Genomic DNA, 65,884 nt, shown 5'->3' with positions numbered 1-65,884 from the left:
CGGTAACGCCGAGAGTGCGCCCAGTTGAGCTAAAATGCTTTTTCTAGGCCCTGACCAAGGATTCGGTAACGGTCAAGGTGGACGCCGTCGTGTATTACCGTATTCAGGATCCTTTGGACGCGGTTGTCAAGGTCGCGAATTACAGCCACTCCACGAAGTTGCTGGCGATGACCACCCTACGAAACATACTGGGCACAAGAAACCTTGCCGAGATTCTCTCCGAACGCGAGGCCATATCGCACTCGATGCAAGTGAGCTTAGACGAAGCCACCGATCCGTGGGGGGTCAAAGTGGAACGAGTAGAAATGTAAGTTCACCCTCCACAGGACCCTTTTTCATCACAATTAACCCGACAGAAAAGACGTCAGTCTTCCGATGCAACTGCAAAGAGCGATGGCGGCCGAAGCGGAGGCATCGCGCGAAGCCCGAGCCAAGGTCATCGCCGCGGAGGGTGAGATGAAGGCATCTCGCGCGCTGAAGGAGGCCGCCGACGTCATATCCGAATCACCGGCAGCCCTACAACTGAGATACCTGCAGACCTTGAACACAATATCGGCCGAGAAGAATTCCACTATCGTCTTTCCTCTGCCGATGGACATCCTTTCTGCCTTCCTGCCAAGGCAGTAACATATTTTTAACTACTTAATAGCTATATTTTTTTACGTTGACAAAAAGTTTTCTTTAATATACTATTTTGTGATATCTTTTATCCGGATCCCTTAAATTTCGGCTGGTTCGGAAAAACTCTTCTCTAAGACCAAGAAGCCTAAACATAGTGGTATTTGGTTTGAAAATTCAGCTGCGTTAACGAGTCCGTAGAAACCCTTGGACATGATCTTTAAGGGTAGTTTCCTGGTAAAGATCTTTTGAGTCTCTGGCCAGAACTAAAAGACCTCTTGATGAATCCCTTGTGACACCTCTTCATTAATCTCTTCAAATATTTGAAGAAACGCTAGAAGGATCTGTTAAACAAAAAACCCTGTATATAATTCTTCTAGAGCTCCTTCAAGAAAACCGTATAAGACGAGTATATTCTAAGGTTTTCTTGAAGGAGCTCTAGAAGATGAAGGGTTTTTTGATGAAGATTCCCTACTGATAGAATTTATCTTTATTGAGGAGTATTTATAGCCTCGCAACGCCCCCCCCCCCCGTGCTACATACTACAAATCTTTAATTTTGTGTAATTTGGTACGAGAATGGGCATGAGGCACAATGTATTTGGTCTAAATCCTATACTATCGACCATAAAGAAGATTAATGTTATACTAGAAATAAATTGTTGTAGGGTACTTTCGTAAACAATTGATCTATGGTAAACTTAATCGCCTGTCCCACAGCTTCTTCGTATCCGTGCTTAACATCGTGGAATAGAGCTTCCCATTCCATGGTCAGTATATGGTTCATCTCGGCCCCCAGTTGCTCGTTACCTTCGAAGAGGTTCGTGAACTCTATTTGAGCACCTTTGGGCTCTAGTGTTACTTCAATACTGTTTAGTTTGGCATACCTATCATTTTTTACTGTGGGTACATCCCCCACCATCCTCACTGTTACAGTGATGTTCTCTAAAACAAAGATGTCCACATCTAAAGCAGTGAGTTTTGTTACAACGTACTAGTCGAGATTGTCGCTTTCCCTTTGCCCACCATCGGTAGAAAAAGGATGAACCCGTCGAAATCATAGTCGGCAAATAGGGTTACATCCTCCCCGAACAGTTTCAAGACAAGCTTGAAGTCGTCATCGTTGAAAGTTGCGCTGAAACAAGCCCCATCAGAAAACCTATCAGCGATTGAGCTTAGCATACTCAACACTTTCAGTCGTTGCTGCCTCTATGTTGCGAAACTCTACGTTTTTGTAATGTTGCACCACCTTCACTGGTCCGCTGCCTTCTTCGATCGACATTTCCTCGACTTTCAATGGCAAAACGTGGTCCATTTTTAATGCGGGTATGCCTGGAAGATGACTCTGTGAGCGGAAATAGGGGTGTTGTGCGTACCTTTGATCAGGGTTGGTAGAATCACGTTCAGGGCATTTTTGACGCAATCGTTCAGAGGGTTGGGATCGGAGCGCTTGCATTTGGACCATTCAGAAGCTGGAATAGAAGATCATTTTTTTGGCGTTAGCCAAGTAGGCCTCCTTACGTAGGTCTAACGCGCCCACAAAGTAACACGTTGAAAACAATAGTAAGACTCGCTTCATGGTGCTATACGCACTACTGGAAAAAACGCCCCCAAAGAAAGTGTTTTATATTCGACATTACCAGCATGTGATCTGGTAATGGATTGCTTTACATACAATACGAAATTGTCTCACACGCACAATTAAATAAACTAATTCCAATTCAAGTTCGTAAAGTTATCTTCGCATCACTAGCTGAATTATTCAAAAAAATTCATAAGAAATGATTACATGAACTTCTGTAACGTCGGAGGTATCAGCATGTGCCAAGGATCGAAGGAATCTGAACAGTAATTCCCCTTTAGGTAAAGAAGAATTCAAGTGTTTTTGGAAGTCGAGGAATAATAAAGTATTCCCGCGTACTATGAATTCTTGGTTTTGAAGATTTTAAAGAATCAGGAACTGGGAACAACCCGAAGAATCAGAACCTTAAAGAACTGAATCTTAACCAACAATAGAAGAACCCGAAAGACTAACTAAGGTAGAGAGAAGCTTGAACGTCGCATCCAAAAAATTGGACGAATGGGAAGATCAGAGGAGAGGAATTCGAGAAATGGGAAGAGTCTGGAACAAATCTTAAGGATGGACAACATACGTTGCATGATTGGTGTTTAATGTAGACAGCCTTTCCGTATACAATAAAACATTAATATTAATCGAGAATCTCGTAATGGGTCCATTATACTACATCTGTTTGTTATGACCTTTAATTTGTGTCTATTTTTATATGCTTCTGAAGGTTTGCTTCATTCATTTTCGGAATTTGCATTCTTACCATTGCTAAAATTTCTCAAATTTTTCAGACTTAGCAAATCTTCTTTTTGATTTATTCATATCCTTTAAATATTCGTGTAGGAAAAGAAACAAATGAAAAAAAATGAAGAAAGACAGAATAGGAGAACACAGCCACTCATAAAGTAACAGCATTGTTTCGACCTCCTGGGCAATAATTGCCTTGTTGCTGGTGTGGTTGTTATCCGGACGTCGTGAGTGTATGGGGCCGGGAGCAATGAGTTGCGCCTGGAAGGTTGGTTGCCATAGAAGGAAAGCATTTTCCTGGCGCAGCTGGTCATTTTCTTGTCACAGTTGGTCTTCTAATGAAGGAGTGGGAATGAAATCCTCCTGGGCGGTCATGCCCAAGTCATTCATAATGGAACGCACGGCTAGTAGCGTTGGGGAATTTTCAGTGGACATCGTCCACTTTAATACTTATCAGATTAGTTTTTGTATAAGTGGGTTGCTTAATTCTACTGAATAATTTTTACACACGGACCGACTACAGAACGAGATTAATAATAAGGAAGCGGCACGAATAAGATTAATGTGACACTAGACATGAAAAAGTTGGCCAGACGAAGGTTGATGAAGTTGCGAGAAGCTCTAGTGTCCAGCAGAGCAAAGCGGTGGCGACACTCAAGGTCCTAACTAGAACTCTAACAACCTCACTCATACTTTAACATAACCTTCAATCACCTCCTCGCACATTATATTCTCCTGATACAAGTATTAAACTCAACACCTACGTTGTCCAAGGCGGTGGATGCTTCGCGATATTCGTCTGCGGCGGTCGATAGAGACATGAATTTTCAGTGCGCTCCGTCCACACTAACACTGGGTACTTACTTAATTCTACCGAGTACTAACTGACTAACTTCTTCACACGGACCGACTACAGAACGAAATTAATGATAACGAAGCGGCAGGAATAAGATTAATGTGACATAAAAAAGCAGTGCATTTTTTCTAGAAAGTCACGTTCAGAAGTAATCGAAGAAGACTTTTAAATAATCGGCGACGAATACCTTAAGCAAACTCTAGACGATTATCATGAAGGATTTCTTGCAGAGCTCGAGCTCAAACTAAGCGGCAACGGCTCGTCCATAAAGACCCAGTTTATGTACATGATATATAAATAGCTATTGCATAATATCGTCATGTAATAATCGGTGTAGACATCCTCTGAATATTTTGGATGCACATGTGAAAAGGAGAAAACAAAGAAGAAACTTGCAATCGACAGTGTTGGTGAAGGTACAAAAGGAAAGAGATAAAAAGGAAGAAAAGTGGTAGGTAAAAGATAGATGAAGAGAGATGAAGAAAAAGAAATAAATGCTACATTGAGTGTAGAGTGTAGAATCAATAAACAAAATAAGGGAACAATAATTGACTGAACGATGAAGCAAACTAAAAAAAATAAAGAAAAAAGAAAAGATCAATTAATTTTAACACTCAAAACACATTTATCCGACATAACATAAGAAAAGAGGAAATAAATACGAAGAGCATTATGCACGGTAGGCACAAAAGGAAAAATGCGAGCAAGGTGAAACAGAAAGAAACACAGAAGTTAGGAGGAAAAAGAAACACAAGATGCGGAAGAGGAAACGAGGGGAGACCCTCTAATGAGAAGAGTGGGAGAGAATAAGTGAAGAACGGGATTATTTTGGACTTTCCATGCCCTCCCTGAGAACTCTTTTCGAGTATATTTTAAGAGAATAAAAAGAAGAATAAACATTGGTGAGATTTTGGGAACATTGGAGGTTCTTTTTTTGCAGTACCTCTTAGGAGAACAGAATCTGACCATTCTTAGTAAAAAAACTTGTCATATTATTACCGGGGGCTATGGTTAAACGTTTTGTGTAAGAAGTTGTTATCTGGGGGGGGGGGGGGCTTTATGACTAACTCGGTGTCGGCTCGCTCGGCATTGGTATGGATTCTGTATTTCGTGACCGGAGCCGTATACGAGCGGTAGATTTATCGGTATAAAATCGATATTTCGTAACGGGAGCCCTATACCAGCCTCGAATTCTAGGCGAGCGGTAGATTTATGACTAACTCGGCTTCGGCTCGCTCGGCATTGGTATGGATTCTGTATTTCGTGACCGGAGCCGTATACGAGCGGTAGATTTATGGTATAAAATCGATATTTGGTAACGGGAGCCTATACCAGCCTCGAATTCTAGGCGAGCGGTCGATTTATGACTAACTCGGTTTCGGCTCGCTCGGCATTGGTATGGATTTTGTATTTTGTGACCGGATCCGTATACGAGCAGCAGATTTATTGGTTTAGAATCCATATTTCGTAACGGGAGTCCTATACCAGTCTCGAATTCAAGGCGAGCGTAGATTTATGACTAACTCGCTTCGACTCGCTCGGCATTGGTATGGATTCTGTATTTCGTGACCGGAGCCGTATACGAGCGGTAGATTTATCGGTATAAAATCGATATTTGGTAACGGGAGCCCTATACCAGTCTCGAATTCTAGGCGAGCGGTAGATTTATGACTAACTCGGCTTCGGCTCGCTCGGCATTGGTATGGATTCTGTGTTTCGTGACCGGAACCGTATACGAGCGGTAGATTTATTGGTATAAAATCGATATTTCGTAACGGGGGTCCTATACCAGTCTCGAATTCTAGGCGAGCGGTAGATTTATGACTAACTCGGTGTCGGCTCGCTCGGCCTTGGGATGGATTCTGTATTTCGTGACCGGAGCCGTATACGAGCGGTAGATTTATCGGTATAAAATCGATATTTGGTAACGGGAGCCCTATACCAGTCTCGAATTCTAGGCGAGCGGTAGATTTATGACTAACTCGGCTTCGGCTCGCTCGGCATTGGTATGGATTCTGTGTTTCGTGACCGGAACCGTATACGAGCGGTAGATTTATTGGTATAAAATCGATATTTCGTAACGGGGGTCCTATACCAGTCTCGAATTCTAGGCGAGCGGTAGATTTATGACTAACTCGGTGTCGGCTCGCTCGGCCTTGGGATGGATTCTGTATTTCGTGACCGGAGCCGTATACGAGCGGTAGATTTATCGGTATAAAATCGATATTTGGTAACGGGAGTAGTATACCAGCTTCGAATTCTAGGCGAGCGGTAGATTTATGACTAACTCGGTGTCGGCTCGCTCGGCATTGGTATGGAATCTGTATTTCGTGACCGGAGCCGTATACGAGCGGTAGATTTATCGGTATAAAATCGATATTTCGTAACGGGAGCCCTATACCAGCCTCGAATTCTAGGCGAGCGGTAGATTTATGACTAACTCGGTGTCGGCTCGCTCGGCATTGGTATGGATTCTGTATTTCGTGACCGGAGCCGTATACGAGCGGTAGATTTATCGGTATAAAATCGATATTTGGTAACGGGAGCCGTATACCAGCCTCGAATTCTAGGCGAGCGGTCGATTTATGACTAACTCGGTTTCGGCTCGCTCGGCATTGGTATGGATTTTGTATTTTGTGACCGGATCCGTATACGAGCAGCAGATTTATTGGTTTAGAATCCATATTTCGTAACGGGAGTCCTATACCAGTCTCGAATTCAAGGCGAGCCGTAGATTTATGACTAACTCGGCTTCGACTCGCTCGGCATTGGTATGGATTCTGTATTTCGTGACCGGAGCCGTATACGAGCGGTAGATTTATCGGTATAAATGGATATTTCCGTAACGGGAGGCCTATACCAGGCTCGAATTCTAGGGCGACAGGTAGATTTATACTTAATCGGTTCGGCTCGCTCGGGCATTTGTATGGATTTCTGTATTGTGACCGGAACCGTATACGAGGCGGAGATTTATTGGTTTAAATCGATATTTGGTAACGGGAGCCCTATACCAGTCTCGAATTCTAGGCGAGCGGTAGATTTATGACTAACTCGGCTTCGGCTCGCTCGGCATTGGTATGGATTCTGTGTTTCGTGACCGGAACCGTATACGAGCGGTAGATTTATTGGTATAAAATCGATATTTCGTAAGGGGAGTCCTATACCAGTCTCGAATTCTAGGCGAGCGGTAGATTTATGACTAACTCGGCTTTAATCCCTCATTTACTTTGCTTTTGACCCCCCCCCGTACTACGTTTCTTTGAGAGTACTCCTTAGGGAAGCCCCCCCCCCCCCCCCATTGATGCCTATTAGGGTAGGGTTGTGGTGTCTTTTTTGTCGAGTTGCTTAAACCCCAGTTTTTCTTTTGGGGGGGGGGGGAATTCCATAGTGTCCAAAACTGCTGGGTGTCACACGCTCCTTAAGAATTTTTGTATGAGTTCGCTTTAGAAAACTATCCACATTTGGGAATGTAGATCACCAAACTGTAGACAATGCCATAGGGAGGTTATTGCCTCCCGGGGGTTATAGTTATTGTCCTACTTTTTTTAAAGAACATGAAGACAGTTAGGAAAATTATGGTCGAAATTGCTTTCAGCTTATTTTGCATCTATTATGTAAGAACATGTAACTGAGACGAAGTTATGCCGAACTCCTCTTCACTCTAAAAATAAGTCTTTAACTGGCACTTTTGAGAGTACATTGTTTAGAGTCTGCTTCAGAACTACCTCAACGCTCTCTTCATATCCCCTTTTAACATCATTAAAAATCTCCATTGCATTGTCATCGAGCAGTTTGTTCATGATCGCCCCCCTCTCCTCATCTCCATCAACAAAGTTTTCAAATCCAAGTTTGACGGTGGCAGGATTTAAAGCAACCTTCACCGTTTGAATTTGAACGTACTTCTCACCATCTGTTTCGTTTATATTCCCGATCAAGTCGAGGGGGAGTTTGACGTCTCCTAAACAGGGGTATGTTAAACTGAACGCGCTGGTACAAAACCTTACCAATGACTATCTTGGATTTCCCATTAGAACTAATTGGAACTCCCATCAAATTTCCCTCAAAGCTGTAATTGGCCAAGAACGTGAAGTTCTTCGAGAAGATCTCCAGAAGAACCTTCAGTTCGGTATCCGTAATGGTCGCCCTGAAACGAAGACGCTTTCTTCGAGATCTCTGGTGCGGAAGTCGGAACTTACTCTACGCTCGTGACCGTCGTCAGGTCTAGATGGTGGTAGCTCACGTCCTTGTAATTTTGCACCAGTCTCACCGGACCTGAGCCCTCACCTATCGACATGCTCTTGATTCTCATTGGCTCGATTGGGGCGGCCTTAAATTGGGGTAGACCTGAAACACGCATTTGTTCACTGGTTCAGCCAGCCACCACATCTTCGGCCACCTTTCGATAGTGCAGCCAACCATGGGCCGTAAGAGGATTTGATGCACTCGTTCAGCTTGGGATCGTTGCGCTTGCATTTCGGAAGTTGGTCAGCTGAAAAAATTGGTTTTTCAGTCATTCTACCTTCAGCTCCTTACGTAGCTTCAGCGTTGAGGCGCATGTAATGCTGAGGTAAATCAATAGACTCTTTGCGATCATTGTACCTACTTCATTGCATTTCTTGCACTTTTCCATTTTATATACGTTAATTATGTAATTGAACAAGTTACGTAAATTGCACTAATGAGTAAGTGATTATAGCACATTATAGCAATTCAAAGAACAAACTTGTCAACCTTGATGGAAATGAATCTCATCATGACCGAGTTGTTTAATTTAAATAGAGCATTATTTTTTAATGGGTTTCGAGCCGATTCCTCTGGCTTTGATATCATATCTCGTCTTCTTAATTAGTGGTATTCGGTTACAATTGCCAATCAGCCTAAGGTCCAGCTTAAATCGTAAAAATGCTGTCAGCTGAATTTCGGTTGGAAACCTCAGTGTCTCCGCTTTTTACCACGAGTCTTTCAAAAGAACTTACGAAGCTTTTGGACTTCGGGAGGACCCTCCATGATCCTCGTTTCGACCTTCGAATATGGTCCTGCTCTGAGCGATCTTGAGTAGCTTATTTCGCATGGTCATATTAAAGAGCCTGTGAACCTCCTTACGAACCTTTTCAAGGTCTGAGTTTCACCAAGGTGTTCTCTTGGTTCTTCGAAAGGTCCGCGTTTACAGCTGTTTTCCTATGACGCTGTTATGGCGTCGTTTACTAATGCGGTAGCCCCTTCCACCTGCCCTGTTTTCCGACCGAGCAAAGGTGGCCCATCGTAGGGCTCCGAGGGCGCTTCAAGATAGTGGCCGTGTCATCCAGGATCCCGTATAACACAGTCATTACCTTGGTTACCCTACGCTCAGGGCCCAACAAGAGGGACGTTCCTCTTCAACTAAGTCCACTGGTCTTCGCCTTCGACCGCAACGGAACCCTGCAAATTTCAGCAGAATCCTGCCAACTGTGGTAGCCCCCCCCCCACACTTGTAAACGTATTCTTCGTATCCTGCTGCTCGCCCCCACCAAAATAAAGGGCTACTTTTGAACATCCAGCACGAAAAAAGTCACAATTAACGTCCGGTTTGCTTACTTAAAACAAATTCCTTTTCTCACTTCCGTTGCTCCTTCCGTAAAAAAACACTGCGTCTTCGAATTTGTTTGCTTTGGTGATACCAGGTGCTTATCTTGAAAGTAGTGGTAAAGAAAACTTCTTATCTACGACCAGAGAAAAATATGAGATAAACTATTACAATAAATATTACGATAAAAAAAGGAAAAGTAGTGGGAAGTTAAGTCGACGTAGGGTGGTTTTCTATTTTATAATGTATTACCATTGGGCCGGGAGAGAATTCCGAGAGAGATAGCTAGCGCGGTCACCGGTAGATCTCCGTGGGGTGGTCTTTATTTTGTGCGAAATTCGCGTTGGGCCGCGAGCGAAGTGAAGTAAACTATCTGTAATTTACCTCAGGACGTCCGATAGGTCTTGTCATTTAGAAGAAGGGGCAAGTTAATATTCCAGAATTTCAGCCACGTTAAGCCGTCATTAGCAGGTTCTTATTTCCAATGGTAAATTAAATCGCGCTTTAAAACTGCAAGGTCACGATACTGCCGACCACGCCGGTTGATCCCAAAATGTTAATTAACAATAGGTGTTAATTGGACTATCGATTTTAGAAATTTTAATCCGGCCAATTAAGGGAAATTAACAGTAGCTAAATAAATGTGTTGCAGTAAATGTCATTTCACATAGTCGTGTGAGGTATCAAAAGAAGCGCTCTTGAATTAGAATTGGGACCAATTAACTTAGATTTGTAAAGACATTCATCCCTAAGGGCTCACGTTAGGTCTTTCTAAAAATTGTGGTGTAAGTACTAAAATCACCACAAACCTTTTGGGGGAAAATGTAGTACCGGGGGTCTGGGGAATACCCCCCAGAAACAAAGATTCAACATTCCATTTCTTACTATTATAAGATTTTCGTGCTTATAGGGAATGGATGGGTGATATTCCATGCCCCCAGACCCCCTGGAGTTACGTAATCCCACAAAACGTTCATCCCAGATGGTCTCTTTCTAAAAATTACGGTGGAAGTGCTAAAAGCACTAGATGTATTGGGGGAAAATGCAAAATCGGGCGCAAGAAATCAAGATTTTCGTGCCCTAGATCGAAGCTTCGGTTTTTCGTTAAAGGGATCGAAAAACCGAAGCTTCGGTTTTTCGATCCTTAAATAAGGAACTCGACCGTTTACTCCATTTATATTTTTAATTTCATTAAAAACGAACCGATTTTGATGAAAATTTTATCGGACCTTTTTGAGACGATTTCGGATCGATTCTGAGAGTTTGGGACCTGGGAAATTCTCCTGAGCGGCTGGGGAGCATCGTCGTCGAGGTGCGCGGACGCCGATAAAAATTCGCCGTTTCCGTACGGTCGGGGTTAGGACGTCGGGACGCCGGTTCAGGGAGTTTAGATAGTCGGCGCGACTTTCGGTGGGATTAAGAAAATTCCCGCGGCACCCGTCGGGGTAGCTGCCAGAAGAAGCGAAAAAGTCGAAAATTTTAGAAAAAAATTCGTAACTCGAAAACGTTACCGAATTTCCCCATGCGGTTTTCGGGAGATCGCGGGGGACGCGAAGGAGCGTGATCGTGCGGCGGTAGCATTCCGGGGAAAATTCGAATTTGGAAACGGCGCGACCCGGAGGGTCGCTCTCGAAAAGGTGGTTTTTCGCATTTTCCAACTTTGAGGCCTTCTACAGCCTAAACCGTTAGAGTTAGAGCAAAACGTACAATTGCGCGATTGTAGATCTCGACGAGATCGCGGGTCGCCTTACCACCTCCCGGCGGGGGGTTGGAGGTGAAAAACCGGAGATTTTGAATAGCGCGTTACGGTGAAGAAATACGGGGTCGGAACCGGCGTCGATACCTGCGGGCAAGTTTTCTCTTTCTTTTTCCGTTTACCGCGAGGAGGTAACTCGGACGACGGCACCGTGGTAAATTTTCTCCCGAAGGTCTGCAAAAGTCACGTGACCGCTTCGTTTTGTTTTTCGCCCACATTAAGCGCCGAAGATTGCCGAACGCGCCCTGACCGCCTTTTTAATTAATTGCGAGCTTAATAATGTGGACGGAGAATTACGATCGAGATCTCAAAAATTCGAGAAATCCCCCCGATGTTACGCACTTTCACAACGTGTCCCAATCGATTAGAGAACAAATTTACTCTCTGACTAAGGACTGGTTGCTCTGATAACCTAGACCCGAAAAGGTATCTCGAAAAAATAATTATACTTTCAGCACGGGTGTGGCGCTAGTAGCCCAAAACCGAATTATTTCAAAACTTTCCTTCTAGTGATCCCTATCTATTCTATTGATTAATTAACGGTTACAAAATGATTTCTTATTAACGGTAACGGCCATATTTAATCATCGATTCGTTCCTTTCTTTACTACCGTACGAATTAAATAAAATCTAAGGCGATAATGAACATCTCACGTATAGTTAAATATGCCACGTTGCAGTTACCACAATGCCAGAATAGATTTCTTGCTGTTACCCCGACATCTTGCCGCCAGACTTCCTAAAGTCACTATGAGAACAATACTCGATAGAATTTAAATACTCAGAACAAAAAAATAACTATCTTCTAAACTGATAATCATTTTTTTTGTTCTGCGTATTTAAATTCCATCGAGTATTGTTCTCATAGTGGCTTTAGGAAGTATGGCGTCAAGATGTTGACTTCGAACTTCGCATTTTACATCGAGATCTTCCTAAAAAACAACTTTTCAACAGATTTTTTAAAAACCTCGTCAGGCATTGATAAGAGAATCCCACATGAGATTATTCAAAAGGATCATCCAGAATTTACAAGGCCATTACTAAAGAATCCAGACGAACTTTGAACGCCTACAGGCTAATAATACACGTTTATGTATCTAAATCACTCTAGAGGGTTTTAATGCTCTCAGGCTTTTGTTTGGATGCCCCAAAAATAAATGTTACGCATTTACCGAGACCATTTCAACCATTTATCGTAGATATCTCTACCCCATTTCTCTAGAAGAGATATAGCGTAACCACAAAGGGAAAGTGGGAGGTCTGGACATGACACATTTGTTGATGGAGTCACAATTTTTTCAATTGCCTCGTGCCATAGTTTAAGTGGTTGTTGACACGTTATCGTTGCGCAATTACTTGATGGATTACCAGGTCTTTAAATTTGCTTAAATGGAGTTTTTATACTTTCTCACAGTTTGCATATCTAACAAAGGAAATTGTTCTTTCTATTTTTCCAATTGGTTGGAAAATAAACAGGTTACGTAATTGGTCTAGAAAACTATATTTTCTACAGGTGGTGTTACAAATGTTTCAAAAAACAATACACAACTATAACTGGGAGCAAAAACGTTATATTGGACACAGAATGTCATAAGGCACCTTTGCAAAAATTTGATTTGTGGCACTTTTGGAGACCTCGCTCAGCGCCTCCTCGTAGCCGTGTTTGACGTCATGGAAGAGAGCGTCCCATTGCGCGTTCATTATATGGTTCAGCTCGCGTCCCAAGGTTTCGTCCCCATCAAAAAGGTTGGTAAACTCATAATAGGCGTCCTTGGGGTCTAGAGTGATGTTAAATGTGTTTACTTGGGCGTACTTCTGCCCATTGGTCGTTACCACCTCTCCAACAATATCCGCTCCTATGGTGACCTGCTCTAAAATGAACACAATGAATGCCAAAAACACCGAAATGGTTATCTACTGATCGTGAGTGTGGCTTTCCCTTCGCCCTTCATCGGCAGAAAAAGCATGAACCCATCAAAATCGTAATCGGCGTACAACGTAATGTTGGGGCTGAACGCCTTCAAAACCATTCTGAAGCTATCGTCCCCGAAGGTCGCCCTAAAAGAACACTCATCAAGTTCCTAACGATCGGGTTCCACCTACTCAACGCTCTCCGCTTGTATGTTCTCACAGCTCAGAATGTCCACGTTCTGGTAATGCTGAGTCACCTTCACGTGTCCACTACCCTCCTCAATAGAGAGCTGGGCTATTTTGAGCGGTAAAACGTGCTTAATCCCCAATTCCGGCAGACCTGAAAGCATCTTTTGATTCAGTGCCGAAGACACCCAAACTCACCATTCACGAGCTTCGGAACGATGCCATTGAAGCCGTTCTTCACGCACTCGTTTAGATTCGGATCTGAGCGTTTGCATTGTGGAAAATACGGCGCTGTAACACACTATTAGTGCCCATTTCTAAGAATTGGTGGCTTACGCAGATCCAATGACGCAACGGCACAAATCGTGAAGCACAACAGCAAACCTTTCTCCATAACGTAAACAAATTTGGCAAATCTTGCAGAATGCCTCCTACTTATAACATTCAAGAAAAATTGCGCAACTGACGTGTTAGCCATTCAATTCTGGATTCTCATACATTACGCCTTGAATCGATGTAGATCGCTTTGTTTTTTTGCCACAGAATGTTGTGTAAATTTTCCGGCTACTTCAAGGTTTTTTGTAACAGAGCTGGATTCACTGCACTGCAATTCCTAATCTCAAAGTATTTAGTTGTGCGATTAGAATTGTGATAGCTAAAAAAGAATGGCGATTTTTTTAATTCCTCTTGTACGTGACCTACTACCCTATCTCTCATTTTAATTCGTAGGGCAGCCCCGAAAGAAACGAATCAGTGGTTAAAGATGGCCGTTTTCGTTAATAGGAAGCCATTTTGTAGGCGTTAATTAAGTAAAAAAAAATCGGAAGTACTTGAGCGTAAAATTATTACCGCGTTCAGTCGAGGACAAATCAATTAAACGTGCCGGTGTTATTTTTTTGCAACAAAGGTTTATTGTTATTCCAGTGCATATGCAACAATATAAAAAAAGGATTGATCTATACCCGAAACACGATATTATGCTGACTAAAGGAAGAGCTGATATCAGCTCTCGTTCTATGATGACTCCCAAATATTTCGCTGACCTGGTTAGACCCGGTTGACGTCCTCGAAGGTCTGCTCTCCTTCTATTCGTAAATGGAACAACATCGGTCTTTTTCCGAGTTAACGAATAAGCCATGACCTTAGTATTCTATGGTGGTTTTTTGGAGATGGCAGTAAAACTGATAGTGGTTCTTAAGTGCAAATCTGTAAATTGTTGTAATCAGGGTAATACACTGCCTTTTTTTGAGCCACGAAAAAAAAATTGTCTCAGATCGACCCGGAAAAAAAATTGTCGTATAGAATGTGGCCTGTAGAATCCATAATTTCAGACAGTTCCAAGATTCGGCTACTAGTTCAAAAGTTACAGCCCTTTGAATTTTCTTTCGAAATTGGTTTCTGGTCCATAACTTTTGATTGAGAAGTCCGATCGAAAAAGTACGAATTATTTTGGATTCTACGCACCAAAATTAATAAGAAAAAGTGTTTTCCCGAGAAATTTTGGTGCAGTCGATTTTTAGTAAAAAAGAGGAAGGTAATACACTGCCTTTTTGGAGGCAAGAAAAAAAAATTGTCTCAGATCGACCCGGAAAAAAAATTTTCTTATAGAATGTGGCCTGTAGAATCCATAATTTCAAACAGTTCCAAGATTGGGCTACTAGTTCCAAAGTTACAGCCCTTTGAATTTTCTTTCGAAATTGGTTTCTAGTCCATAACTTTTGATTGAGAAGTCCGATCGAAAAAGTACGAATTGTTTTGGATTCTAAGCACCAAATTAATAAGAAAAAGTGTTTTCCCGAGAAATTTTGGTGCAGTCGATTTTTGGTAAAAAAGGAAGGTAATACACCTGGTTGTAATAATGTAGATTTCCTCATATTCTCTTGATACTGATGCATCTCGATAAGATTTAATATCTTTGAGGGTAACGCTTTAAACATGTTAGGTGGACTTGTATCATATGGTCCTGATACTTGGCAACCTGATGGTCCTATCAGGACTGCAGGAAGATTTAACTTTTTTGATCCATAAATCTGTCCTTTCTGCGACGTATAGTGGTGCGGTCTTATAAGGTTTACTCGCCCCATGTTCTCTCGACACTTGGAAAGTTAATTGTATTAGGAGTACAGATATCTGTGACTTCTGATTTATAATGACCTCATTTCCTAGAATAATCCTCTTTTCACATGTTCTCCTGATATAGAGGCGGCTAGATAATACTTTCTGTTTTTATGAAAAGGAATATTTTAGTTACACCCATAACATACTCTCCTGATACTTGGGAAGTAATCAATTGTCTAAGGACTACAGGCAGCTCATTTGTGCTCAACTGCGGTATTAGGAGAACATAGTGTGTAATCAGTGATATCCTGTTTTCTCCATATCGCTACAGTGATTTTTGGGAACAAATTTAGGATTAGGAGGACGTAACAGGTTACAGTTGTCCGTCAATAAATTGTTACCCATTTTCACCTTCCGGCGCTTTTGAGATAGACTGTATTAAAGGTTAAAATTGTAAGGGCACCAATTGAATAATCTTCTGATACTTCTCAATCCGTTGTGACAGAATTAACATGACGCGTAAAGTGTAGTTGAACTCCTTGTTAAAAAATCATTTCAGTTCCATGATCTCCTGATAACGATGCGGCCCAGTATTCCATACCATCACCGGTGATAACTTCTGAATCGAAACGACTCTTTCCTGTGCTCTCTACAAAAATCATGGCGTTAAGGATGAACAATACAAATCCGGGGGGTCTGGGGGGTATGGTAACGAGGAACAAAAGAACACATTATATCACTAACCTATCATTCAATCGTCTTCTCGCACATTATATTCTCCTGATACAAGATTTCTCACCTAAAGTCATAATGCATTCGTATTATGGGGGGGGGGGGGGGGGGGTGTTTCATACTACTAGGCCTTCCGCCCCAAAACGTTCAGCCCTAAGTACTTTTTCCAGTAATCATGGCGTTAAAGGTGAACAATACCAAACTGGGGGTCTGGAGGTTATGGAATCAGGAGAATATAATGGGCGAGGAGGTGTTTAATTTATATGTTAATGTATTAGTGAGCTTAGGTTTGAGTGCTAGTTAGGTTAGGTGAGAAATCTTGTATCAGGAGAATATAATGTGCGAGGAGATTGAAGTAAGAACATTGTCATCTGCAGAAGGACATTTTTATATGAGGTACCGGTGTTTTATTTATGTAAAGTTGTATAATCGTAGCTTAGTTGCAGTTCACAAAATTATTGAGGGGCAGTTTGAATTCTTAAAGATAGTAATCTCAGGGAAAATTAACCCCGTTTGTATTGCATGCATTTTATTATTCAAGAACTCGTTGTTAGAAAAGTAATTAATTTTCAATTATAGTAGATTTAATTTTAATACAGAAAACCTCCCAATGAGTAAATTCAATCTGGTCAATTTAAGGGATCTTTGAGTTAAATTAGCTTGTTATAATATTAAGATAGCGCTAGTTCAAAGATGCATTAAAGCAATTTTTTCTACACTTGAAATTGAGAATCAGTGCCCTTAATCTTAATGAATTAATACTAAATTTCATTTATCTTATCGAGGACAAGTGGAATGAGACCAGTGAGGGGCAAGGAGACGGTACGGAAAAAGTTTCGGAGATGGTGTGACGCGAAGAATAAATGGGAAGGAAAGGTCAGTGATAAAAAGGGTAAGAGGGCGAGAGTTAGTGGACGATGGACTGGTTGGAGGAGATCGTCCCTTGTATCAAGTCCTGCAAAGTCGTGTTTCTGGACGTTCAAAGGCACGTCCCTAGGGTAATCAGGGTGATGGTCGTGCTTCCGGATGACACAGCCACCATCTTGAAGCACCTCCAGACGCAAAATCTAAGTTTCTTCTTACGATCTGAGCACCTCCAGAACTGAATGCCTCCTCGACTATCCCCCCGGACGCGTCCCTACCTTTTTCAATCTCCTAATACGCCCCCAATACGGTGACGAATGGGTTACAGCGGCCATCTTAGTTCGTTTAACCAATGAGATTCAGCCTCTCTGGCCAATTCCACATTTAGAAACGCCATTAGCCAGAAACCACGGCATCGGAGTTTTATTTTAATCCCTTCGAGGCTTACAATAAAACCACCCTGTACACAGTCATCATTATACTCAACACCTAAAACCGCGCAACCCTAAACAAATTCATCTCACCCCTAATTCGATATTTATGCATGAGGGGTAAAAGTAAATAAACTAATTTGTTGCGTGGCAACCACAAATTGATTAAACACGTCGCACCTTACTTTTTAAAACACTTGTCAATGTGAAATTAATCAAGTGCAGTAAGGATCAAATGGCGAATAAGTGCCGATACGAGAGAAGGTAATTATCTGTGTGATTTAAGTGAGAAAATTAAATTTTTTCAGGAGAACTTTAGCGGAAAGACTGAACAATTGGCGAGCTCGCAATGATTCTACGAATGTATCACTTTTGTTAAGCGGAGATCACCTGAGCGAGCCGAAAAAGACTGAAAAAAGGTCTCCATGTCAAACCTGCTACTGCCGCAAGTCTCCGGTGCTGTCCAAATTTAATTTGAGACCCATCTCCGTCAGCGAGGGATACAGCCATTCGTCTCCCGCGGAACTTTCCCAGCGAACCTCGTCTGGACCCCGACCGGCGGCGGTGGCGCTGAGAACCGTCGAGGAGGCTCGCAGCGAGCTGATCTCCCCTCGCAGGCGGACCGTGCGCTCAAACTCCCCCGAGCCTGCGCGACTTCAAAACCTGGAAACGTTCCGTAAGGACAACTACTTCGAGTGCCATTCGAGCGCGAACATCCACGACGTGCCGGTAGGCGATCACAAGTGCGTCCACAAGTTCGTCTTAAACAATCGGCTAATACCCGAACCGCTCAACGCCGACCCGTTCGGCACCAGCCGATGCGTTCGTTGCAACAAGCCGATGCGGATAAAGGCGGAGGAGGAACGGTCGAAGCCACTCACGCAGCGAGCGCGTCCGAGGATCACTCCCAACGCGATCAATATAGCCGGGGAGACGAACGTGACCGAAATTCAAATTCCCGCCAACTTCAACAAGCTTCTGGAGCTATTCCAAGAGACCGCGACTAACATTAGTAAAGTGAAGCCGACCAATACGCTCGCTTTAAGACACCAGAAGGGAGTTGTTCTAAATTAAGTTGCTTTAAATGTACTCGATTAAATTATTCCACAACAAGATTTTGCACATGCCCATGTTTTACCTAGGCAATAGTCATACCACCTGGGGTCTAACGATATTTAAAGGATATCAATGTTCCTTAATTTCCCTATTTGGGATCCCAGGAACCTAATGATCCCAAAAATCACATTAACCATCCCAAGAACCATATACTAAAATAATACTGGATGTCTTAAGAATCGCGTAAAGTTGCTAGAACAGTAAAAAGAGGAAGGGACTAATCGCCACCTCATCAAGAGAGCGACCTAATGCTGCGCTAGCAAGTGTAACCAATCACTAATAAAAACGATAAAATAAGATATTTATAAATGCCAGACATCTCGCCCCGAGAAGCTTCCGAAGCCCATTAAGACACAATGTTCCATAGTAATTAACCGACGCAAAAAAAATGCACCACATTTGCACCGCGGTTGACAAATGTATTGTTTGAACTTTCAACAAGAATACTATTTGTTTGGAAAACCAATTCACCTATGCCCAAAGTCCCAATATTTCTAACTTTACAACGAAATTTCAAAAAAAAATTAAATAATGAGAGTACAAGAGACGAAAAGAGAAAAACGGAATAAAAATGGATAATAGTCCAGTAACTTTGTTCCTAAAAATGGGGGGTACCAAGCGTCAAATCCTGTAGTTCTGATTTTTTGTGGGATTGCTTATGTTGTTAACCCAATGTATAATTCAAGTTTTCGAGCTCGAGCGGCGAACGCAACATAGTCAAATATACTAAAAACCGAGGAATTTTCGTTTTCTTTTCAGATTTTGACGATTTTATCCCTGAAGGACCAGTTTTTCGAAAATAACTAATGAATACGCTTTGAAAGTAGACTAAATTGTTTACAATTTGAGGCTACAACCGTTTCTATAGACGTAATAGTTTACGAGATAATGTTTTTCAAAATTTATCGATTTTTTCAAAGTCGAAAATTGTTAGCACTATTTTGTTGTTCTGTAATTCTATAAAAGAAAACGAGAGGTGTAAAAATGATAATCGACTGCTCCAAAATTTCTGCGGAAAACACTTTTTCTTATTAATTTTGGTGCCTAGAATCCAAAACAATTCGTACTTTTTCGATCGGACTTCTCAATCAAAAGTTATGGACTAGAAACCAATTTCGAAATAAAATTCAAAGGGCTGTAACTTTTGAACTAGTAGCCCAATCTTGGAACTGTTTGAAATTATGGATTTTACGTTCCACATTCTATAAGAGAATTTTTTTTCCGGGTAGATCTGAGACAATTTTTTTTTCGGGGCTCAAAGGAAGGCAGTGCATAACCTTCCTTTTTTACCAAAAATTGACTGCACCAAAATTTCTCGGGAAAACACTTTTTCTTATTAATTTTGGTGCGTAGAATCCAAAACAATTCGTACTTTTTCGATCAGACTTCTCAATCAAAAGTTATAGACTAGAAACCAATTTTGAAAGAAAATTCAAAGGGCTGTAACTTTTGAACTAGTAGCCCAATCTTGGAACTGTTTGAAATTATGGATTCTACGGGCCACATTCTATAAGAAAATTTTTTTCCGGGTCGATCTGAGACAATTTTTTTTTCGGGGCTCAAAAAAAGGCAGTGTATAACCTTACTTTTTTACCAAAAATCGACTACACCAAAATTTCTCGGGAAAACACTTTTTCTTATTAATTTGGGTGCGTAGAATCCAAACCAATTCGTACTTTTTCGATCAGACTTCTCAATCAAAAGTTATAGACTAGAAACCAATTTCGAAAGAAAATTCAAAGGGCTGTAACTTTTGAACTAGTAGCCCAATCTTGGAACTGTTGGAAATTATGGATTCTACAGGCCACATTCTATAAGAAAATTTTTTTTCCGGGTCGATCTGAGACAATTTTTTTTTCGGGGCTCAAAAAAAGGCAGTGTATAACCTTCCTTATTTACCAAAAATCGACTGCACTAAAATTTTTCGGGAAAACACTTTTTCTTATTAATTTTGGTGCGTAGAATCCAAAACAATTCGTACTTTTTCGATCGGACTTCTCAATTAAGAATTTATCGAGTCGTCCTTTGCCGAGGGCTCTCTTTGATGGGAGGTATTCTCTACCCTCAGACCCTCCAGGACTATGTCTTATGCTACCCAGTATACAGTGGTTCCATTGCGATTTCTAGAAGCCATGAGTGTGCCGAGGGTTACAGAGGTTTATTTTCCGATAATTTCAGTGACACTCCCTCTCTCTCTCTCTCTTGCATTCTCTATCTCTTGCTTTTTTATCTTGTGCTCCTTTTCTCATCTCTTCTGTTACTTATGTTCTGGTAGTAAAATCCCCTCCCCTCCGATATTAGCTTCTTCTCTTTTCTATTTTATTTTTAGCTGCTTCAGTACTTCTCTCTTATATAACGTTATCACTCTCATTTTCTTCCTCTCCATTTCTACTGGTCTAACCTGTATTTCTTTCTCATCTTTCAGTTCTTTCCCCTATTCCCTTACCCTGTTCTACCCCTGTTGTTACTTTCCAGAATATAATTTTCCTGTTACCTATGTCCACTTTTATCCCGTTTTTCTCTTTTCGTCTGTTGTTTGCTTCTGCACCCCCTCTTCCCTCCCACTATCTTCGCTTTTGCTGTTAGTTTCTTGGCTCTTCCGTTCTGTTCCGTGATGTTCTTACTAATCCTTTTTCTGGTACTCCATCTGTAGTCCGCATCTTTTACCTTGAGTTTCTTGTGTCTCCAATTTACATTCTTCCTTTTCCCCTTTCCCCTTCCGCCGACCTCCCTAATTTCTCTGTCACATCGTCATCTATGTACATCCCACTCCCCTTTAACTTTCCCTTCCCCCTCATAACCTTCCTCTTCATTTGAGATGTTAGTTCCACGATTTCTACCTTATTTCCCCTTTTTGCTTCTTTACATTACAGGTTTTCTTTTAGCCATTCTTCCGCCGCTCCTCTCGCTTTCCCTTTCTCCATATCTACTACCTTTATCGCAATGTTGCTCTTCACTACTTTGTTCTTCGAGTATAGTTATCCTTTTCATTTCTTTTTAGCGCATTTTTTAAGAATTAAAAAAATGTGCTATTGTTTGCGTTTTGTCCGTCCACCCGTCCGTGCGAACCCACTTCTGCCGTTTCAAACTACTTCGAGGGGAATGGTCCTAGAGTCCTGGATTTTTTTGCAGTAGGTAGCTTATACCTTGGTGGAGGTGCCAGGACGGCCATCAATTTCGCTGTCTAAAAGCCCCCCACGGATTATTTCCTGGGATGCTGTTTTTGAAAGTAAAACGTTCATAACTTTTACATACGACAACCGATTGGTCTCAGATTTTGCATACGCATGTCTTTAGTGGTGCCAAGTTAAACTTTAGAAAATGGGGGGGGGGGGGGGGTAAACACATGTTCTACCCTTCATGGTATTCTAAAGAAAGGTCTCATCGAAATTAAATTGGTTTGGTACAAACTATAACTGTCCGTGCGACGGGGCCTGAGGGGGGGGGGGGCTAGTTTCATCTTTCATGGTACTCTAATGAAATATCTCAACGAAAGGAATTAATTTCTACCAACCATAGCCCTCCTCCTCGACCTTTTATCGTGATCGGGTATATTCCTTTATACCTCAAGAATATATTATAGTGGGTTGGGTTCCCGTCCACTTAAAAATCAAGGCCAAAAATTAATAAATAAATGTCCAATTTGGGAGATGAACAGGAAAGGATGAGAAAGGTCGAACTTGCCATCAGTTTATTTTGCAATTAATTGTCTAAGAATAAATCCTTGAAAGGCACTTTTCCGAATATACTATTTATAGTTTCTCTCACGACTTGCCCAACACTTTCCTCGTAACCCACTTTAACATCATTAAAAATCGCCATTGCATGGTCGTTGAGTATGTGATTCAAAATCTCCCCCCTTTCGTCATCGCTGCCAAATAAGCGTTCAAAGTTGAGGGTGACGGTGGCAGGAATGAAAGCAACCCTCACCGTTTGAATTTGTACGCACTTCTCACCATCCCTTTCTATTACATCCCCCATAAAATCCATGGGGATATTGACGTCACCTAAACAAGTTAGTGTGTCTTAAGCTGAACACAACACCAAAACGTACCAATGACTATGTTGGATTTCCCTCCACCTACTATTGGAAAGGTCAGCACATTACCATCGAAATGGTAATTGGCCAAAAATGTGATGTTCTTCGCGAAGATCTCCAGACGAAGTCTAAATTCGGTATCTGTAACGGTCGCCCTGAAACAAAGACGCCGCCGTCTTCGAGAGCAGCAGTTCAAATTCCGCAACTTACTCGAGGTTCGTGACGGTGGTCAGCTCGTAATAGTAGTACCTTACGTCCGTGTAATTTTGCACTAGTTTGACTGGACCGGTACCCTCTCCAATGGACATGCTTTCAATTTTGAGTGGCGCAATAGAGGGCGTTCGAAATTCGGGTAGCCCTAAAACGTGTAGGTGCAAGTCAGTCGCCACTACTTGTAGTTTTTACCTTTCGCCAGAGTGGCCTGCCATGGTCCAAAGGCCGACTTGATGCAGTCATTCAGTTTGGCATCCTTGCGCTTACACCTGGGAAGCTCGTCAGCTAGAAAAAGGTTTTTTTTTACAATTCCAATAGCATCAACTACTTACGTAGCTTCAACGCCGAGACGGAAATAATGGTGAGGTAAATTAGTACACACCTTACAGTCATTGTGTTATCGTGGATGCCGGAACATTCCTTTTTATAGACATATTAATTTCCCAGTTCAACATACAATGTACTGTCGATCTCACCATTAAAAATTGTACAAATTCAGTATAATAACAAGTTATATAATATTCACTTACGCACACTTCACGCTAGTATGACTTTGATACCTTTTTGGAAGGCATATGGCCTTCTAATGAAAGAGTATCCAATTTTTTTGACATTAATCCCTTAGATGCCCCACTTCTGCGCAGTTGAAGCACCGATTTTTCCTTGGTGCTCCTTCTCTACATCTATGTCCCTCCTCACGAATCTCCCAGGGCTTATCGCATTCGGTCGTCTTCAAGACTACTGGCGAGATGAACCAGGTCAATGGGACTTATAGCTTGCACGTTCCCCAGAAAAGGTCGGACTTGAGAATGTAACAACTCTTCCATGAGGTCGATGTGGTCTCCAATCGAGATGCCCAGACGCTTCGCCATCTGCGCCTTCCTCTGAAGGTAAAAGTAGACGTACTCGCCCTTTTGTTTCTCTGGAGAAGAACTCGGCTTTCAGCTCGTCACGAATTCGATCGTTGTCGCACTTCCTCTTTGAGGTCGTGGTAGCTTGGGGAAAATGCCTCGTAGGTGCTCCACCATTGCGCAGTTTCGCCTTTTGGTGGTTGGTCTGCTGGATTTTCATGGCTTTCTGTTCTAGAATAGTGTAGAACGCCCCAGAGGCATCTGGCACTGCAGCCAAAGGGGTTTTCCCAGCCTCTTCCTGACTGTCGGTAACAGTGCCCGCTGCAAAGGGGTGGCGAAGGGCAGTAAGTGGTGGTGGCGAGAATGAAGAAACAGTCTTAGCGAAAATTCTATAGGCGGTCCGTGCAGAGTGTAATTGGAGAGAGGAACCATTTTTATCCGAATGAAAACAGTAGCAGAACGCATCTAGAACTCGTCGTGCAGAAACAATACTACACCATCACAACAATCAAAATGAGAGAAGGGGAGGTAATGTCCCCTCTGTCTCCATACTTGTTATCAAATGTGGCAGAGAAGGACTTGCCAAATGTTGAAAAGAGAAAGAAATGACCTAAATATAATCTGAAAGTAGGGATTGAAAAAAATGTTTGCTTCAAGTGTTTGAAAACTGGGCACCACTCCGGTAAATGTAAGACGAAAGTTCGATATGAGTCATGTAACCTCACTCATTATCAAATTATGTACTCCCCCATCAATAAGTCGAGGAAGACGATGTCATAGTGGGAGAGAGACTACAGCACTCCCAACAAATACTTTGAAAACAGCCTCAGTGATGATAATTGGACCAAAAGTCGACGCAACTTTTAGAGCCGGAGGACCTTCAGATCAATACAAGATCTGGGAGACGATCTGGAAAGAATGAGTAAGGTCAAACCCTCCATCACTTTATTTTGCAATATTACGATTGTTGGATTTAGTCTAAGAACAAGTCCTTGAAAGGCACTTTTGCAAATATACTATTTATAGTTTTCTTTACCACTTGCCCGACACTTTCTTCGTATCCCACTCTAACATCATTAAAAATCTCTATTGCATTTTCGTTGAGAACACGATGTAAAATCTCCGCCTTTTGGTCGTCGCCACCAAACAAGTTTTCAAATTTGTAGGTGCCGGTGGCGGGATTTAAACCAACTTTAACCGTTTGGATTTGAACGTACCTCTCACCATCCCTCTCTATTACATCCCCGATAAAGTCCATGGAGATATTGACGTCACCTAAACAAGTGTGTCTTAAGGTGAGCACAACACGTAAACGTACCAATGACTATGCTGGATTTCCCTTCACCTACAACTGGAATAGTCAATATATTACCATCGAATTTGTAATTGGCCAAAAATGTGATGTTCTTCGCGAAGGTCTCCTGACGAACCCTAAATTCGGTATCTGTAATGGTCGCCCTGAAACGAAGACGCCGTCTTCGAGGCCAGCAGTTCAAATTTTGCAACTCACTCGACGTTGGTGACGGTCGTCAGCTCGTAATAGTGGTACCTTACGTCTGTGTAATTTTGCACCAGGTTAACTGGACCGGAACCCTGCGCAATGGACAAACTTTCAATTCTGAGTGGCGCAATAGAGGGAGCTCGAAATTCGGGTAGCCCTAAACGTGCAGTTGCAATTATTCGGTTGTCACTTGTCGAGTTACCTTTCGCCAGAGTGACCAGCCATGGTCCATACGCCGACTTGATGCACTCATTCAGTTTGGCATCCTTGCGATTGCACCTTGGAAGCTCGTCAGCTACAAAACGGTTTCTTTGACATACCTATTCCCATCAACTACCTACTTACGTAGCTTCAGCGCTGAGACGGAGATAGTGGCAAGGTAAATCAGCACATACGTTGCAATCATTGTGTTTACGTCAATGTACGTAGGTGCCCTTTTATAGAATTACTAACTGCGCACATGTACATTGGACGGTTCGTCTCATTATTTGAAGTTTAATTAGATCAACCACTGTAAGTGGTGCAAATTACGCTAATTATTTGCTCACGTAAACTTTACGCTAATTAGACTTGATCGTTGATTAGCGAAATTAACTCTTCCCCTCACAATCAAAATCTTTGAGTATGTTATCAGCCCTGAGATTATTAAAGTAGGTATTTACTGAAGACCATGTAAGAGCTGTGAACGGCCCTTAAGAGCATGTGAGGACCTTTACAACATTCTGAAAAGTGTTCTAAGATCACTGCCAAAGGCCATCAACGTCCTTCAAAGGTTTTAGAAACATGAAAAGGCCTTCCAAAAGCATCTAAGGGCCTTCTACAACCTCCTAGAGACGTGGGAGTCTATATTACTCTTTACGAGTGTTGAGCACACAATATAATCGAGGCCCTATACATGTCCGTACAGCAAAACTGTCTTCTGGTATGATTCAATTCTTCGTAATGACAAAATCTAACGTACAGAAAGTCGAAGGTATCGATGACGAAAGAGTGTTTTAAGTTAAACCGGAGCACTTCGAAAGGAAATCGGTAATACTTGCACTTAACAAGTGACAGTACTCTATTAACTCAGCCAGCTCTTTGATTGGTGGAGCCTCTTCCGAGTCGTACAGGAGCTAGACTGAGCAGACCACCAAGTGCCTGCTTCGTGCTCTACCATCTTTCAGCTGAAGTCTTAGGAGCTACCACATCCTTGGAACAGAAAGCAGCCATAAGATAAAACTCGATTCGGCTATCGACATAAATGCAAGTCCTAGGGTTTAGTTGGCGATCGCTCTTATAACACCTGAACCTGGCCCAGGCCTCCAACTCGTCCTCTGGAAACCCCAGGTTCTTATTCCGCGGCGACGCCTTTCGTCGCTACCAGTCTGAGTTTTAACCCTGAGGAACCACTTATAATCGTCACTACCCACACTGAAGCACGAGTCACTTTACGATCATTCAGATGCCTGTGTGGGCGTCCCTCTATCCCCCATCCGGGGACGCGCCCGGTTGGTCCCTCCGTTACACGGGCATTGAAGGTTTTAAAATCATACTTTTCAGTTTTCAATTCAAAATGAAAAGGTCAAGGCTCAACGCCTTTGAAGATTAGGTCATCTAATTCCAAATTTAAGGTGTAGAATTGCGAATATTCTCCGCCAATGCTCAGGATTAAAGATTTAACATTGAGATTGGAGTAAGAACGATTTTGATTTAATAATTGGAGGTTCTAATCATAACTTTAAGTTCTCCATTCCAAATGAAAATGCCAAGGTTCATTTTTTGAGTTCTAAAAGTTGACTTTCAAGGCTTGAAAATTACAATTGGAGCGCTAGGGCTCGAGGCCGTTGAAAGGTAAGGCCTATTTTCCAAATTGAAGATGTACAATTGCAAATTGTGTCCGGGAAGACTCAAGATTAAAGGTTTAAAATTGAAATTGAAGTTCGAAGGATTGGATTTAATAATTGAAGGTTCAAATCAACCCTTTAAGGTCTCAATTCCAAATGAAAAGGCCAAGGTTCATTTTTTGAGTTCTAAAACTTGATTTTCAAGGTTTGAAAATTAAAATTGAAGCCTTTGAAAGTTAAAGCCTCTATTTCCCAATGTAAGATGTTTACTTACAAATTCAGGATTAAAGGTTTAAAATTGAAATTGAAGTTCCAAGGATTGGATTTAAGGTCCAAAATCATACCTTAAAGGTCTTAATTTGAAATGCAAAGCTAAGATTAATCTTTTGAGTTCTGAAATCTGATTTTCAAGGCTTACAAATTCAAAATGAGGCAAGAGGGCTCAAAGCCTTTGAAAATTAAGGCTTCCATTTCCCAATTAAAGATGTACAATTGCAAATTGTGTCAGCGAAGGCTCAGGATTAAAGGTTTAAAATTGAAATTGAAGTTCGAAGGGTTGGATTTAACGATTGAAGGTCCAAAATCATATCTTAAGAGGCCGAAGGCTCAAAGCCTTTGAAAATTAAGGCCTCTATTTCCCAATTAAAGATGCACAATTGCAACTTGTCTCCGTGAAGGCTCAGGATTAAAAGTTTAACATTCAAAGTGAATTAAACTTTAAGGTCTCAATTACAAATGAGAAATCTAAGATTCATCAATTTTAGTATTGAAACTTGATTTTCAAGACTTGAAAATTAGAAATGAGGCGCGAGGGGTCAAAGCCTTTGAAAATGAAGGCCTCTATTTCCCCATTAAACATGTACAGTTGCAAATTGTGTTCGCGAAGGTTTAGGATTAAAGGTTTAAAATGGACATTGAAGTCCGAGGGATTGGATTTAATGACTGAAGGTTCAAATGATACTTTTATGGTCTTAATCTCAAATTAACAATCTAACATTCATCAATGTTATTACTGAATCTTGCCTTTCAATGCTTACAAATATAAAATGAAGCATGAGGGCTCAAAGCCTTTGAAGATTAAGGCCTCTAATTCCCAATTTAAAGTGTAGAATTGCAAATTCTGTCCGCTAAGGCTCAGTATCACAGGTTTAAAATTGAAATTTAAGTTAGAAGAATTGGATTTAATGAGTGAAGGCTCAAAATCATACCTTTATAAGGTCTCAATTCCAAATGAAAAGGCTAAGGTTCTTTTTTTGAGTTCTAAAACTTGACTTTCAAGGTTTGAAAATTAAAACTGAAGCGTTAGGACTCAGGGCCCTGGAAAATTAAGGTCAATGTTTCCCAATTTAAGGTGTATAATTGAAAATTGTGTCCGGGAAGACTTAAGATTAAAGGTTTAAAATTGAAATTGAAGTTCGAAGGATTGGATTTAACAATTGAAGGTTCAAATCAAACCTTTAAGGTCTCAATTCTAAATGAAAAGGCAAAGGTTCATTTTTTGAGTTCTAAAACTTGATTTTCAAGGCTTGAAAATTCAAATTGAAGCGTTAGGGCTCAAGATCTTTGAAAGTTAAGGGCTCTATTTCCCAATGTAAGATGTACAATTGCAAATTGTGTCCGCAAAACCTCAGGATTAAAGGTTTAAAATTGAAATTCAGTTTCGAAAGATTGGATTTAATGATTGAAAGTCCAAAATCGTACCTTTAAAGTCTCAATACCAAATGAAAAGGCTAAGATTAATTAATTTTAGTATTGAAACTTGATTTTCAATTCTTGAAAATTAAAAATGAAGCGCGAGGGGTCCAAGCCTTTAAAGATTAGGGCCTAATTCGCAATTTCTGGTGAAGAATTGCGAATTGTGTCCGCGAAGTCTCAGAATTAAAGTTTTAAAATTGAAAGAGAAGTTAGGATTGGATTTTTAATGATTGAAGGCTCAAAATCATACCTTAATTTGAAATGCAAGGGCTAAGATTAATTTTTTGAGTTCTTAAGTTTGATTTTCAAGGTTTACAAATTCAAAATGAGGCCGAAGGCTCAAAGCCTTTGAAAATTAAGGCCTCTATTTCCCAATGTAAGATGTACAATTGCAACTTGTCTCCGTGAAGGCTCAGGATTAAAAGTTTAAAATTGAAAGTGAATTAAACTTTAAGGTCACAATTACAAATGAAAAATCTAAGATTCATCAATTTTAGTATTGAAACTTGATTTTCAAGACTTGAAAATTAGAAATGAGGCGCCAGGGGTCAAAGCCTTTGATGATTAAAGCATCTAATTCCCAATTGAAGGTGTAGAATTGCGAATTGTGTCCGCCAATGCTCAGGATTCAAGTTTTAAAATTGGAGGTGAAGTTAGGAAGGTTGGATTTTTAATGACTGAATGTTCAAAGTCATACCTTAAAGGTCTTAACTTTAAATGCAAGGCTAAGAGTAATTTTTTGAGTTGTGAAATTTGATTTTCAAGGCTTACACATTCAAAATAAGTCGTAAGGGCTCAAAGCCTTTTAAATTTAAAGCCTGTATTTCCCAATTAAATAATATGTAAAATTGCAAATTGTGTCCGCGAAGGCTCAGGATTAAAGTTTTAAAATTGAAGTTCAATTTCGGAGGGTTGGATTTAATGATTGAAGGTCCAAAATCGTACCTTTAAGGTCTCAATTCCGAATGAAAAGGCTGAGATTCATCAATTTTAGTATTGAAACTTGATTTTCAAGGCTTGAAAATTAAAAATGAAGCGCGATTGGTCAAAGCCTTTGAAGATTAAGTCCTCTAATTCCCAATTTAAGGTTTAGAATTGCAAATTGTGTCCGCTAAGGCTCAGTATCACAGGTTTAAAATTGAAATTGAAGTTCCAAGGATTGGATTTAAGGTCCAAAATCATACCTTAAAGGTCTTAATTTGAAATGCAAAGCTAAGATTAATCTTTTGAGTTCTGAAATCTGATTTTCAAGGCTTACAAATTCAAAATGAGGCAAGAGGGCTCAAAGCCTTTGAAAATTAAGGCTTCCATTTCCCAATTAAAGATGTACAATTGCAAATTGTGTCAGCGAAGGCTCAGGATTAAAGGTTTAAAATTCAAGTGAATTAAACTTTAAGGTTTCAATACCAAATGAAAAGGCTCAGATTAATCAATTTTAGTATTGAAACTTGATTTTCAAGGCTTGAAAATTAAAAATGAAGCGCGAGGGGTCAAAGCCTTTGAAAATGAAGGCCTCTATTTCCCCATTAAACATGTACAATTGCAAATTGTGTTCGCGAAGGTTTAGGATTAAAGGTTTAAAATGGAAATTGAAGTCCGAGGGATTGGATTTCATGACTGAAGGTTCAAATGATACTTTGAAGGTCTTAATCTCAAATTAACAAGCTAACATTCATCAATGTTATTAGTGAATCTTGACTTTCAATGCTTACAAATTTAAAATGAAGCATGAGGGCTCAAAGCCTTTGAAGATTAAGGCCTCTAATTCCCAATTTAAAGTGTAGAATTGCAAATTCTGTCCGCTAAGGCTCAGTATCACAGGTTTAAAATTGAAATTTAAGTTAGAAGAATTGGATTTAATGAGTGAAGGCTCAAAATCATACCTTTATAAGGTCTCAATTCCAAATGAAAAGGCTAAGGTTCTTTTTTTGAGTTCTAAAACTTGACTTTCAAGGTTTGAAAATTAAAACTGAAGCGTTAGGACTCAGGGCCCTGGAAAATTAAGGTCAATGTTTCCCAATTTAAGGTGTATAATTGAAAATTGTGTCCGGGAAGACTTAAGATTAAAGGTTTAAAATTGAAATTGAAGTTCGAAGGATTGGATTTAACAATTGAAGGTTCAAATCAAACCTTTAAGGTCTCAATTCTAAATGAAAAGGCAAAGGTTCATTTTTTGAGTTCTAAAACTTGATTTTCAAGGCTTGAAAATTCAAATTGAAGCGTTAGGGCTCAAGATCTTTGAAAGTTAAGGGCTCTATTTCCCAATGTAAGATGTACAATTGCAAATTGTGTCCGCAAAACCTCAGGATTAAAGGTTTAAAATTGAAATTCAGTTTCGAAAGATTGGATTTAATGATTGAAAGTCCAAAATCGTACCTTTAAAGTCTCAATACCAAATGAAAAGGCTAAGATTAATTAATTTTAGTATTGAAACTTGATTTTCAATTCTTGAAAATTAAAAATGAAGCGCGAGGGGTCCAAGCCTTTAAAGATTAGGGCCTAATTCGCAATTTCTGGTGAAGAATTGCGAATTGTGTCCGCGAAGTCTCAGAATTAAAGTTTTAAAATTGAAAGAGAAGTTAGGATTGGATTTTTAATGATTGAAGGCTCAAAATCATACCTTAATTTGAAATGCAAGGGCTAAGATTAATTTTTTGAGTTCTTAAGTTTGATTTTCAAGGTTTACAAATTCAAAATGAGGCCGAAGGCTCAAAGCCTTTGAAAATTAAGGCCTCTATTTCCCAATGTAAGATGTACAATTGCAACTTGTCTCCGTGAAGGCTCAGGATTAAAAGTTTAAAATTGAAAGTGAATTAAACTTTAAGGTCACAATTACAAATGAAAAATCTAAGATTCATCAATTTTAGTATTGAAACTTGATTTTCAAGACTTGAAAATTAGAAATGAGGCGCCAGGGGTCAAAGCCTTTGATGATTAAAGCATCTAATTCCCAATTGAAGGTGTAGAATTGCGAATTGTGTCCGCCAAGGCTCAGGATTCAAGTTTTAAAATTGAAGGTGAAGTTAGGAAGGTTGGATTTTTAATGACTGAAGGTTCAAAATCATACCTTAAAGGTCTTAACTTTAAATGCAAGGCTAAGAATAATTTTTTAAGTTGTGAAATTTGATTTTCAAGGCTTACACATTCAAAATAAGTCGTAAGGGCTCAAAGCCTTTTAAATTTAAAGCCTGTATATCCCAATTAAATAATATGTAAAATTGCAAATTGTGTCCGCGAAGGCTCAGGATTAAAGTTTTAAAATTGAAGTTCAATTTCGAAGGGTTGGATTTAATGATTGAAGGTCCAAATTCGTACCTTTAAGGTCTCAATCCCGAATGAAAAGGCTAAGATTAATCAATTTTAGTATTGAAACTTGATTTTTAAGGCTTGAAAATTAAAAATGAAGCGCGATGGGTCAAAGCTTTTGAAGATTAAGTCCTCTAATTCCCAATTTAAGGTGGAGAATTGCGAATTGTGTCTGCGAAGGCTCAGAAATAAAGTTTTAAAATTGAAAAAGAAGTTAGGATTGGATTTTTAATGATTGAAGGTTCAAAATCGTACCTTAAAGCTATTGATTTCAAATGCAAAGGCTAAGATTAATTTTTTGAGTTCTTAAGTTTGATTTTCAAGGTTTACAAATTCAAAATGGGGCCGAAGGCTCAAAGCCTTTGAAAATTAAGGCCTCTATTTCCCAATTAAAGATGCACAATTGCAACTTGTCTCCGTGAAGGTTCAGGATTAAAAGTTTAACATTGAAAGTGAATTAAACTTTAAGGTCTCAATTACAAATGAGAAATCTGAGATTCATCAATTTTAGTATTGAAACTTGATTTTCAAGACTTGAAAATTAGAAATGAGGCGCGAGGGGTCAAAGCCTTTGAAGATTAAAGCATCTAATTCCCAATTGAAGGTGTAGAATTGCGAATTGTGTCCGCCAAGGCTCAGGATTCAAGTTTTAAAAATGAAGGTGAAGTTAGGAAGGTTGGAATTTTAATGACTGAAGGTTCAAAGTCATACCTTAAAGATCTTAACTTTAAATGCAAGACTAAGAGTAATTTTTTGAGTTGTAAAATTTGATTTTCAAGGCTTACACACTCAAAATAAGTCGTAAGGGCTCAAAGCCTTTTAAATGTAAAACCAGTATTTCAAAATTAAATAATATGTAAAATTGCAAATTGTGTCCGCGAAGGCTCAGGATTAAAGTTTTAAAATTGAAATTCAATTTCGGAGGGTTGGATTTAATGATTGAAGGTCCAAAATCGTACCTTTAAGGTCTCAATTCCGAATGAAAAGGCTGAGATTCATCAATTTTAGTATTGAAACTTGATTTTCAAGGCTTGAAAATTAAAAATGAAGCGCGATTGGTCAAAGCCTTTGAAGATTAAGTCCTCTAATTCCCAATTTAAGGTTTAGAATTGCAAATTGTGTCCGCTAAGGCTCAGTATCACAGGTTTAAAATTGAAATTGAAGTTCTAAGGATTGGATTTAACAATTGAAGGTTCAAATCAAACCTTTAAGGTCTCAATTCTAAATGAAAAGGCCAAGGTTCATTGTTTGAGTTCTAAAACTTGACTTTCAAGGCTTGAAAATTAAAATTGAAGCGTTAGGGCTCAAGATCTTTGAAAGTTAAGGGCTCTATTTCCCAATGTAAGATGTACAATTGCAAATTGTGTCCGCAAAACCTCAGGATTAAAGGTTTAAAATTGATATTCAGTTTCGAAAGATTGGGTTTAATGATTGAAAGTCCAAAATCGTACCTTTAAAGTCTCAATACCAAATGAAAAGGCTAAGATTAATCAATTTTAGTATTGAAACTTGATTTTCAATTCTTGAAAATTAAAAATGAAGCGCGAGGGGTCCAAGCCTTTAAAGATTAGGGCCTTTAATTCGCAATTTATGGTGAAGAATTACGAATTGTGTCCGCGAAGTCTCAGAATTAAAGTTTTAAAATTGAAAGAGAAGTTAGGATTGGATTTTTAATGATTGAAGGCTCAAAATCATACCTTAAAGGTCTTAATTTGAAATGCAAGGGCTAAGATTAATTTTTTGAGTTCTTAAGTTTGATTTTCAAGGTTTACAAATTCAAAATGAGGCCGAAGGCTCAAAGCCTTTGAAAATTAAGGCCTCTATTTCCCAATGTAAGATGTACAATTGCAACTTGTCTCCGTGAAGGCTCAGGATTAAAAGTTTAAAATTGAAAGTGAATTAAACTTTAAGGTCACAATTACAAATGAAAAATCTAAGATTCATCAATTTTAGTATTGAAACTTGATTTTCAAGACTTGAAAATTAGAAATGAGGCGCCAGGGGTCAAAGCCTTTGAAGATTAAAGCATCTAATTCCCAATTGAAGGTGTAGAATGGCGAATTGTGTCCCCCAATGCTCAGGATTCAAGTTTTAAAATTGGAGGTGAAGTTAAGAAGGTTGGATTTTTAATGACTGAAGGTTCAAAGTCATACCTTAAAGGTCTTAACTTTAAATGCAAGACTAAGAGTAATTTTTTGAGTTGTAAAATTTGATTTTCAAGGCTTACACACTCAAAATAAGTCGTAAGGGCTCAAAGCCTTTTAAATGTAAAACCTGTATTTCAAAATTAAATAATATGTAAAATTGCAAATTGTGTCCGCGAAGGCTCAGGATTAAAGTTTTAAAATTGAAATTCAATTTCGGAGGGTTGGATTTAATGATTGAAGGTCCAAAATCGTACCTTTAAGGTCTCAATTCCGAATGAAAAGGCTGAGATTCATCAATTTTAGTATTGAAACTTGATTTTCAAGGCTTGAAAATTAAAAACTGAAGCGCGATTGGTCAAAGCCTTTGAAGATTAAGTCCTCTAATTCCCAATTTAAGGTTTAGAATTGCAAATTGTGTCCGCTAAGGCTCAGTATCACAGGTTTAAAATTGAAATTGAAGTTCGAAGGATTGGATTTAACAATTGAAGGTTCAAATCAAACCTTTAAGGTCTCAATTCTAAATGAAAAGGTCAAGGTTCATTGTTTGAGTTCTAAAACTTGACTTTCAAGGCTTGAAAATTAAAATTGAAGCGTTAGGGCTCAAGATCTTTGAAAGTTAAGGGCTCTATTTCCCAATGTAAGATGTACAATTGCAAATTGTGTCCGCAAAACCTCAGGATTAAAGGTTTAAAATTGAAATTCAATTTCGAAGGATTGGATTTAATTATTGAAGGTCCAAAATCGTACCTTTAAGGTTTCAATACCAAATGAAAAGGCTCAGATTAATCAATTTTAGTATTGAAACTTGATTTTCAAGGCTTGAAAATTAAAAATGAAGCGCGAGGGATCAAAGCCTTTGAAAATGAAGGCCTCTATTTCCCCATTAAACATGTACAATTGCAAATTGTGTTCGCGAAGGTTTAGGATTAAAGGTTTAAAATGGAAATTGAAGTACGAGGGATTGGATTTCATGACTGAAGGTTCAAATGATACTTTGAAGGTCTTAATCTCAAATTAACAAGCTAACATTCATCAATGTTATTAGTGAATCTTGACTTTCAATGCTTACAAATTTAAAATGAAGCATGAGGGCTCAAAGCCTTTGAAGATTAAGGCCTCTAATTCCCAATTTAAAGTGTAGAATTGCAAGTTCTATCCGCTAAGGCTCAGTATCACAGGTTTAAAATTGAAATTTAAGTTAGAAGAATTGGATTTAATGAGTGAAGGCTCAAAATCATACCTTTATAAGGTCTCAATTCCAAATGAAAAGTCTAAGGTTCTTTTTTGAGTTCTAACACTTGACTTTCAAGGTTTGAAAATTAAAACTGAAGCGTTAGGACTCAGGGCCCTGGAAAATTAAGGTCAATGTTTCCCAATTTAAGGTGTATAATTGCAAATTGTGTCCGGGAAGACTTAAGATTAAAGGTTTAAAATTGAAATTGAAGTTCGAAGGATTGGATTTAACAATTGAAGGTTCAAATCAAACCTTTAAGGTCTCAATTCTAAATGAAAAGGCAAAGGTTCATTTTTTGAGTTCTAAAACTTGATTTTCAAGGTTTGAAAATTCAAATTGAAGCGTTAGGGCTCAAGATCTTTGAAAGTTAAGGGCTCTATTTCCCAATTAAAGATGCACAATTGCAACTTGTCTCCGTGAAGGTTCAGGATTAAAAGTTTAACATTGAAAGTGAATTAAACTTTAAGGTCTCAATTACAAATGAGAAATCTAAGATTCATCAATTTTAGTATTGAAACTTGATTTTCAAGACTTGAAAATTAGAAATGAGGCGCGAGGGGTCAAAGCCTTTGAAGATTAAAGCATCTAATTCCCAATTGAAGGTGTAGAATTGCGAATTGTGTCCGCCAAGGCTCAGGATTCAAGTTTTAAAAATGAAGGTGAAGTTAGGAAGGTTGGAATTTTAATGACTGAAGGTTCAAAGTCATACCTTAAAGATCTTAACTTTAAATGCAAGACTAAGAGTAATTTTTTGAGTTGTAAAATTTGATTTTCAAGGCTTACACACTCAAAATAAGTCGTAAGGGCTCAAAGCCTTTTAAATGTAAAACCAGTATTTCAAAATTAAATAATATGTAAAATTGCAAATTGTGTCCGCGAAGGCTCAGGATTAAAGTTTTAAAATTGAAATCCAATTTCGGAGGGTTGGATTTAATGATTGAAGGTCCAAAATCGTACCTTTAAGGTCTCAATTCCGAATGAAAAGGCTGAGATTCATCAATTTTAGTATTGAAACTTGATTTTCAAGGCTTGAAAATTAAAAAATGAAGCGCGATTGGTCAAAGCCTTTGAAGATTAAGTCCTCTAATTCCCAATTTAAGGTTTAGAATTGCAAATTGTGTCCGCTAAGGCTCAGTATCACAGGTTTAAAATTGAAATTGAAGTTCGAAGGATTGGATTTAACAATTGAAGGTTCAAATCAAACCTTTAAGGTCTCAATTCTAAATGAAAAGGTCAAGGTTCATTGTTTGAGTTCTAAAACTTGACTTTCAAGGCTTGAAAATTAAAATTGAAGCGTTAGGGCTCAAGATCTTTGAAAGTTAAGGGCTCTATTTCCCAATGTAAGACGTACAATTGCAAATTGTGTCCGCAAAACCTCAGGATTAAAGGTTTAAAATTGAAATTCAATTTCGAAGGATTGGATTTAATTATTGAAGGTCCAAAATCGTACCTTTAAGGTTTCAATGCCAAATGAAAAGGCTCAGATTAATCAATTTTAGTATTGAAACTTGATTTTCAATTCTTGAAAATTAAAAATGAAGCGCGAGGGGTCAAAGCCTTTGAAGATTAAGGCCTCTAATTCCCAATTTAAGGTGTAGAATTGCGAATGGTGTCTGCGAAGGCTCAAAAAGTTTTAAAATTGAAAGTGAAGTTAGATTGATTGGATTTAATGCTGAACGTTCATAATCATATCTTTAAGATCTTAATTGGAAATGCAAGGCTAAGACTAGTTTTTTGAGTTATGAAATTTGATTTTCAAGGCTTACAATTTCAAAATGAGGCACGAGGGCTTACAGCCTTTGAAAATTAAGGCCTCTAATTCCCTATTTAAGGTGTAGAATTGCGAATATTGTCCGCCAAGGCTCAGGATTAAAGTTTTAAAATTGAAAGTGAAGTTAGATGGATTGGATTTAATGATTGAACGTTCAAAATCATATCTTTAAGGTCTCAAGTTCAAATGAAAAGATTCATTTTTTTATGACATCAATTGACCCGAACGGTATTATGGAAGTAAACAGAAAATTGGTAAATAGTTACCAAATTAGAAGGAATCTCAATGTTACGCAAAGCCCGCCGATAACGCCAATTAAGATAAAAGGGTCGGGGAAAGGCTATATATATATCAATAAAAAATCCTAGAAGTCGGTGATTATTCAAAATGGGCAAGATTTTGATACTTTCATGCCTGCTGTCGTTAGCGATTTGCGCATCCCATAAGCGTAAGTACCGTAACTCAAAAGGTACCATTTTTGAACAAACTTTCCAGACAAATGGAAGCTTTGTCGACCGGATGAAGAAAACAAGAAGCAGTGCGTCGAAGATCTAACGCAGGACGTGATGTTGGCATTTATGCACGGTAACTCAACGTATACTCTCCATAGCACTACTACTGAATGTTTTAGGAGTTCCAGAGCACCAGCTACCCGTTTTACTAGAACCGCTAAAAATTGAGCACGCGTCGCTCTTGCACGATATCAAAACTCCACCAATCAAATTCGTTGGGGAATACACGAACATTCGCATGTATAATTTGACAGTGTGCAACATTACAAAAATAGAGTGAGTTTCTGCACTTTCCACGTCGAGTAGGTAACTAAACCCTGTCTTTGCAGCTTCGAACATCACGCACACGAGTTCTCATACCAGTACCATTTCTCGAACCCGCAAATAAAAGGATTCGCCGATTTCAATTACAAGGACCTCATCCTGGACGGAAAGAACTTGAGCTGCTCGGGCCAGGGGAGCTGGTCTTACGGTACCATCGCCCTGAAGATGAACGTAGACTAACGAAACGTTTTCCAGACGACGCAGATGTAGTGTTCGGCATAACGGTAAAGGTTGACCATAAACCCCACGGTGCAGTATCGGCTCAAGTGACGGATAGCACCCTGAAATTCCTGAAGGCGACGTTATCAGTAAATTACGTTAGCGAGGAGTCTCCGGAGCGCGCCGAAGGGCTGAACGCTTTGGTCAAGGATCACGCCCAAGCTATTTACGACGGCGTCATCCAGGACTTCGCGGGTATTTACAATACGGCCATAAGGAACGTCGTAAATGAGATCTTATCTCGTGTACCTTTGAAGTTATAATGTCAGAGTTTAATAGTTCATAAGTCGCTCTTATCGCATGGTAAATAAATAATAAAGGCACAACAAGAGCAATAGCAATAATCAAAAAATCAGTCGCACAAGAATTGTGAATGTGTGATTCATAAAAGTGGTAGATGGGGGAGGGGGGGGGGGGAGTTTTGATGCTGTGTGACAGTAGCAGAGAGGTCATGGGTGTTATCCTCCAGGGCACATTCTTATCCATTTTATTCCCCTGGTAACCATTTCTCCTTAAAAAAATTGTAGCAAAAATCATAAAGGTACAGGAAGGATCAGAAATGGTTTTAATAGTTGAAGATGAAAATGGGAAATTGAAGACGAATGAGAAAGAAAATCTGGAAAAACATGTAGAGAGCAGAAAAATCGAAGAATTGCATTGATTCGTCATTTGCTATTTCCACGATTTTCAACAAATGGAACGATGTTCGATCAAAAATGTGAATTTTTCGAGTTTTAAAAAAAGTTGTTTTGAAATTTTCAAAAAATTTCTGCCTCAAAAAGATTATCTTTAAATTGAAAAATTAGTTAACTGACTTTACATGCTACAATTCAGCAAAAGATTAGATCAAAAATGTAGAAGTTTCTCCCACAAACTTACAAAGGTGGAGGGAGACTGAAGTGGTATAGTAACCAAATAAATTCAAAAACTATTACGATAGTCCTGGGAGCTATTTATGGGGTAAAATGTTTTCCTGGGGGGGGGGGCATTCCATGCACCCCAGACGACCCCGGAACTAAACCGTCTCCCAAAACCTTTTTTGATTAATTTTTAGGGAATGTGAACAATTTTTCCTACATGAAAGTTCTAAGGGCTGAACGTTTAGGGGAAGAATGTAACATCGGGGGGTCTGGGGAGTACGTATCAAGACAGTTAAGTTTCAACAGAGAATTATCAAATATCTCTGTTCTTAGGGAGTATTCCATACCCCCCAGACCCCCCGGTGGTAAACTGTACTCGAAAATTTTGAAGCAGATCTCTGATTATATTGTAGGGAGCGTCAACAATTTTTCCCCACAACCTCCCCACTCCACAAAATCCACCACACTGTTTGGAATACGTCGCGACCCAGCGAAATGGCAACAAAAGTGGTGGAGATGCACCCTCTTAGTTCCTACGGGGGATATAATATCTCCACGAAAGTTGACTAAATTCTGGGAGAGGCAGTTACGTCAGGTCAAGTGTCAAGTGTGAAGTGTCAAGTGTCAAGTATGGGAGATATTTCATACATGAAAGATCTAAGCAGAGTTGGGTACTGCTTGCGAGAAAAGCACTTTTTGGAGCAGCCGCTTGGTGCTCGATACTCGAACGTTTAGTTAAAGTGCTCGGCGCTCGAGCGCCTTTTTTCCGGGGGGTCCGGAATACCCCCAGCACACAGGAGGTACAATTTCCTTTTCCTGAAAAGTAAGTTTTAAAAAAGGATTATCTCTTTTCCTGAGTTATATCCCAAGCCCCCCCCCCCTCCCGGTGCTAAATTGCCCCCAAAATCTTAAATCAAGTTTTTAATTACTTGTGTGGGAACGTCAACAATTTTTCCCCTCGTGGGAGATACTCCATACACGATATTCTAAGGGCTGAACGTTTTTGGAGGAGAACCGTAACACCGGGGTTTGGAATCCCCCCCCCCTCCCTCCCAACACACAGGAAGAAACAATTTGCTATTTCAAGAGCGAGGATTATCTAATATCTCTGTTCCTGGGGAGTTTGGGAGGACAGTGTAACATCGGGGGGTCGGGGGTATGAAATACCATCAAACCCCCCCCCCCCCCGGTGCTGAACAGCATAGTTTTCATTACTTTGTAGAGAATGTCAACAATTAGTACTTTTATGGTGGACATTTTATAGAGGAAGGTTCTAAGGGCTGAACTTTTTGTGTAGAATGTACCACTAGGGGCTCTGGGGGGTATAAAGTACCCTCCAGCACACAGGATGAAGCAATTACTTTTTCCTGAAAACTGTTATGCGACAGCTAAGTTTCAAAAAAACGGGTCATCAAATCTTTGAATGAAAGGTCAACAATTTCCCCTATTTTGGGAAATATTCAATATCACACAAGAGGAATAGATTACCTTTTCCTGAGAATAGACTTGCTATAGTCTCTAATCATGACAGTTAAGTTTCGTAAGAGGACTATCAAGTATCTTTTTTCCTGGGGGTATTCCATACCCCCCAGACCCCCCGACACTGAACTGTCTCCCAAAATGTTTTTTAGAGCATACTTTTCAATACCTTGTAGGGAATGTCTACCATTATTATTTTTCTGGGTAATATTCCATACACAAAAGTTCTGAGAACTAAACGTTTTGGGGGTGAGTGTAATACCGGGGGGTCTGGGGGGTATGGAATACCCCCCAGCACACAGGAGGAATAGATTACCTTTTCCTGAGAATAGACTTGCTATAGTCTTTGATCATGACAGTTACGTTTCGTAAGAGGACTATCAAATATCTTTTTTCCTGGGGGTATTCCATACCCCCCAGACCCCCCGATACTTAACTGTCTCCCAAAATGTCTTTTAGAGCATACTTTTCAATACCTTGTAGGGAATGTCTACCATTATTCTTTTTCTGGGTAATATTCCATACACAAAGGTTCTGAGAACTGAACGTTTTGGGGGTGAGTGTAATACCGGGGGGTCTGGGGGTATGGAATACCCCCCAGCACAGAGGAGGAATAGATTACCTTTTCCTGAGAATAGACTTGCTATAGTCTTTGATCATGACAGTTACGTTTCGTAAGAGGACTATCAAATATCTTTTTTCCTGGGGGTATTCCATACCCCCCACACCCTACGATACTGAACTGTCTCCCAAAATGTTTTTTAGAGCATACTTTTCAATACCTTGTAGGGAATGTCTACCATTATTCTTTTTCTGGGTGATATTCCATACACAAAAGTTCTGAGAACTGAACGTTTTGGGGGTGAGTGTAATACCGGGGGGTCTGGAGGGTATGGAATTCCCCCCAGCACACAGGAGGAATAGATTACCTTTTCCTGAGAATAGACTTGCTATAGTCTCTAATCATGACAGTTAAGTTTCGTAAAAGGACTATCAAGTGTCTTTTTTCCTGGGGGTATTACATACCCCCCAGACCCCCCGATACTGAACTGTCTCCCAAAATATTTTTTAGAGCATACTTTTCAATACCTTGTAGGAAATGTCTACCATTATTCTTTTTCTGGGTGATATTCCAAACTGGCGAATTGTTAACTCGAACGGCCAACCTTAATCACCAATTCGTTATGGAAATACCTGCCTACGAATCAAACAGGAGCCTAAGGTGTCAGAGCGGAGGCTTCCACGGTCAGAGTTAGTAAGGCAAGAAAAAAAGCAAAATAACATAAAAATCGAATAAGTATATAAATCTAAAACTAGAGTCATACATCACCACCCATTTCTCTTATACAATACGCCAAATTTCCAGTTTCCACGCATCCCGAATTATCGGTTGCAACCAAATAGCCTTAATTAAGACGGACGGAATATGATCTAAATTTCCCGACATCTAGTCGGCGAGATTTTCGAAACCAATTATAAAAAATAGTAATACAATGCCCCACAGAAATCAAACGACGTAGACAAGACGGGCGTCATTTCCACCTGTGGTTTACGAATAGCATTCCACTAATCAATTTCTATGGTATGTATAATGCTCATAGAAATCTTAACAAATGATTTACAATTGGTAAGGGGGTAATTACTTGAAGGAAATATCATCAAAGTTTTATTTTCTGCGTGAACGTTTTAGGAGTGTGGGGGTATAATATCCCCCCAGCCTAAAGACACCTTTTGTTAAATCATAAATACCTATGCTGATGATTAAGAAAAAGATATGTAAAGTCGTTATACAAAGTTTTCGTTATTAAGTTCCTTTAAGAGAATTATCCCAAATAATTACTAATTAAATGACTTTAAAATGAAAAAAAATTATTTGTAGGAAGTGTCACCAAAGTTTTTCTTTTTTCGGAAGGTTCCAAGTGGAATTTCCCCCCCCTCCCCCCCAAAGACAATAAACCCACACCCAAAGCAACTGTTGGGGCATTCCATATCCCCCAGATCCCAATAATTAATATGGTATTAATACTTTGTAGGACTTTCCTTTTTTTGGGAGATTATCTACCTACACGAGAATTGTAAGGGGTGACCGTTTTTAGGAGGCACGAAGGACCGTTGGTCTGGGGGGTATGGAGTACCTTCCACAGAAAGACACTGATGACCTTACTCCGAAAACAACCGTCCTGGAAAAAGTAATTAATTCCTTCTTTGTGCTGGGTGGCTTCCGATTTTCCATTATGCCAGGGCAATAACGACTTTTGCCCTCGATGAATTCCGCACAAATTTACTTAGGGATTAAGACTAAGAGGTTATTCCTTGGTAGTTGTCTACCCGAATTTGCAAATGTACGGTTAAAATGGTGGGATAAGTTGTCCATAGTTTATACTCCAAATAATTTTATATTGGAAATTAACTGGTCGCATTGACGACTGAACGCGAATCAGGGAACTTTAATTTTCCCTAAGGATCACGCACTGGTCACGCTACGTGCTTAACCACGAATCCTCAAAGTTGATTTCCCATAATTAATTCCCTCTATCCCTTATTAATTAATGAACGCTCACAAAATTGCTTCTTATTAACGCAGACCGACATCTTTAATCGTGAATTCGTTTGCTTAGTTCTCGCTCTACGAATGTAACAAGAGACTAAATTATTCGCAAATTATGTTAATAGGAGGTTTAAACTCCATTCATTTGATACCCTTTTGAACGTTTGTAATTAAAGGTCGAACTACACAAAACAAAGATTTCTCGGCAAACATTTTATTGAAAGCGGTTGACACTGTGCTGATCCACTTGACCTAGCTAAAACATCTCCCACGGGGTGATCCCAGACTCTACGAATCGGTAGTCTAAAAGATTTGTTTTTTAGTTGCGTAGATCACTTTCGCAATGCACCCACCGTTTTACTCTTAGGGGGCGTGGTTGCTTTTTCCGTTGTTACATCCTGAAATTAAGCAAAATGGGTGAACATTATCCCACGATTTTATGCTGAAGAAGGAGGAGCCCCTCAAAATGTGATGCGTTTAATAATTAGTGACCTGATAGTTGCAGTGGTGTAGTGCCAACCTACCTTAGGTTTTTCAGTGGGTTTCTTCGTAGCCTAAAACCAAGAGATATAGACCGTTACAAATATGCACTTTGTGGGTTAGACCTACCGGTTTCTCTGTTGGAGGAGGAGGAGAGTGGTCGTTTTTCTCGGTGTTGACAACCTAAACAAAAGAAATTATTCTGCATTGGGTTGTCGAAATGTAAGTAAATTAAAGCTCTCCTCAATTCTTGGCACTTACCACCTCCGCTACTGCTGGAGTTTGGTGACCTGTAGACTGAAACCAAAAACTACGTTACTCTTTAAAGCTACGAAATTAAATGAGCTGGGCCGTACCAGTTCAGCTATTAGCATCTTTTCTATCTCTTTGAGCCGGTCCAGGACATCCTTCTGAAAAATGAACGCGGGTAATCATTGCCCGTGCAAGACCTTGGCATACCTTCACCGATTCTGGAATCGGTTCGTCTCCTACCGACGGCCTTACCATACCGTGTGGAGGTGCTTCGTTCTCGTGGTGTTGTGGTCGTCGGAAGAAAGGTCCATGCTTCGCCGCGAGCGGCTTCAGGTGTTTTTCCACCTAGAGGCAATTCAAATTATATGACAAAAGCGCAATTGCCCACCTCACCCAATCATGTAGAGAAGCTTCGTGGTGCAGCAAGTCGGACCGAGGAGTGAAATGTTGAGGTCTCCAATCGTCGCCTTTCTTCTCCTTGTCGGAAGCCAAACGCTCGCGCCAACTGCCGTAGTGGCCTTTGGGAAAGTCCTAAGTGGAAATGGCTAAATCGTCGCCTGCACTTCAAGAAACCTTACCCATCCATTGGAGGATCCTAAAATGAAGATTCGCAACAGTTTTCGCCAGAATTTCACTTACCAAGAGGTGAGAGGGCGACCAACGCGCACAAAAGAACAGAAAGCGGTGACATTTTGGGACACGAACTGTTGCAGTTTGGCAACGAGGTCGCCTTTTTATAACAGTCAAAAATCGCACACCGTTTTTTTTCCTCGAAATTGGGCTAATTGGAGTTTCTGAAGATAAGGCGAAGAAAAATACGCTCCAATCGCCTCGTTACTGCAATCACGCGTTAAGGAAGGATGATTACGGGGATATCGTGCTTTTACGGACCACTTCCGTTAATCAACTTTGTTTTAGACTTGCGATGACCTATTCGGTCAAGGGAGTGGAACCCTTCGTTCCTCAGGAGGTGCACTGTCACTGGTACCTCCAAGTTAAACCGACTCTGACCGTTTAGATAACACTGTAATATTTCTCCGGATTTTCTGTGAATTTACTCCTCTCGTGCACCAGGTGACGTCGTTCATTACCATGGGTTTGTGGTGGCATACCTTACCTTCTTGGGCATTCTTCCAAACGATCCTCCACCCTTAAAAGGAAGAAGAACCTCGTAGTCCCTTGAAACATTAAAACGAAAGTTTGAAACAACTAGCAAAGTTCAGGCACTCGAAATCCCTCACCTTGGCTATCGACAAAACCTTGCAAATCCGAATTAGGCATCTGCATAGAGCCCCTATAGCCTCAGAAGCCGGACGTTGTTTCTTGGTTGTGGATGGAATCTTGTTATCAAATCTGCTGCATGACCCAGTGATCCAGTTTCAGTAAATGGCGACCCCTATCAGAAAAGGTGTTGGCACTCCTGCACCAATGGTGAACTCTTCAAGGTTATCTACATGCGTATGTAAAACGTATCCGGTATTATACTGAGATTTGCAATTAAAACTGCAAATTAAATTCGAACTAAAATTAAGAACCCTAAAAGAAAATCACAGGTAACCCTCTGCGTTGATAACCCAAAAATGAACATAACCTCTAATAAGAGAGCTAATTATAAATGAACGTGCAACAATCGTCGATGGAAAATTATATATGAAATATCAGCCAATCTAAAGAAAAAAAATGGCGGATACTTACGATTAGCCAGAAAAAAAAATGCAGCGCTCAGGGCGAAATTCCGTCCACGAAACATTGAGGCATCCCCAAATCAGAATTCAATCGCTTTACACTAAGAATTGCGGCAATTAAAATTCAACAATGGACGGAGTCATGATCTATTCGAAGGTCACGACTGCTACGAGGATCATTCAACAAAATATACCTTGAACAATAACAATACTTGTAATTAAGAAAATAAATCGTTACAGAGATCTAGCCTAGTCGGTTCGTGATTTTTCATGGCCCTTAAAGACTATGACAGACCTTTAGAAATCTTCAAGGCTCTCAAAATGGCGTGAAAGATCTTCTGTGGTGCGCAAGGTCCTACAAGGTCCAGAAACTTTGATGACCTTTTAATTTGTAAAAGGTTTTCTAACACACTCCTCCCCCAGCAGCACACCATTGATTCTATCGAGATCTCCGTTTTTAACTTAATTTTTCGGAAATAATAATAAAATCTTCTTTTGCTGTGGAGTATCCCCCCCCCCCCAGGTGCTAAAGGGCTAAAAGTTTTATAGGTGAAAGTGTTACCTGCCATCGAGATTTAATTTTTGGGAAATTGTCATCCAACCGTCTTTTTCAGGGGGGGGGGGGATTCCATACTGCCCAGACCGCCCCCGTGCTATGTTCTCTGCAATACTTCTTGGGAAAGGATGTGATGATCCTCTCCTAAAAAGTGACATGTGGGGCTAAAAGTTTTGTGGGGAAAGGTATTACCGGGTCTGGGGGGTATTGAATACCCCAGGCACGAAAGTCATCACGGAGGAACAGGATAATATCGAGCCCACTTTTGCTGTGTCGATTTAAAATTATTTACTAAAATTTAAGATTATCCAATCTTCCTTTGATAGGGGCGCTTCGTACCCCCCAGACTCCATGGTTATGTTTCTTCAAAACACCCTTTAGGAGAAAACAATGTAATAATCTTTCATAAAAAGGAACATGTGAGCCCTGAGAGCGAAAAGTTTTGTGGGGTCTGAGGGATATGGAATCCCCCCCCCCTCCCCCAGCACACCATGGTTCTATGACCGATTTCAGCAGGTCCTCACGAAGAAACAAGATACTATCGAGTCCATTTTTCCTGTGTCGCTTTAACGCTGGCAAAGTTTTGGTGATTAGCAATTTTCCCAAAACTTTTAGCCCTCACGACTCACATCTGACTGTTTAGGAAGGACTCATTAGATTATTTCCTCCCCAGAGGTATTATGAGGACATAGCACTGGAGGGTTTGGGGGTATTAGGAAATCGTCACGAAGAAACGAGCCCATTTTTGCTGTGTCACTTTAAAACCTTGCCGCTGTTAACCTAATTTTTCGGAAATTACCAACTCTTCCTCCCCCAAACCCCTCGGTGCCCTCTACACCATTTAAGAAAAAATAATGTGATGATCATGTGAGCCCTAAGGACGAAAAGTTTTGTGGGAAAAGGTGTAACCGGGGGGTCTGGGGGGTATGGAATACACGATGGTTATATGCCCGTATTCAGAAAGTCATAACGGGGACACAGGGTACTAACGAGTCCCTTTTTGGTGTGTCGTTTTAAAACTCTGACCGCCTTTAACTTATTTGTTTTCGGAGTTCACCACATATTTCTTTGATGGGGGTATCCCATACCCCCCGGTGCTGTTTTCCACGACACGTCTTGGGAGTACAACAATCTAATGGTCCCCGAAAAGTAACATGCGAGTCCTGAGGTTTAAAAGTTTTGCGTGGAAAGGTGTTACCGAGGGGTCTGAGTGGTAAGGAACCCCCCCCCCCCCACATGATAGCTTCACTACCGTTTCCAGAAAATCATCACGTAGGAACAGGATAGTATTGATTCCTTTTTTGCTGTGTCGCGTTACAACCTCTCTCAGACTTTAACTTAAAGTTTCGGAGATTGCATTTCTGGTAGGTATTCAATACCCCTCCCCTCCCCCTTCTGCTTTATATTCTACAACACTTTTTGTGGGAAAACAATGGGATGGTCCTTTCCGAAAAAGTAACGTGTAACGTGCGACTTTACGGTCGTTTAGAGGCGGGGGGGGGGGGGTGTCAATCCGCCTGGTGATGAATTAAATACCCCCCCCCCCCCCCACACACACACGATGGCTTTATTACCGGTTCCATATCCTTCACGAGCGAACAAGATACTATTGAGGTCTTTTTGCTGTCTCTTTATAACCCTACCGCTTGTAACCTAAATTTTCGAAGAATGTCAAATCTTCCTTTGCTGGGGAAGGCACTCCATTCCCTCCAGATCCCCCGGTGCTATGTTCTCGACAAGCACTCCTTAAGACAAAGCAATCTGATGGTCCATTCTGAAACAGTAACATGCGAGTACTTAGGGCTCGAAGTTTTGTGGGGACGGGTGTTACAGAGGGAGGGATGCCCTTAATTTTTATGAAATGATCAAGTCTTCCTTTGCTGGGGGTATTCCATACCCTCAAACAATATTTATAATACCTCTTAGGAGAAAACAATGTGATAGTCTTTTCCTAAAAAATATTCTACGAGTCCTTAGGGCTAAAAGTGTTGCGGGTAACGGTGTTACCGGGGGGTTTGGGGGGTGCGGAATACCCTCCAGCACACGATATGGTTTATGACCGTCACCAAAAAGTTTTGAGGAGGGAACAAGGTACTAAAGAGCCCTTTCTTGATGTGTGGATTTAAAGCCCTTCCGCTTTTAACTTACTTTTTTGGAGATTATCAAACCTTCCTTTTCTGGTAGGTATTCCATACCTCCCCACCCCATACCCCTCTCTTTGTATTCCACAACACTTCTTAGGAGAAAATAATCTGATGGTCCTTTCCTAAAAAGTAAAATGCGACTCCTGAGGGCTAAAAGTCTTGTGGGAAAAGGTGTTACCCGGGGGGTCTGGGGGGGTTTGGAATACTCCCCAGCATACGATGGTTTCATGGTCGTTTTCAGAAGGTCATCGCGAAGAAACAGGATACTATAGAGCCCATTTCTGCTGTGTCGCTCTAAAACCGTGCCGCGCTTTATTTATTTTTGTTGGAGATTATTAAACCTTCTTTGTTGGGGAGGGGGAGGGGGTTATTCAATTTCCCCAAACGGGCGAAAGGTTTTGGTTGGGAAAGGGTGGAGTAATCCCCCAGAACACGATGGTTTTAGGTGAAAGCAATCTGATGATCCTTTCTTAAAGAGTACCATAGTCCTGAGACCTTAAACTTTTGTGGGGAAAAGTGTTACCTGGTGCCAGGAAAAGGAGGGACGAGTATTCCTAGAATTTCAAGAGCACTTAAAAAGGGGAAGATCGAGAGAAGTAATTACCAAATTCTAGTTGAACTAGATAACATTTTTTAAAAAGGTTCTGAGGGGGTTTGGAGAGAACTGTAAGAGTTTCAACAGAATTGTAAAAAACGTCATAACAATTTTGATATTAAAGGAAATTTTAAGAGACAACATCAGAAGAAATGCTTTACTATATCCAAAGAATTCGAAATTTCACCGTAAATTACTGTTAAACCGACCAGATCTACACGAAAAATTTTACATTTCAGAAAGACCTAGTTACTCAAGAGGAAAGTGAGATCTAACAATCAAATAATAAATAAATTTCTGAAGGGATTGCAAATTTTTAAGGGAAGAATATCGGTAAGGGATCTTCGGCAATATTTCGAAGTTCAGAACATGAGACACATCCACCTTCATTGCTTATTATTATTACCATTGTCTAATCCTTCATCGACTTGATGGCGACCTGATGGCGCCCCGATGTCGCTCTAAATTTCTAGAATATTCGCTACAATACGTAAATACCTTCTTAAGAAAAGTTAAATCAATAAAATTTTAAGATAATATAAAGAAAATGTTACGAAGACTTCAAGGGAATTGCAAGAGGACCCCCCGAGAGCCGTACTAGAATTTTTAGAGAGATTTTACAGAATGAAGAATGGATTTAAAGAAATCTGAGATGAGTTCCAAAGTAACTGAGCTTCAGTAAAAATTAAGCGAATTTGATTTTTTTGAGAGAATTTTATGAACATTCCAAGAGAACTTCATTAAAATCAAAAAAGAGAATTTTTAGAAGGGAGAATTTCGAGAGGATCTCAGGTTAAAGAATTACAAATAAATGTCGTGGAGACTTCAAGAGGATTTCAAGAGAATTTTGAGGGGTGTGTGTAGCCGGGAGTGAGGGGTAAAGAGGAAGAGAAGGGGAGAAAGAAGAAGCACAAGAAAATCTATAGAATTTAAAAGTACACGGCAACTTTGGATAATAGAAATGGAGGGAATTCAAAAATTGGCAGGAGGAGGATGTCCTGCCTTTTGGCTTGGTTTAAATGATTTGAGTTATGGTGCGATTAATTTGTATTGAGATACTGTGGTTGGCGTTTACTGGAGCAATGTCTTCCATGGTTATTTTTAACCAAATTTGAACCATATACGTTGACCTAGTTTTATGTACGGAGTAAGTTCGATTTTAGCAATACGTCTCGCAGCTTATTGTTTTCAGCACCAGGAAGTGGTCCTGCAACACCGGATATCAGAGTCCTAATCTCCTACTTGGGGCGATATCGAAACCGAAGTCTCTTTATTGAAGCATTTTTTATGATTGTATTCTTTTGTTTCTCAAATTCTTATCGCATTCTGCACCTGCTCTCCTTTCATTTAAGAAAATCGGCGGAGGCCATATAAATACCTGAAAGGGTTAGCTCCACACCGCAGAGAGCAGCATGAGGGCTTCGACGACGATTTCGTTCTGCGTGATTCTTACGCTTGCGTCGTTTTACGGTGAGTCCGTCCGATGTCTTGTGAGCTCTTTGCAAGGCACCTTTTGCAGATGGAGTAAACGGGCATTTCGGTGGCGGTGGACGTCACGGTGGTGGACACCGTGGCGGTGGTCGCCATGGCGGTGGACACCACGGCGGTGGACATCATCATGGTGGCTTCGGAGGACATGGCCATCATGGTGGTGGAGGACATCATCATGGAGGACATGGCCATCATGGTGGTGGTGGACATGGTGATGGTGGACAATCAAAGAATTTCTTCAGCGCGTTCATAGGATTCCTGAGCAAATTCCCCATGTTTGCCAACATCAACACACAAAGCAGATCGGAAGCAATCAACCTTATTATCTCCATCTTCAAGCAACAACCGAGCATAATGGTACGTGAAACTGTCAAGGAACCCCTCTAGATCTCTAACAAACCTTAATCAACAGAAAGACATCTTCGTATACCTTCAAGGTACCGACGTCAGCACACGAGTGAGTATTGACACCTCCAAGACCTCTCGAAGGCTTCTTTAACAATATTTCAGGACAACATCCTCGCGATCTTCAAAGATTTACTCAGAGGTTCCGGTGTAAGTACCAGCCAAACGCTTCAAACCTCCTCACCTGATTAATGCAATTGTAGCTGGACATCTCCGTGCTGGTTAACGGCGGAAGTGCGCCATCGAACAAGGTACAATTCGATCTAGCCTCACTATTCCCAGGCAATCCGAAGACGCAGGCCCAAATCCAAATTTACCTCGACGGTCTGTCGCAAGACGAGCAGGTAAAGCGACGGCGAGCCAAACGGCCGACTGTAATCCGATTTTTATGTCCAGAAAAAGATCTCCGTTAGCCTTGCAAATCTGAAACCAGACGCGCAGATTGAGTACCTTCTGCAGCTGAGCGGTGCCAACAGCGGCCAGGTGAGTAAACCGGCTTGTTCCCGAAACGCTGATTCCTTTGTTAGGGCGGACAGGTTGTGATCAATGGCGGAGGTGGCAACCAAGGAAGCACCAACATCGTAAGTACCCAAACTTTTTTCGACTTCAAAGCTAACACGCGCACTCTTCCACAGATCAACATTCAAAAGCTCTTCCCCACGGAACCTCAATTGCAATCCGAAATTCAGGTCTTCCTCAACGGCCTTGACCAGCAAACCAGAAGCTTGATACTCTCCAACCTTGGCCAGCTGGATATCAACACCCAGATCCAAGTCTTCAGGCAATTGATCGAATTGAGCCAAACTCCCGTAAGATTTTGAACCGCGCCCGGTCCATCTTTGTATTTGTCCGTCTTTTCTAGGGAGCCATCACGATCACCATCAACGGCGTGCCAATCACGATCAATAACGTAAGTTACTTGTAGAGTTAGGGGCGTTATACTGTAATAACCCTTATTAGGATCCTAGCGTGATCCACATCATCTAAGGGTGTAACTTTTTAAGGGTGAAGAAGCGCGGAAGCATCATGTTAGTTTGTAATAATAATATGTCTTGGCATTTGTTACTGAGTTTTTTTATTCCGCCCCCTCCCCCCTTACCTCTACAATCCTAACTTTTTCACAGTGTATACTTTTTGAAACGCTAATTCCTTTGGTAGAAGCCACAAATTTCGGTGGTTGGTGGAGGTGGCAGGCCCGGTACCCCCAGCATCGTAAGTACCTGAACTTTTTTGACGTCGGAACTAACAGGCGTACCTTTTGCAGCCGAGCGGTCCCAACGGCGGCAAGGTGAGTAGGTCGGCAGGTTTCCAAAACGCTAATTTCTTTGGTAGAAGCCAGAAATTTCGATCATTGGTGGAGGTGGGAACAATGGTGGTGGCTACGTCGTAAGTACCAAACCCTTTATGGCCCCAAAACTAACAGGAGGTTTTTTTGCAGCCGAGCGGTCCCAACGGTGGCCAGGTGAGTAAGTCGGCAAGTCTCCCAAAACGCTAATTCCTTTAGTAGAAGCCAGAAATTTCGATCATTGGTGGAGGTGGGAACAATGGTGGCGGATACATCGTAAGTACCTAAACCTTTATGGCCTTAATACTAACAGGCGTACCTTTTGCAGCCATTCGGTCCCAACGGCGGTCAGGTGAGTAAGTAGACTTGTTTTCGAGACGCTAATTCCTTTGGTAGAAGCCAGAAATTTCCATCATTGGTGGAGGTGGAAACAATGGTGGTGGCTACGTCGTAAGTACCTACACCTTTATGGCCTCAATACTAACAGGTGTACCTTTTGCAGCCGAGCGGTCCCAATGGCGGCCAGGTGAGTAAGTCGGCAAGTTTCCCAGACGCTAATTCCTTTGGTAGAAGCCAGAAATTTCGATCATTGGTGGAGGTGGCAACCACGGTACCACCAACATCGTAAGTACCTGAGCTTTTTTGACCTCGAAACTAACAAGTGAACCTCTACAGATCAACCTTCAAAAGCTCTTCCCTACGGAACCCCAAATGCAATCCGAAATCCAAGTCTTCCTCAACGGCCTGGACCAACAAACCCAAAACTTGATCTTCTCCAACCTTGGCCAGTTGGATATGAACACTCAGATCCAAATTTTCAGGCAATTGATCGAGTTGAGCCATACTCCCGTAAGTTTCTGGATCGCGTGTCGCTCATCTTCGTATTATCTATCCCCTTTTCTAGGGAATCATCACGATTACCATCAACGGCGTGCCAATCAAGATCGATAATGTAAGTTACTTGTAGCTGTAATGACCCTTATTGAGATCCTAGTCTGATCCACACCATCTAATCGGGGAAGAAGCTTGAAAATGTTAGTCTGTAATGTGTACTGAGCTTTCCTCCCCCACCTCTTCACTCCTCATCTTTAATATAGAACCCTGTACCATCAACGGCGTGCCAATCAAGATCGATAATGTAAGTTACTTGTAGCTGTAATGACCCTTATTGAGATCCTAGTCTGATCCACACCATCTAATCGGGGAAGAAGCTTGAAAATGTTAGTCTGTAATGTGTACTGAGCTTTCCTCCCCCACCTCTTCACTCCTCATCTTTAATATAGAATCCTGTACTTTTTTAAACGCGAATTCCTTTGGTAGAGTGGGCACATTTCGATGAATGGCGGCGGTGGCGGCCACGTTACTGCCAACATCGTAAGTAACTCAACTCCTACGGCTTCAAAATTAACACGCTTCCTTACACAGATCAACCTTCATAAGCTCTTCCCCGCGGACCCAGAGATGCAATCTCAAATTCAAGTCTTCCTCAACGGCTTGGACCAAGAAACCCAAAATTTGATCTACTCCAACATCGGTCAGTTGGATATCAACTCTCAGATCCAAATTTTCAGGCAACTGATCGAGTTGAGCCACACTCCTGTAAGTTATCGAATCGCACTTCGTTCATTTTCGTAATTTTCCGTTTTTCTAGGGAATCATCACGATCACGATCAATGGCGTGCCAATCAAGATCACTAATATGTAATAACCCCACATTTTCTAAGGGTGTAGGTGACTTTTTAAGGGTGAATTATATATTGTAACAATAATATGTTTTGGCATTTGTTAATGATTTTTTTATTTCTCCACATTATCCCCTCTCCCCCACTTCTTTATTCCTCAGTTTTTAATATAAAACTCTGTTCTGCACCAACTGGTGCATGGCCTAATCCAAACCGCATCCAAACAATTCGATAATGTGGAGCCATTTTGAGACTTAAAATTATTAAATGCATTAAAAATTGATTTTGAGAAACAGACTCATTAAGTCCCCAAAATGTTTCTCCTCCGACCATGTCTAATGGTACAGCTGCTTTCTATTGGCTGTTAGAGACTTTAACAGGTTTATAAGATCTTTTGAAGGTTTTTAAGAAGTGCTGAAGAGCTTTTAAAGCATTTACGAAATTTAAGGACCTCTAAGTACAGTTAATGATACTTAATCCATTAAAAACGGTCCCCAGAGCCTCAACTAAAGGCGTTTATTTCACACTCATTGGGAAATAAGCTTATAAAAGGTTCCGTAAACCGAATAAACGGGATATCCTATCTCGAATAGAGGACGAGATTTTATATACAGTGAGTTTTTTTTAAATGCGAACATAGGAGTTTGCATGCAATGTAATTTCCCTATGTTCGATTTTTAAAAAAACACATCAATCTATGAGATGTGCGCGGTTCACATTCCCAAATCGTGCAACTTGTGTGACTATGAACAGCAATTCTATAGTCTTTAGGTAAGATTTTTTAAAGAAGCCATGGTCATAGCAACTAGGATACATTTCCTTAAACCTACGATAACTTTCACAGGCCACGCACTGACACCACAACTCATTATGAACCAACCTTCAATTATTTGTAGGTCGTGTGCACCTGGTATTGTACTAATTTGATCTATTCAATACATAAATGAAGAAAATAAGAAAGTAAATAACGAAAACAATTACAATAAATGTTCGAAGTGTCCTCCTTGACATTCTAAGCAATAACCTAACCGATTTCGTAATTAAATTGGACGGCGGTATTTTTAAAAATGTGACAGCTGTCAATTGTATCTACTACTCATTTGAACTACTCAATAGGTTGATGTGTTTTTTTTTAAATCGAACATAGGGAAATTACATTGCATGCAACTCCTATGTTCGCATTAAAAAAAAAACTCACTGTATATAATATTGTCGAAATTTGTATTTAGTCCATAACTTTTGATTGAGAGGTCTGATCGAAAAAGTACGAATCGTTTTGGATTCTACGCACCAAAATAAGTGGGAAAAAGTGTTTTCCCGAGAAATTTTGGAGCAGTCGATTTTTGGTAAAAAAGGAAGGTAAAACACTGCCTTTTTTTGAGGCCGGAAAAAAAAATTGTCTGAGATCGACTGGAAAAAAACATTTTCTTATAGAATTTGGCCCGTAGAATACATAATTTCAAACAGTTCCAAGATTGGACTACTAGATCAAAAGTTACAGCCCTTTGAACTTTATACATATATATATATATATATATATATATATATATATATATACACACCGATGATTCAACACTTTTGAGGAACTCCGTCGCGAGCTTCGAAAGATCAAAGACGGCAACCTCCCGGTGACCACGAAGGTCCTTGAAGCCTCGCACGAGCTAAAGAAGAAACGCTGTTGGTTCTGCAAGGCCACAGAACACTCCAGGGAGGACTGCCCAAAGCAAAAGTCTCCACCACCCAGACCACCACACGGGCTCAGCAGCTCCTATTTCCTGTGCCTTCTTTTCAATATCCCAGAGGAACATTTCTTCGCTGAATACACCCTCTACCTCTACACCGTGACCGCCGGACTACATCCTCTCCACGCAGCAGACTAACGACCCCCGAGAAGAACCCCAACCCAAATCCACACGCAAGAGTCCCTTGTGTGGGACACCGGCATGGACCACGAGCTTTACAGCATATTTTCCGACGCTCTCTCGGTGCTCCCTGCATCGCTCTTGCCAGGCCCTAGCTTGTTCCCGCAGTCATTGTGTGCGTTTGCATCACAACCAACCACAAGAGGGCGCCCACCATTTTGACGGTACTCTATCAACTTAACCAGCTCGCTGGTAGGTGGGGCCTCTTCCAAGTCGTAGGGGAGATAGGCTAAGCAGACCACCAAGTGGATTGGTCCATCTTCTGCCAGCTTTCAGTCGAAGTTCTAGAGCTACGAGATCCCTGAGACAGAAAACAGCCATTAGATGATAAGACTCGATTGTCTTGTCTGTCCGTCTTATAATAAAGGTAGTCCTCCACCAGGCCCAAACTTTTTACGCCTCCCCTGTAAACCCAAGGTTCTTGTATGAGGTATAAGTCTGGCTGATGGCCTATTAAATAGGCCGCCTCGTTACTGCTCTGTAAGAACGTTACCTCGTCCATCACTGATGTATTAGATCCCCCCGCCCTTCCCTAGAGATGCAGACGGCTCTAGCCGACCGGGGGTCGGATCCAAGAACCTCCGAACGAGCCAAAAGCTCGTTGACACCTTCCTCGGTCTTTGAGGGCGCAGGTAGTAATTCGGGCGTCCCTTCGAGGTCGATAACCAATCCTCCGTCGCAACGACAGTGGGTCCCGCTGCTCCGGTGGAGCCCTCTCCCGTAGCACGCGAGACCCCGGCGTGTGCCCGATATAGAATGCCTCATACACCAAATGCGAGGAGGCCCCTCCCTTCGGAATAATATCCTCCATAGGTTGAAACCAGAAGGCTCTTCAAGATGGTGGCCGTGTCATCTGGAAGCTCGTATAACACAGTCATGACCTTGATTACTCTGGGACGTCCCTCTGAACTTTCAGAAACGCGCCATCTTAGGGCGTCTCCAACCAGTCAAAAGTCCACTGGTCCTTCCACAATGGCGCTTTGCCGATTCCATCGGAACCCTGCCAGCCGAGGAAGAGCCCCCCCTCCATATCGTCAACAACTGCACCTCGACTGAGGCTTAGTGATGTCCAAGTCCGGATGCGATATCGGAACGATGGCCACCGTGAGTCCCGCGGCAGCGGCTTGCCCATAGGTTCGTGGTGCACCCGCAGCTTTGGTCGCTCCAGAACCCCTAGGTTCCTTCTCAGGCTGGAGTGCTTCCCTCCGATCTGAGACGCTTGGTCCCTGACGCCGGCTTGCTTTCCTGAGACAATGACCCATACACAGCATTGGGATTTGGCGCAGGGTCCGCTTGACCCGAGGTTTTGCCCTCGGGCCGGCGCTTCCTGGTCATCGCCTTCTGTGCGCCAGTCCTATTCTTCCTGCGAATAGAAGCTGATCCACCACGAGGTCTTTGAGTTAGGGTCGTCCCTTCTTTCAAGGAGCCTGCTCCGTCACCGGACCCCTTTACAGGGCGCAGTTTGCTAGAACACTCCTAAAAGGACTTGGAAAGCTATGAGAGGCCATCAATTTCACTGGAAAGCTTTAAAATGTCATGAAAAGCGCATTTAGAAGGTTCACTGATTATTTTTAAGTCCTTTTCAAGGATTCTGTAAGCCTTTTATAGAGCTTTTGTTAGTGCCATCGGTTTCTGGTTCCCTTTCATGGTTAACGATCTCAAAAGGCTCAAAAATGGGTTTAGAAGACTCTGGAAAAGACTTGGAAAGCCACCTTCAACTTCAACAAGAGTATGACATGGAAAACTGGGGGTCCAAATTTTGAGTTAAACTGAACCTTTGAATATTGCAGCGTTTTGGACATTAAATTTTTTATTCCCATAAATTTTGGGTTTTGGTCATCTGAGTACGTATGTAGAAATCCCTTTCAGATAAATTTTCTCCTGGATACTTAGTGCAGAAACATTGGATCGCAAGGATACGCCCTTGATCATCGGGGGGAAAAAAAAACGCGGATGAAGTGGAGTTTGCGCACGTTTTCCACTGCATGGAGACAGGCTTCTGTCTTAGTTATGGAAGTAATTGTCGCTTGGAGAGTATCCAAATCGTGGAGAGCCTTCGCCATTAACCGATTTTAGTTCTACGAATCAAAAAATGACCAAGCATGAGTTGGCCAATTTGGGCGAAAAGAGCTGGAAAAATTACACAATTCCCGATAACGATCTTAATCAGCTCAAGTTTTCAGGAAGTACGGATTCCGAAATCAGGATTTTGGTTTCGGCGGCTGCAATAATCAATTAATTTAATTAATTTCACACACTTACATAACGATAATCGGCATGCTATCGGCGTCATGGTGGCGAGTATAAAAATGACGCTTCCGCGTTTTCAGCGGAACAATAATTGTTGCTCGCCAACATGGCGTTCATTATTGCCAGTTTACTGTGCGCCCTTCCAGCTTTTTTGCTTCATGGTAACTAAGACCGCCGCTTTGTGGAGAAAGTCACGTGATCTTCTTGCAGATGTCGTGACCGGATTGAACGCCTATCCGGGCTTTCCCGTCGCGCTCTCCTCCGGAGCTCAACTGAACCATGGATTTGCTGAAATCCTTCGCGGTGAGTTCTCCATTTAGAATCGAGCATTACTATTACACTTCACTCACAGATGGACTGGCCAAAAGTTTTCCAAAAACTTTCGGCCCTCCCATGGCTGGAACATTTCTTGTTGGACTTCCAAAACCTTTAGGCCCAGTTCCTATTGGAGCAGTTGGTGGTGAGTTCTCGACTGTAAATCAACTTTGCGACTAACGTTCGACTGTAGGCTTTGCAAAACCTCTAGGTCCCGTTCCTCTTGGAGCCCCAGCGGCTGCATTTAGTGGTAAGTTCCAAATTTTGAATCGACCGTGCAACTAAATTTCGCTTCCGTGTGGAATAGCCCAAATGATTCCAAGAAATTTCGGACCTGCTGTTGCTCGACCCGCACTTAACGTATTTAGTGGTAGGTTCCCGACTGTGAATCATCTTTGTGACTAAAGTTCCGTTGTAGGGTTTCCAAAACCTTTAGGCCCCATGCCAGTTGGAGCATTTGGTGGTAAGTTCCCGACTGTAAATCAACTTTTCGTCTGACTTTCGATTTTAGGATCTCCAAAACCTTTAGGTCCTCTTCCTGTTACAGTATTTAATGGTAAGTTCCCGACTGGCAGTCAACTTTGCGACTGACTTTCGATTGTAGCGTCTCCAAAACCTTTAGGCCCCCTTCCTGTTGGAGCATTTGGTGGTAAGTTCGCAACTGTAAATCAACTTTGCAACTGACTGTCGATTTTAGGGTCTCCACAACTTTTAGGTCCCATGCCCGTTGGAGCATTTGGTGGTAAGTTCCCGACTTTAAATCAAATTTGCGACTGACTTTCGATTTTAGGTTCTCCAAAACCTTTAGGCCCCATGCCCGCTGGACCATTTGGTGGTAAGTTCCCTACTGTAAATCAACTTTGCAACCGACTGTCGGTTTTAGGGTATCCACAACTTTTAGGCCCCATGCCCGTTGGAGCATTTGGTGGTAAGTTCCCGACTGTAAATTGACTTGGCGTCTGACTGTCGATTTTAGGGTCTCCAAAACTTTTAGGCCCCATGCCCGCTGGACCATTTGGTGGTAAGTTCCCGATTGTAAATCAACTTTGCAACTGACTGTGGATTTTAGGGTCTCCACAACTTTTAGGTCCCATGCCCGTTGGACCATTTGGTGGTAAGTTCCCTACTGTAAACCAACTTTGCAACTGACTGTCGATTTTAGGGTCTCCAAAACCTTTAGGCCCCATGCCCGCTGGACCATTTGGTGGTAAGTTCCCTACTGTAAACCAACTTTGCAACTGACTGTCGATTTTAGGGTCTCCAAAACCTTTAGGCCCCATGCCCGCTGGACCATTTGGTGGTAAGTTCCCTACTGTAAACCAACTTTGCAACTCACTGTCGGTTTTAGGGTCTCCACAACTTTTAGGCCCCATGCCCGTTGGAGTATTTGGTGGTAAGTTCCCGACTGTAAATCAACTTTGCAACTGACTGTCGATTTTAGGGTCTCCAAAACCTTTAGGCCCCATGCCCGCTGGACCATTTGGTGGTAAGTTCCCGACTGTAAACCAACTTTGCAACTGACTGTGGATTTTAGGGTCTCCACAACTTTTAGGCCCCATGCCCGTTGGACCATTTGGTGGTAAGTTCCCTACTGTAAACCAACTTTGCAACTGACTGTCGATTTTAGGGTCTCCAAAACCTTTAGGCCCCATGCCCGCTGGACCATTTGGTGGTAAGTTCCCTACTGTAAATCAACTTTGCAACCGACTGTCGGTTTTAGGGTATCCACAACTTTTAGGCCCCATGCCCGTTGGAGCATTTGGTGGTAAGTTCCCGACTGTAAATTGACTTGGCGTCTGACTGTCGATTTTAGGGTCTCCAAAACTTTTAGGCCCCATGCCCGCTGGACCATTTGGTGGTAAGTTCCCGATTGTAAATCAACTTTGCAACTGACTGTGGATTTTAGGGTCTCCACAACGTTTAGGCCCCATGCCCGTTGGACCATTTGGTGGTAAGTTCCCTACTGTAAACCAACTTTGCAACTGACTGTCGATTTTAGGGTCTCCAAAACCTTTAGGCCCCATGCCCGCTGGACCATTTGGTGGTAAGTTCCCTACTGTAAACCAACTTTGCAACTGACTGTCGATTTTAGGGTCTCCAAAACCTTTAGGCCCCATGCCCGCTGGACCATTTGGTGGTAAGTTTCCTACTGTAAATCAACTTTGCAACCGACTGTCGGTTTTAGGGTCTCCACAACTTTTAGGCCCCATGCCCGTTGGAGCATTTGGTGGTAAGTTCCCGACTGTAAATTGACTTGGCGTCTGACTGTCGATTTTAGGGTCTCCAAAACTTTTAGGCCCCATGCCCGCTGGACCATTTGGTGGTATGTTCCCGATTGTAAATCAACTTTGCAACTGACTGTGGATTTTAGGGTCTCCACAACTTTTAGGCCCCATGCCCGCTGGACCATTTGGTGGTAAGTTCCCTACTGTAAACCAACTTTGCGTCTGACTGTCGATTTTAGGGTCTCCACAACTTTTAGGCCCCATGCCCGTTGGAGTATTTGGTGGTAAGTTCCCGACTGTAAATCAACTTTGCGACTGACTGTCGATTTTAGGGTCTCCACAACCTTTAGGCCCCATGCCAGTTGGATCATTTGGTGGTAAGTTCTCGACTGTAAATCAACTTTGCGTCTGACTTTCGATTTTAGTGTCTCCCAAACCTTTAGGCCCCGTTCCCGTCGCAACTCCATTTAGTGGTAAGTTCCAAATTTTGAATCGACCATGCAACTAAATTGCGGTTCCGTGTGGAATAGCCCAAATTCTTCCAAGATCCTTCGAATCTGCCGTTGGTGAACCTCAATTCCGCAGCTTGGACCTTGCCTCTCCTCTTAAGTTGCAACCAAGCGTAGGCACTCCTGGTGAGTTTTCAGTCGCCGAATTAGACACTCGATTACATTCCGATTGCAGGAACGGATGCCGCACACAAAGAATGCGATTATCCAACACCTAAAAACAGACACGGTAAGTTCCTCCAATCGCATCAGCTGAAGTTACCAGCAGCCACAGATAAACATACTCCTCATCCTGGTATGGTAATTAATAGCAAAACCATTCCTCGTTTGCAGATGGCGCGAATGGACCAATGGTCGACGAGATTTTTTACCATCACCACGGTGTTCACAGCTTGACTCGTCCAGCTTTCCAAGGTAAATTTTTCCAAAATGTCCAATTAATCCAATTTTTGTTTCAGTCGATCCTGGATTCGCCCCTCCCGGTAACGTTTTCCAGAACTCACCTCCTAAACCTGGTCGCATTTCTCTTACAGATAACGCCGAGTCACATCCCCCTAAAGAGACAGACGGCACTCCTGCGTCGCATGGAGACATAGTCGATCCAGGATTTTCCCACGGTAATTTTCTCCTGCTCTCAAATTCCTTCCATCGCGCTTTCTTTCCAGGTGGTTTCGCTGGAGGATTAATCGATCCCGGATTTTCTCGCCCTGCTTTCCCAGGTAGGAGTTTTGAGACTTCAAGTTGGGCATCAAATTACGATGTGCTTTCAGGTGGCTTTCCCGGAGAATTAATCGATCCAGGATTTTCTCATCCTGGTAAGAACTTGGAAACTGGAAGTTGGTCACCTAATCACGATGCGCTTTCAGGTGGATTGCCAGGAGGACTTACTCGTCCAGCTTTCCACGGTAAGGGTATCCAATTGAGGTTACCATCTAATCTGGTTTGATTTATAGGTGGCTTTGCTGGAGGATTAATCGATCCAGGTTTTGCACCCCATGGTTTTTACGGTATGCTTCTCGCACATTCAGATTTCCCATCTCACGCTTTCCTCGTAGGTAGCTTAAATGGGACATGGGGATTAACTCGTCCGGCTTTCCCAGGTGAGATTTTTGTATCTTCGCGTTGCTGATCTCACCTCTTTTGGTTTTCAGTTGGACCGATGGTCGATCCAGGATTTGCCCCTGGCGGTAAGAGCTTCCAAATTGACCACTTCGTTACCTTTCTCTTGCAGGCGCCTTTAACAAAGCGGTAGTCAGCCCATGGTTTTCTCTTGGTAAGAGCTTCCACTGTTTAATTTTTTCTTAACTTCCCTTACAGGTGCCACTAAGGAAGCACCAGTATCTAATGTGATACATGGTAAGTTCTTCCAGTGGAAACTGTGATCCAAACACGTTTAACTTACAGCCGAACTCGAAGAACATAGTTCACCCTCTAAGGAACACGGGGTGCACCCAGGATCAACTAAAGAAAAACAAGGTAAGCTTTACCAGTCTGATTACTAGACCAAGCCAATTTTACCTACAGTTGAGGAGAAAAAACCCGCCGACAAACCTTCCATTCACAACGACCACGGTATGTTCCTCCAACCTTCAGGTTTATTAGTAAATTTGTGTCACTTGCAGGTGCCGATCAAGAGTGTGCCCCTCACGGTAATTATCTCCTGGATAGCTTCCTCTCCATACATTTTCTCTTACAGGCGGTTTCGCTGGAGGATTAATTGATCCAGGATTTTCTCGACCAGCTTTTGAAGGTAGAGGTTTTTCAACAAAATTGGTCACCTAATCTCGTGTTGCTTACAGGTGGTTTCGCTGGAGGGTTAATCGATCCAGGATTCTCACGTCCGGCTTTCCAAGGTAAACGTTACCAAACAAGTTGGTTATATAGTTCTGTGTCCAATACAGGTGGATTCGCCGGAGGATTAATCGATCCAGGTTTTTCTCGTCCAGCTTTCCAAGGTAAAGGTTTTGAAACAAAGTGGTCACCCACTAACCCCCTTTTTGCTTAAAGGTGGCTTCGCTGGTGGATTAATCGATCCAGGTTTTGCTCGTCCAGCCTTCCGAGGTACAGGTTTCGGTTATGTTGGGTCATGTAACACCTTTTGCTTACAGATGGCGTTAATGCACTAGTAGAGCCAAAGACACATAAGGACGAGCACGGTAAGTTCCTCTAGTTGAATCACAAAACCCTTCAGGTTTCACTTACAGTTGAGGTGACAGAAACCAGTCCGGAATCTCATAAAACGAAACCTGCGCAGCACAACGACCATGGTATGCTTTGTGAACCTTCAAATTCCTCTAGTACCGTTTCTTTTGCAGGAAAATTAATCGATCCAGGGTTTACTCGTCCAGCGTTCCCAGGTGAAGGTTTCCACCAAAATTCGTCTTCTAATTTCCTTTTGCTTACAGTTGGTGTCAATGGAGGGGCAGTGGAGCCAAAGTCGCATAAAAGCGAACACGGTAAGTTCTTCCAGTGGAATCATTAAACCGTGCAAATTGCACTTATAGTTGAAGAGCCCGAAACCAGTTCTAAATCTGATAAAACAAAACCTGCTCCTCATAGCGATCATGGTACGTTTTCTCTTGGAGTGAAATTTCCCTCTCTACGTTTCCTTTGCAGGTGGATTCGCTGGGGGATTAATCGATCCAGGATTTTCCGGCCCAGCTGCCCACGGTAAATTCGGATCAAGTGGGCCATTTAATCTCATTTCATTTACAGGTGGTTTCGCCGGAGGATTAATCGATCCAGGATTTTCCGGCCCAGCTGCCCACGGTAAAGCCTTCGAATTGAGTTGGCCATTTAATCCCATTTCATTTACAGGTGGCTTCGCTGGAGGATTAATCGATCCAGGATTTTCCGGGCCAGCTTCTCACGGTAAAGGTTTCGACGAAAGTGGGTTATCTAATCCCTCTTTTTGCTTACAGCTGGTGCCAATGGAGGAGTAGTAGAGCCAAAGTCGCACAAAGGCGAACACGGTAAGTTCTTCCAGTGGAATTATTAAACCCTGCAAATTTCACTTACAGTTGAAGGGCCCGAAACCAGTTCTAAATCTGATAAAACGAAACCTGCTCCTCATAGCGATCATGGTACGTTTTCTCTTGGTGTGAAATTCCTCTCCTCATGTTTCCTTTGCAGGTGGATTCGCAGGAGGATTAGTCGACCCAGGATTTTCCCACGGTAAAGCTCTCGAATTGAGTTGGCCATATAATCCTTTTTCGTTTACAGGTGGCTTCGCCGGGGGACTAATCGACCCAGGATTTTCTGGCCCAGCTTCCCACGGTAAAGCTTATTCGAATTGAGTGGGTCATTTAACCCGATTTCCTTTACAGGTGGCTTCGCCGGAGGATTAATCGATCCAGGATTTTCCGGTCCTGCTCATTTCCACGGTAAAAGTTTCAACTTAAGTTGCTCATTTAATCTCATTTCGTTTACAGGCGGATTCGCTGGAGGATTAATCGATCCAGGTTTTGCACCTCCTGGTTTCCACTCCTTTGGAGGCACACTCAATAAAGCGATTGTCGCTCCCAGAGAGTCGCCTAAAGAAAAACACGGTAAGTTTCTCCAGCCGAATCAACGATCCAAACGCATTTCACCCGCAGCTGAAGGCAAGGAGGAGAGCTCATCCTCTGATAAACCGACTTCAACCCCAGCCACCCATAACGAACACAATGGACCGGCAGGGCTTACGCGTCCAGCCTTCCAAGGTAAAGCTTCCCTAACTTGATCGTTTAATCCAATTCTACTCACAGGTGGTTTCGCCGGAGGATTACTCGATCCAGGATTTTCCGGCCCAGCTTCCCACGGTAAAGGTTTCGAGTCAAGTTGGTCATCTAACCCCATTTGTCTTACAGGTGGCTTCGCTGGAGGACTAATCGATCCAGGATTTGCTCCTCATGGTTTTCATTCATTTGGAACCTTCAATAAGGCCGTTGTCGCTCCACGATTTGCTCCTCCCATCGAATCACCTAAGGAGAACCACGGTAAGTTCCTCCAGTCGATTCGACGATCCAAACGCATTTCATCCGCAGCTGAAGTCAAGGAGGGCTCTGATAAACCGACCTCTACCTCACCTACCTATAACGATCACATTGGGCTTACGCGTCCAGCTTTCCAAGGTAAATCCTCTCCAACTAGGTCGTTTAATCCCATTTTGCTTACAGGTGGCTTCCCTGGAGCGCTCACTCGTCCAGCTTTCCCCGGTAAGAATCCCCTATTATTTGAACACTTCGCTTACACTTGAAAAAATAGCCGATCCAGTATCTCCGGGTGCCATCCTCTACTTGAATTCTCACGCAAAACTTCCTCCGGCCCTCGGAGGCATGGTCCCTTTGGGTTGGAGGCCGCAATCGACAATCTTCGCAATGGTACCGTCCACGTGGGGAATCGGCCAAACGTTCCCTATGCCACTCGTGCCGGCAGGCGAAACTGAAGACGACCAGAAGGTGAACGCGAAGCCTTCTTCCGCTTCCTCAACCGCTAAATTGTTTTCAGGACGAGTTGACGGTCGATCTGGATAAGTTGTTCCCCTGCGACAAAGCCACCCAGATGACAGTTCTCAAATTCATCACCTCCTTGGACAGGGAAGGCGAACAAAAGCTCTACGAAGATCTGAAAGGCTTGGACCTCGAGCAGCAGGTAAGCGACTGCACTTAGCTAAACCAAACCAACCAAAGTTTTCTTAGAAACATCATCTCCTTCGGTTGATTGGAAAGACGGTCGACTACGTGAGTAATCCATGACTCGTAGTTGATTGGCTAAAATTGATCTGTTACAGTTTGCTGTTATTGACAACGGTCCTGAAAAGGTAAATACGTTGATTGTTATCTGATTAAGAAGCGACGTACGTCGGTGATTGTACAAACTCGAAACAAAGTGTAACCTCGGCAATAAAAGTATGCTTACGTCATGATTTTATTGTCTTCCTGCTTCCTTTTGATAGAAACCCTCAGGAAGTATCTGACAGGAGCACAGGAGAGTGCTTAGCATTATAAGATATACCAGGTTCATTCAGGATGTATTCGTCTTCAAAAAGTCAGGAGCGTATGGCCAAATGCGTATTTATATTCCATGTTCTAAGCGCCTGCTCTTTACCCAGAGTTGAAACATTGCCCAAAGCGTTGTATTTAAGTCGTGAGGAATAATAGATTGTATCAGGAGCA

General features: G+C 41.6%; 10 protein-coding genes across 65 annotated transcripts in view; 5 read left to right on the top strand and 5 right to left on the bottom strand.

The window, feature by feature from the left end:
- Positions 1–709, top strand: part of LOC116173884 (band 7 protein AGAP004871-like) — a 1,117-nt gene extending 408 nt beyond the window's left edge. Inside the window, exons 3-4 of the mRNA XM_031491610.1 lie at positions 48–307; positions 357–709. Coding sequence (XP_031347470.1) covers positions 48–307; positions 357–627 — 531 coding nt within the window. The 3' untranslated portion in view covers positions 628–709. The remainder of the gene's footprint in view (positions 1–47; positions 308–356) is intronic.
- Positions 710–1,260: 551 nt separating this feature from the next.
- Positions 1,261–2,196, bottom strand: LOC116174484 (circadian clock-controlled protein-like). Its single transcript, XM_031492420.1, has 5 exons — positions 2,139–2,196; positions 1,994–2,089; positions 1,802–1,949; positions 1,613–1,752; positions 1,261–1,562 (listed from the first exon to the last, which is right to left on the bottom strand). The coding sequence occupies exons 1-5, from the start codon at positions 2,194–2,196 to the stop codon at positions 1,261–1,263; spliced, it is 744 nt and encodes a 247-aa protein (XP_031348280.1).
- Positions 2,197–7,379: 5,183 nt separating this feature from the next.
- LOC116174483 lies at positions 7,380–13,668 on the bottom strand. The gene is made up of 12 exons (XM_031492419.1): positions 13,543–13,668; positions 13,405–13,497; positions 13,213–13,360; positions 13,028–13,167; positions 12,682–12,980; positions 10,852–11,030; positions 10,583–10,802; positions 8,324–8,465; positions 8,187–8,279; positions 7,987–8,134; positions 7,795–7,934; positions 7,380–7,748 (listed from the first exon to the last, which is right to left on the bottom strand). The coding sequence occupies exons 1-12, from the start codon at positions 13,598–13,600 to the stop codon at positions 7,447–7,449; spliced, it is 1,962 nt and encodes a 653-aa protein (XP_031348279.1). The 5' UTR covers positions 13,601–13,668; the 3' UTR covers positions 7,380–7,446.
- A 3,778-nt stretch (positions 13,669–17,446) lies between these two features.
- LOC116175046 lies at positions 17,447–18,393 on the top strand. The gene is made up of 2 exons (XM_031493099.1): positions 17,447–17,555; positions 17,600–18,393. The coding sequence occupies exons 1-2, from the start codon at positions 17,527–17,529 to the stop codon at positions 18,363–18,365; spliced, it is 795 nt and encodes a 264-aa protein (XP_031348959.1). The 5' UTR covers positions 17,447–17,526; the 3' UTR covers positions 18,366–18,393.
- Positions 18,394–22,083: 3,690 nt separating this feature from the next.
- Positions 22,084–23,331, bottom strand: LOC116174478. The gene is made up of 6 exons (XM_031492410.1): positions 23,190–23,331; positions 22,992–23,122; positions 22,852–22,944; positions 22,657–22,804; positions 22,462–22,601; positions 22,084–22,414 (listed from the first exon to the last, which is right to left on the bottom strand). The coding sequence occupies exons 2-6, from the start codon at positions 23,050–23,052 to the stop codon at positions 22,110–22,112; spliced, it is 747 nt and encodes a 248-aa protein (XP_031348270.1). The 5' UTR covers positions 23,053–23,122; positions 23,190–23,331; the 3' UTR covers positions 22,084–22,109.
- Positions 23,332–24,278: 947 nt separating this feature from the next.
- Positions 24,279–25,468, bottom strand: LOC116174479 (protein takeout-like). 3 transcript variants are annotated; one of them, XM_031492413.1, is made up of 6 exons: positions 25,357–25,468; positions 25,214–25,306; positions 25,021–25,168; positions 24,829–24,968; positions 24,473–24,785; positions 24,279–24,419 (listed from the first exon to the last, which is right to left on the bottom strand). In XM_031492413.1, exons 1-5 carry the CDS (start codon positions 25,415–25,417, stop codon positions 24,484–24,486), a joined length of 744 nt encoding a protein of 247 aa, XP_031348273.1. In that variant the 5' UTR covers positions 25,418–25,468; the 3' UTR covers positions 24,279–24,419; positions 24,473–24,483. The 3 variants fall into 3 exon arrangements, with proteins under 3 accessions (XP_031348273.1, XP_031348272.1, XP_031348274.1); XM_031492412.1 differs by lacking the exon at positions 24,279–24,419 and having other exon boundaries at positions 24,442–24,785; XM_031492414.1 differs by lacking the exon at positions 24,279–24,419 and having other exon boundaries at positions 24,442–24,785; positions 24,883–24,968.
- An 11,852-nt stretch (positions 25,469–37,320) lies between these two features.
- On the top strand, positions 37,321–38,380 carry LOC116174178. Its single transcript, XM_031492049.1, has 5 exons — positions 37,321–37,438; positions 37,486–37,575; positions 37,622–37,778; positions 37,832–37,974; positions 38,022–38,380. The coding sequence occupies exons 1-5, from the start codon at positions 37,378–37,380 to the stop codon at positions 38,306–38,308; spliced, it is 738 nt and encodes a 245-aa protein (XP_031347909.1). The 5' UTR covers positions 37,321–37,377; the 3' UTR covers positions 38,309–38,380.
- A 4,750-nt stretch (positions 38,381–43,130) lies between these two features.
- Positions 43,131–44,421, bottom strand: LOC116175122. Its single transcript, XM_031493228.1, has 10 exons — positions 44,304–44,421; positions 44,243–44,259; positions 44,058–44,195; positions 43,872–44,009; positions 43,769–43,822; positions 43,674–43,709; positions 43,542–43,595; positions 43,457–43,486; positions 43,286–43,330; positions 43,131–43,235 (listed from the first exon to the last, which is right to left on the bottom strand). The coding sequence occupies exons 1-10, from the start codon at positions 44,353–44,355 to the stop codon at positions 43,221–43,223; spliced, it is 579 nt and encodes a 192-aa protein (XP_031349088.1). The 5' UTR covers positions 44,356–44,421; the 3' UTR covers positions 43,131–43,220.
- A 5,573-nt stretch (positions 44,422–49,994) lies between these two features.
- Positions 49,995–53,614, top strand: LOC116175087 (keratin, type II cytoskeletal 1-like). Of its 5 annotated transcripts, none has more exons than XM_031493161.1 (23): positions 49,995–50,114; positions 50,164–50,492; positions 50,548–50,592; positions 50,646–50,690; positions 50,744–50,884; positions 50,937–51,023; positions 51,068–51,121; positions 51,176–51,349; positions 51,403–51,450; positions 51,699–51,752; positions 51,805–51,828; positions 51,873–51,926; positions 51,979–52,002; positions 52,048–52,101; positions 52,154–52,177; positions 52,222–52,272; positions 52,328–52,351; positions 52,396–52,449; positions 52,501–52,674; positions 52,730–52,777; positions 53,146–53,199; positions 53,251–53,424; positions 53,477–53,614. In XM_031493161.1, the coding sequence occupies exons 1-23, from the start codon at positions 50,057–50,059 to the stop codon at positions 53,528–53,530; spliced, it is 1,848 nt and encodes a 615-aa protein (XP_031349021.1). In that variant the 5' UTR covers positions 49,995–50,056; the 3' UTR covers positions 53,531–53,614. The 5 variants fall into 5 exon arrangements, with proteins under 5 accessions (XP_031349021.1, XP_031349020.1, XP_031349023.1 ...); XM_031493160.1 differs by having other exon boundaries at positions 52,222–52,275; XM_031493163.1 differs by lacking the exons at positions 51,873–51,926; positions 51,979–52,002 and having other exon boundaries at positions 52,222–52,275.
- A 4,163-nt stretch (positions 53,615–57,777) lies between these two features.
- Positions 57,778–65,634, top strand: LOC116174165 (collagen alpha-1(I) chain-like). Of its 50 annotated transcripts, none has more exons than XM_031491985.1 (73): positions 57,778–57,840; positions 57,890–57,982; positions 58,032–58,139; positions 58,188–58,244; positions 58,302–58,364; positions 58,413–58,457; positions 58,506–58,550; positions 58,599–58,643; positions 58,692–58,736; positions 58,785–58,829; positions 58,878–58,922; positions 58,971–59,015; positions 59,064–59,108; positions 59,157–59,201; positions 59,250–59,294; positions 59,343–59,387; positions 59,436–59,480; positions 59,529–59,573; positions 59,622–59,666; positions 59,715–59,759; positions 59,808–59,852; positions 59,901–59,945; positions 59,994–60,038; positions 60,087–60,131; positions 60,180–60,224; positions 60,273–60,317; positions 60,366–60,410; positions 60,459–60,503; positions 60,552–60,596; positions 60,645–60,692; positions 60,750–60,854; positions 60,904–60,957; positions 61,062–61,142; positions 61,187–61,210; positions 61,262–61,345; positions 61,394–61,447; positions 61,499–61,543; positions 61,595–61,633; positions 61,682–61,735; positions 61,784–61,828; positions 61,880–61,915; positions 61,960–62,001; positions 62,046–62,084; positions 62,133–62,204; positions 62,253–62,300; positions 62,351–62,377; positions 62,425–62,478; positions 62,528–62,581; positions 62,630–62,683; positions 62,736–62,789; positions 62,837–62,884; positions 62,933–62,995; positions 63,044–63,085; positions 63,134–63,184; positions 63,239–63,295; positions 63,345–63,398; positions 63,444–63,497; positions 63,546–63,599; positions 63,650–63,700; positions 63,749–63,811; positions 63,861–63,902; positions 63,951–64,004; positions 64,055–64,111; positions 64,160–64,276; positions 64,325–64,429; positions 64,475–64,528; positions 64,577–64,705; positions 64,754–64,840; positions 64,886–64,924; positions 64,974–65,167; positions 65,217–65,360; positions 65,408–65,449; positions 65,500–65,634. In XM_031491985.1, exons 1-73 carry the CDS (start codon positions 57,786–57,788, stop codon positions 65,551–65,553), a joined length of 4,224 nt encoding a protein of 1,407 aa, XP_031347845.1. In that variant the 5' UTR covers positions 57,778–57,785; the 3' UTR covers positions 65,554–65,634. The 50 variants fall into 50 exon arrangements, with proteins under 50 accessions (XP_031347845.1, XP_031347844.1, XP_031347847.1 ...); XM_031491984.1 differs by having other exon boundaries at positions 63,233–63,295; XM_031491987.1 differs by lacking the exon at positions 59,064–59,108 and having other exon boundaries at positions 63,233–63,295.
- The last annotated feature ends 250 nt before the right edge of the window (positions 65,635–65,884 follow it).

This window comes from Photinus pyralis, unplaced genomic scaffold (genome assembly GCF_008802855.1).
Source record: "Photinus pyralis isolate 1611_PpyrPB1 unplaced genomic scaffold, Ppyr1.3 Ppyr1.4_LG6, whole genome shotgun sequence".
Classification (NCBI taxonomy): Eukaryota; Metazoa; Arthropoda; class Insecta; order Coleoptera; family Lampyridae; genus Photinus; species Photinus pyralis.
Note: the sequence above shows the minus strand (reverse complement) of the source record. Positions and strands in the feature narration are given on the sequence as shown.

Bases quoted from the DNA above. Each gene is read 5' to 3' on its own strand.
- LOC116175087 (XM_031493160.1), top strand. From the start codon at position 50,057: ATGAGGGCTTCGACGACGATTTCGTTCTGCGTGATTCTTACGCTTGCG. The intron at 51,451-51,698 runs GTAAGTTACTTG...TTCCTTTGGTAG, and splicing joins TGCCAATCACGATCAATAAC to AAGCCACAAATTTCGGTGGT. The intron at 51,829-51,872 runs GTGAGTAGGTCG...TTTCTTTGGTAG, and splicing joins GCGGTCCCAACGGCGGCAAG to AAGCCAGAAATTTCGATCAT.
- LOC116174484 (XM_031492420.1), bottom strand. From the start codon at position 2,196: ATGAAGCGAGTCTTACTATTGTTTTCAACGTGTTACTTTGTGGGCGCG. The intron at 2,090-2,138 runs GTAAGGAGGCCT...CTTCTATTCCAG, and splicing joins TGTGGGCGCGTTAGACCTAC to CTTCTGAATGGTCCAAATGC. The intron at 1,950-1,993 runs GTACGCACAACA...GTCATCTTCCAG, and splicing joins TCTACCAACCCTGATCAAAG to GCATACCCGCATTAAAAATG.
- LOC116175046 (XM_031493099.1), top strand. From the start codon at position 17,527: ATGGCGAATAAGTGCCGATACGAGAGAAG. The intron at 17,556-17,599 runs GTAATTATCTGT...AAATTTTTTCAG, and splicing joins AAGTGCCGATACGAGAGAAG to GAGAACTTTAGCGGAAAGAC.
- LOC116174178 (XM_031492049.1), top strand. From the start codon at position 37,378: ATGGGCAAGATTTTGATACTTTCATGCCTGCTGTCGTTAGCGATTTGC. The intron at 37,576-37,621 runs GTAACTCAACGT...TGAATGTTTTAG, and splicing joins GATGTTGGCATTTATGCACG to GAGTTCCAGAGCACCAGCTA. The intron at 37,975-38,021 runs GTACCATCGCCC...AACGTTTTCCAG, and splicing joins CCAGGGGAGCTGGTCTTACG to ACGACGCAGATGTAGTGTTC.
- LOC116174479 (XM_031492413.1), bottom strand. From the start codon at position 25,417: ATGATTGCAACGTATGTGCTGATTTACCTTGCCACTATCTCCGTCTCA. The intron at 25,307-25,356 runs GTAAGTAGGTAG...ACCGTTTTGTAG, and splicing joins CGTCTCAGCGCTGAAGCTAC to CTGACGAGCTTCCAAGGTGC. The intron at 24,969-25,020 runs GTGAGTTGCAAA...TCTTCGTTTCAG, and splicing joins ACGACCGTCACCAACGTCGA to GGCGACCATTACAGATACCG.
- LOC116174478 (XM_031492410.1), bottom strand. From the start codon at position 23,052: ATGACTGTAAGGTGTGTACTAATTTACCTCACCATTATTTCCGTCTCG. The intron at 22,805-22,851 runs GTAAAAACTACA...TACACGTTTTAG, and splicing joins GCAGGCCACTCTGGCGAAAG to GGCTACCCGAATTTCGAACG. The intron at 22,602-22,656 runs GTAAGTTGCGGA...TCTTTGTTTCAG, and splicing joins ACCACCGTCACGAACCTCGA to GGCGACCGTTACAGATACCG.
- LOC116174165 (XM_031491984.1), top strand. From the start codon at position 57,786: ATGGCGTTCATTATTGCCAGTTTACTGTGCGCCCTTCCAGCTTTTTTG. The intron at 58,458-58,505 runs GTAAGTTCCCGA...TTTCGATTTTAG, and splicing joins GCCAGTTGGAGCATTTGGTG to GATCTCCAAAACCTTTAGGT. The intron at 64,529-64,576 runs GTAAAGGTTTCG...TTTGTCTTACAG, and splicing joins TTCCGGCCCAGCTTCCCACG to GTGGCTTCGCTGGAGGACTA.
- LOC116174483 (XM_031492419.1), bottom strand. From the start codon at position 13,600: ATGGAGAAAGGTTTGCTGTTGTGCTTCACGATTTGTGCCGTTGCGTCA. The intron at 13,361-13,404 runs GTGAGTTTGGGT...AGATGCTTTCAG, and splicing joins CGTTCCGAAGCTCGTGAATG to GTCTGCCGGAATTGGGGATT. The intron at 13,168-13,212 runs GTAGGTGGAACC...GTGTTCTTTTAG, and splicing joins ATACAAGCGGAGAGCGTTGA to GGCGACCTTCGGGGACGATA.
- LOC116175122 (XM_031493228.1), bottom strand. From the start codon at position 44,355: ATGTCACCGCTTTCTGTTCTTTTGTGCGCGTTGGTCGCCCTCTCACCT. The intron at 43,596-43,673 runs GTAAGTGCCAAG...TCTTTTGTTTAG, and splicing joins CTCCAGCAGTAGCGGAGGTG to GTTGTCAACACCGAGAAAAA. The intron at 43,487-43,541 runs GTAGGTCTAACC...TCTTGGTTTTAG, and splicing joins CTCCTCCAACAGAGAAACCG to GCTACGAAGAAACCCACTGA.